This window comes from Rhea pennata, chromosome 2, assembly GCF_028389875.1.
Source record: "Rhea pennata isolate bPtePen1 chromosome 2, bPtePen1.pri, whole genome shotgun sequence".
In the NCBI taxonomy this organism is placed as follows: Eukaryota; Metazoa; Chordata; class Aves; order Rheiformes; family Rheidae; genus Rhea; species Rhea pennata.
Window position 1 is genome coordinate 24,081,725 of NC_084664.1, and position 72,089 is coordinate 24,153,813.

General features: G+C 36.1%; 2 protein-coding genes across 2 annotated transcripts in view; one reads left to right on the forward strand and one right to left on the reverse strand.

The window, feature by feature from the left end:
• The first annotated feature begins 2,674 nt into the window (after positions 1 to 2,674).
• RUNDC3B (RUN domain containing 3B) lies at positions 2,675 to 52,994 on the forward strand. Its single transcript, XM_062569079.1, has 11 exons — positions 2,675 to 2,974; positions 8,672 to 8,787; positions 17,035 to 17,168; positions 20,311 to 20,396; positions 25,261 to 25,350; positions 28,288 to 28,368; positions 30,119 to 30,287; positions 35,079 to 35,236; positions 49,744 to 49,890; positions 50,238 to 50,353; positions 52,659 to 52,994. Exons 1-11 carry the CDS (start codon positions 2,871 to 2,873, stop codon positions 52,802 to 52,804), a joined length of 1,347 nt encoding a protein of 448 aa, XP_062425063.1. The 5' UTR covers positions 2,675 to 2,870; the 3' UTR covers positions 52,805 to 52,994.
• Positions 52,995 to 57,761: 4,767 nt separating this feature from the next.
• Positions 57,762 to 72,089, reverse strand: part of SLC25A40 (solute carrier family 25 member 40) — a 20,952-nt gene continuing 6,624 nt past the window's right edge. The window contains exons 5-11 of the mRNA XM_062567731.1: positions 70,687 to 70,754; positions 68,829 to 68,953; positions 66,987 to 67,160; positions 62,727 to 62,836; positions 62,333 to 62,414; positions 59,927 to 60,007; positions 57,762 to 58,128 (exon numbers count right to left, since the gene is read on the reverse strand). Coding sequence (XP_062423715.1) covers positions 58,013 to 58,128; positions 59,927 to 60,007; positions 62,333 to 62,414; positions 62,727 to 62,836; positions 66,987 to 67,160; positions 68,829 to 68,953; positions 70,687 to 70,754 — 756 coding nt within the window. The 3' untranslated portion in view covers positions 57,762 to 58,012. The remainder of the gene's footprint in view (positions 58,129 to 59,926; positions 60,008 to 62,332; positions 62,415 to 62,726; positions 62,837 to 66,986; positions 67,161 to 68,828; positions 68,954 to 70,686; positions 70,755 to 72,089) is intronic.

The following is a 72,089-nucleotide window of genomic DNA, read 5'->3' on the forward strand; positions in this document are numbered from 1 at the left end:
AAAGCCTCCCCCCCCCCCCCACAAGTTGTCATCCATTTCATCTTTTTTGAAGGGTTCAAGTCTGATCACTTTGGCCTCAGCCACTACGACCTTCAAGAATCATAGACATCAACAACGCCTCCATGAATTTAGTTATGACATGGGATATACTGCTCCTGGATGGATAGCAAGACTATATATTGAGGTTTGAATTGGACACCTGTGAAGAAAAAGGAGTGTAATTTATATTTTTATTATTTACTACCTGCTCAGATGAGGCCACCATATGGCAATTTAAATACGTAAAGCCACAAATAAAAAGTGCATTACACTTTAATCAGATAGTTTCAGTTATGCAAGAAGAATAAGCAAAAGAATCAGTCAACTTTGTTTTATCCACTCTGAAGTAAATAAGTATCCCGCACAGCTTTTTGAGGGGACATGGGGTAGCCCTCTCCATCTGTCAGCTCCCACTGAGCTAACCAGGTTCTTTGTTAGAAATACTCTCACAACATAGTACATGGAAAAAAAAAACCACCTTATTTAACTATGCTTATAATTTGATTGATTATACTACTATACTAATTTAAGGTAACACTTAAGAATACTGTTTTATATGTTGCCAGTCTCTATATACTCACTATCACAATGTCAGGTGTCCCCAAATGCCAGGAAGAGCTATATGGATTAAGGGCAGCTCAGATTTGTCACGTTCTTCAAACTTTTGAAGTGTTTCTTTTTCCCCTCCACCCTCCCTTTTTATTTTTAATATCCCAATCTCGGGCTAAGACATGCATACATCTCCTGGTTCATTTGTTAACATCCATTCACTCACAAAAGTTTGTTACAATTAAAAGACAAGAGACAATAGGCCTCAGCAAAGATGCTGAGAAGCAAAAAAAAAATAAAAAAAAAAAAAAAAAAAGTTGAAAATGGCTTTTTCACAATGAAAAAGCAAAATAAACCAACAAGTAAAACATCCATCATTTTCCTTTTCCTTTAATTTTCTTAAAGTGGACGAGTGGAGAACAATAATTTGTTCCAAAGTTGTTCTAGCAGATTCTCAAAAAAACACACAAAACACCCAAACAAAACACCTCCCCCCCAAACACACACACACACCAAAAACCCTACTCCTACTTTTAAAGAAGGAAATATATCCTCCTCCAGGTTCTCCCTTGCTCCCCACTATTTTTATGCTGTTTCTCTGGAGGGGAGGGAAACAGGCAAGAAACAGAGTTATGAACTACCTGAGTGAATTTGAATTATGATGTGTTTGCAGCGAAAACCCACTCAGCAAACAGTATTACCTTGGAGAAGGAAGAATAGTTTACCTAGCATTTTAAATGCAGTTGAACAAAAATTAGTCAAAACTAATTTAAGTAGGTGTTGAATGGTCTGAGACTATAGGAAATCAAATGTCAACTTTAAAAAGATCCTTTGACAAACTGGAAATTTTAGATGAATGGTAACACTTTTTGAACAATTTCTGAAATATCTTTTGATGAAAGAGACAATTGTATGTTATTACACATGAAAACTGTCACCTATACTTGGCTCTACTTGAAGTTCCTACTGCACTCAATAGCTGGACACAGCTCTCAATTTGATAGCATTTCCAAGAAAACATTTCTTATCTGCACGTGATCTTCCCTGAAGAAAGCATAGTTCAAGAAGGATTTGCATCTCAGTGATTTGCATCTCATAGCTGCGCTATGGTTTATATATCACCCTTCATCCTTACTGTGCACAAATTAAGTTATCTTGCTAAGCAGAAAGGGAGTTAAACAGAAAAACTCCATACAGCTTTACATCTCTGCAAGCAACTATCCAACCTAGTCCTCTTCTTCTTGCCCCAGAAAGCATAATTTATTCTTAGACTTTCTTCAGACATGTTGAATCATCCAGACTTTAAGTGACCTGAGCTTCAACTCATTCTGTTTATCTTTTACAACTCAACATGCAAACAAAACTATCTCCCAGAGCTCTTCTGAGCATCCTCAGACTTTTTTGTTTCGAGTAGCAACAAATACCCGTGCTTTGGTCTCAAAGTCTATTATTATTTCATCTACGTATTCTTGCAAAGATAGATCCAACAGTTCAAAGAAGTTTTAAGTCAGAAGGCTGACACGACCACAGCAGACAACCGCAAAAGCTCTCACATCCTGGACAGGCAGCTCATTAAACAGTTAGAAGTTCACAGTTTCACAGAGCACAAGAACCTTAAGAGAGCCAGAGGACTCGCTTAGGGATCCGGCGCTTCACAAACAGGTACAGAGCGAGGAGATGCAAGAAGTGAACGGAGAAAAAGGAAAGAAGACGCTTAGCAAAACGGAAGCGTAGAAAGCCTGACGCAGACACCCTCCCCCCACTGCTCTCACCTCGCGAGGGCTCCCCCTTCCGCGGCCCACTGGGGTGGGGTCGCCGCCGCCCTCCGCCACAGGTGCCCGCGCCGCGCCGCGCCGCCCCGGCCCGCCTCGCCCCGCCCGTTGCACCCGGCTCCTGGCTCCCCCGTTAGCCGCGCGCGCCCCTTTGAAGCGCCGACCGTTAGCCGCGCCGCGCCGCGCCCCGCCCGCGCGCTGATTGGCTGGCGGCGCCGGCGCTCTGCGGCGCTGTGATTCCCAGGCGCCGTGGCTGCCGCCAGCGCGGGGGGCCGGGCCGGGCCGGGCCGCCCCCGCCGCGGGGACGCCGGCGCCTGCTCGCCCGGGCCGCTGCGCACCTCGGGGCTTCCCTCCTCCTGCGCGGAGCGGGCGGCGGGGGGGAGCACGGGGGCCGCCGCCGCCTCCTCCTCCTCCGCGTGCGGCGGCGGCGGGCGCAGCGTCCCTGAGACCGGGAGGCCGGGAACAAAGGCTCCGCGCCAGCCCCTGCGGCTCCCGCTGCGCCCCGCGGAGATGGCGTCCCTCGGCCTGGGGGGGCTCAGCGTGCCCGCCCGCAGGAAGAGCGTCCCGTCGCGCAACGCCGCGGTGGAAAGGCGGAACTTGATCACGGTCTGCAGGTGAACGCCGGGCCCTGCCCTCCGGCCGTGCCGTGTCCTCGCCTCCCGCCTGCGCGAGGCGCGGGGACCGTTACCTTCGGCCGCCGCTCTCCCCGCGCGTTGTTCTCCCCGCTCCGCGCGGGTGGTCGCGGCGGCCGCGGGCGGGAGGCGCCGCCGCCGCCAGGCCCGGTTGGCGCGCGGTGCCCTGGTGGTGCGCGCGGGTGTGCGTGCGTGCGTGCGTGCGTGTGTGTGTGAGCGCGGGTGCGTGTGTGTGTATATGAGCGTGTGTGTGTGCGAGCGTTACGGCGGAAGCAAGGCGAGGCAGGCATCACGCGCTCTGAAACGAGGAACTGAGATTTTTTTTTTTTATTATTCCTAATGCAACTAGTCTTCTTGTAGCATCGTTTTTTCTTAAATTAACATACGTCCGTTTTTAAATTTTATACTTAATCTGGTGTATATTGGACGCGGAGTGAAACCAAAAGCTGCTGGCGGGGTGGCTGACTCTATGGTCTTACCAAAGCACGGATGCTGCGGGAGCAGTCTGCAGGAGGCTGTTTTCAGGGGATATTTTTGTCTACAAAATCTAGATCAGGAGATCTGCAGTATAGACTAGACCTAGTGTATTAATTTTTTTTAGTGTCTTAATACCAAGCTTATATAAGCTTAATAATACTTCATGTGTTTTTTTATGTAAGCCTTTTTACTACTGTCAGTGTCAAATTTCATGCTGCGTTTCCATATATGCAGTACTGACCTATTACATCATAGCAAACTTTTAAGTACACACACATGCTGAAAACACTGATTGCATTACTGCATTTGTTTCAAATGCTAAATTGAAATGTTATCGAATAAACTAATTTGAATATTATCTAGAGAATCATCAACAGGCTCATATGATCTATGACATTAATTTGAACAAAGTTTTATAATGGACAAAGACAATTATTAGGATAGTTATGTATACATATATCCTAATATCCTATATATATATATATATATATATACGCACACTGTATCATCACCAATTGATGCTGCAGCAGTATTTTTTGAAAACAGTTTAGGATTCCAAATTCCTTCTTCTTTGCTTTTATTGAATGCTGTTTAATGGGTTTTACAAATGGAATATATTATCCGGTGCTGAAAGGAGTCTGTTTCAGTATTCATTTAAGCCCTAGTGTCTAGGTTTCAGAGTGGCATCTATACTGTTTTACCTTTCACAGGGTATTATACTTAGTCTACTACTACCTCTGAAAGGGAGATGTAACAACAACACAGAAAAAAAGAATCTTTCTTTTTTTCCCTCCAAACTTGCTAAAGCAGAATAAATAGAAGAAATAAGCGTTCATTTTTGCCAGTTCTACTTTGCTGTGGCCGCAGACATACTGATATTGCCAATCTGCAGTCTTGAGGAAACAGCAGTTTTATCAAGTAATACCACAATTGTACCAGACTATAAGCAGTTCTTTTCAAAGGATTATCCTGCATTCAGCAGAGCTTGCTGGTTCATCCTGCCTCATTTATGAGGAAATATCTTGTTCTCTATGCTGCTAAATTTTATTTTTTCAGTTTGTGCATTTCATGTACTTGTCCTAGCAGTTAAAATAGTAACAAAGGTAAAGTAGCTTAGGAATCTGAATGAATTCAGTCAAAAATATGTGGAAGGACTACTCCAGGAACCACTCAAAATGGCAAATTATAATTATTTTCAATAAAACAGTTAAATTTTACTATTTTCTTTCACAAATCCTGAAATTGCTAGTTTCTGAATACACCTTAAAATTTGGAAAGGGGGATGAGAAGAAAGAAGGATTTGTGTTACAATGGTTTGCATAAATTTTTTTATATTTTTATTCCTCATAAAAATGTTTAAAATATTTATGTGCCTTTCTGTAGTTATTAAACATTTTCTATTTTTGAAAAATGTTATCTGTTAGGAAATATCCAGGTAAGTATCAAAACTACTAAGGTACTGATCCGTTCCAATCAAAACTCTATGACAATAAGAAATAAATCTTTTTTGTTTGTTTCTGTTTTTTAAAAAAGCTCCCTTGAATTGACTTGATTAAATTTGGGTGATACTATTTGCTACCCAGTGAAGGTAAGAGATTACAAAGAAAACATTCTTCTGAATTACCATCTGTTAACAGTCTCTAATAATTTATTCCTTGTTCTACAGTACAAGGAATGTCAGTTTATCATCTTTGGGATTATTCTACATTTACCTACATTCGTAGATAATGATACATATCTACATTTACGTTATTCTGTATTTACCTTCTTTAAAATGACATGTTTTACATTGGTTATCAAATTGCAAATTAATCTTTTCAAATTTATTTGAAAAGATGCTCCCAGTCATTTGAAAACCGAGAGGAGCAGAATATAACATCAGAAAATAACAAGTACATATAGCAGTTGTATTTTCTGTCTATTTTCTGCTTGATTAGAGACTTGTTTCTGTTTAGTAAGTTTTAAATAGAGCACTTATGTGTTTAGAATTAAGACTCTAGCTTGTAGGTCAACAAAGGTTTGAGTTTGTCTTGGAGTTGAGAACTTCCCCAAAAAAGGCTTGCTATAAGTCTGTCTTGTTCAAGAATGTTTTCCTCTCACTTGAATAAGAGTTCAGAGACTCTTAAAATTGGAGAATTGCTGCTGCTTCTACAGCTATTTTTTGATGCAAACAAGACCATGTTCGTGACAGGGAAGAGTACGTAAGGAGCTGAAAACATCAAAGGTCACGGAGGTTGTTTAGAAAAACCCTTGTTTGGATCCCTTTTGCTCCAGCTGTAGTTACTGTATACAAAAATTGTTGCAGTGAGACATAGGAACTGGTTGGATAAAAGAAATGAAAATTATCTGAGCAATAGTTATTGGGGCTAAATTATTCTAATCCTACTACGATCCACTGAAAAGCTCACATTAGAAGATCGTAGGTTTATTTAAAGCCACTTTCATTTCTTAAGCCCTTTTGCTGTAGTTCCTGGGTTAACCTCTGCAATGTGTGTAGACTCTTGCTCAGAGCGCAGTGCTGCAGTGGTAGCCCTGTGGAGGGTATATGAAGTTGGAAACAACATGGAAAAAAGAAAGCAGTCTGTCGTGAGCCACTAATACTGTATCTTATCTACCTGAATATTGTTTCTTAATACTACTTGCATGGAGGTACTTTAGAGATGGCGTTTACCTTCTTGGCTTTCAGCCTGTAAGTATTTTTTTTAAAAAGCCTCTCAGAGAACATTTCCAATCAGTCAAATTTTGACTGCTAGGGTTGTTATCTTCCTGATGCATGGAAATAAAGTGTACATATTTGCACTGCTTGTCGCTTGTTCTCCTAAAAGCCAATTTTAGTCAAACTTGACATAAGTGAAATCTCATAACTGTAAAGGTTGTTTAGATTTTGTTGTTAGAAGTGTAAAGTAGAGAGCATGGTGGCAGTAGTATGAGTAATTAAAAAGAGCACCAATAAAGATGATGGGATGTTAGATTGTCCTTTCTAGACAGATCCCAAGTATTTAAAAGTTGTGGTAACTCATCTTTTTTAAAACTATATACAATATTTCTTTTCTTTCATTGAGTTGCTGAATGTTTTAAAATAACAAATGTTACTTACCTGTTATTTTAGAAAAGTATGTGAATTGCTCCAAAGTTCTCTCCCCTTCTGAATGTATCTCCGTTTCTGAATATGTATACCATCCAGTATTAACTAGTGAACTTTTAAATAGGACGCTTAACAAAGGAAAAATAGACATAGCTATATATCATGCAGTGTTTTGTTTTGTAGTTTATGGATTATGTGATGATCAGGTCTCTGAGTTTTATGATGATGTTACTGTATGTATTGTCCAGTTATACCACGTTGCCAGCTCACTGTGTTTCTTATATGTGTTCCCATAAAGGAATGGTGTGCTGCATCTCCTGTTTTTCATTTTTGCGTAGTGTGAGAGGAGCCTTCTTGTTGCTACTGATTTGGTCTAGGCATTGTTATGTGTGTTTGATTTCAAAAATTTAAGAGTTTTTTGTAGTTAGTCTCACAAGTGTGGTGTAGCTTGAAGAAAGAATTCGTTACTGCCTTTAGGACAGTCATTAGCAGTGCTAGCAAATAGGTATAGGTTTAATGGTGGGCATACTTGTCTCTCACTCAAAAACGATAAAAATTGCGGAGGAGTTAAAAACTGAGTCAGCTTGAGATTGTGGAAGCAGCTTTCCCCCCACCCCCAATGCCTGCCCTTCCAGAAACATTTCAAAAATAATAGCAGCTTACAGGAAAGGTAGAATGGAGAACCTTTATTCAGAAGTTTACTTGGTATAACATAATTGGAAAAATAAATAAATAATAGTTCAGTCTGAGCATAATTTAGGATGGTATCATTTAGTAAATAAGCATGAAGAGGCTGAGCTGACTCTATTAGAGATGCACTGAAGTTACCTTTACAGTACAGAGCAATAGTACTACTGGTTTGAAGAGTCTTATTCCTGCTTGTGTCTACATAGTGTGTTGCTGCTTTGGCTGTGCCAAGAACTGTTCGAGTTATCACGCTGTGAACGGTGTTTATTATGGATGTATAAGAGTCACTCCATGCCTCCTCCTCCTCCTCAAGTGCTATAAATTTGGACCAGTTCACAGTGGGCTTCATAAATAGTTGTACTGGCACAACTGAGGGAAGAGCGTGCCCTGGCATAGGGTCTGGGATGAGCAGGCAGAGTGGGAACTTCCAAAGTGGATATTGTTGAACCTCTGGTGTTGTGAAACCAAGGCCTCAGGCTCCGGTTGGACTCTGTTAATACAAATAAGGATTGTTGCACAAAGTCCAATAAAAACCTCAAAAAAATGTTACATTTGAAGTTGAAGGCATGTGAAACTTGCCTTCAGATGAAAACTGAAGAGCAAAGAGCAGAAAGAATAATTAAAATTGATTATGATGAAATGGAAAACAGAAGAAAAAATCTCTATTTATCATGTTTCTTGTGGTTTAGATTACATTCTCAGGATAAAGATGGATAAGTGCAGGTGTAACTAAACGCAGCTAAGATTGGGTAATTGACTGGTAACAGATTATCTGCTTTTGAGATAGTGGCTTGATTCAGCCTTTCCAATTTCAAAAGTTAAATCACTCAAATTAATAGTTTTTCTGGCTTAGCAGTGAAGTAATACGATGCTGAAAAGGGATTAAACTCATTTACAGGAAAATCAGCCTGTGTGAGTTAATGTGCAGAGTTAATAGTGGATAAAAATGTACAGTTTTATAATGTGTTTGAGTTATTCTTGCATGAGGATGAAATTACAGTGTTCCCCTGATAGGATAAAGTTTATGCTTCTGCTTCTTAGGCATGGATTTGGGAAATAAAAGGAATTTTGAAGGAAAAGTCGAGCAAAAATTTTGATATTTAGGATTATGAAGAAAAATTGCTATTGAATGCCTTTGAGTGGCTTTATTCTTCTCTCAACTATTCATAAAGTTGAAAAAGTTCGCTCGCTTTTACTTAGAAAGTAGAAGAACTTCTGTTTTTTGTTCTTAAAGCTTTATGCCAGAGACCAGTGGTATTGACTGTATTTCCAGACTTTTTCTTAACATGGTATGAGTTTACATTGTTCTGACTGTGAAATCCCCAAGGTAGTTTTATGGGGTTTTTTGTTTGTTTTGCCAAGTATTATCTTGATGTAGATGACCAATAGCTATCTATAAAGTTTATGAATGTGCTTTTCTTTTGTTCTAGGTTTTCAGTGAAGACTCTGATTGACCGTTCCTGCTTTGAGACTATAGATGATTCTTCCCCTGAATTTAATAATTTTGCAGCCATTCTGGAACAGATTCTGAGTCATCGACTGAAAGGTATATTAAAAAGCCTTTGTTATGGATAATGTTTCTGCCATGAGAATTTACTTTCATGAAATTAGCGTACGGCTGTGGAAACTTGTTGATGTGAAAGAAAGTGGTGGCTTTCTCTGTTCCATTTTGTTCCCTTGCTTTTGCATTTATGGTTGTTTGGGTTACTGTAGAAAAGAAGTCAAGGAAAGATTTTGTCAGGCACCTTTACAGTGTTCTTGTTGGAATTGTTCTAGGCGGGTAATTAAGTCAATAGATGTTGCTATGGTGCTGAGCTCCCTCTGCTTTTCTGCTTTATGGTAAGGCTATATTCTAAGAGTCTGGGTCTGTAAGACAGCCATAGTGGTTTTTAAATTAGCAGAAGATACAGATAGGTGTTGCTCTCATTTCTTCCCACCCTTCGCTGCTTTTGTTGCCTTCTTTTCCAAAGGCTTTGTGTTTAGATTCTTTCATTCCCCTGTTCCACATGGTGAAGCTGCTTTTTGCTGTTGGAATGTAATGGATCTAGATCAAATTGCTTTTAAGGAAGGTCAGTTGATTCTCTTCTTGTATTAGAGTCAGATGTTGTTCTAATTCAAGAAAATGTCTGTTTGATTTCCTGGTTCTTCTAGAGGAAGCTGCTTTGCTGAAAGAACAGTGAGTGCCTTTGCAGCAGCAGTCACTAGCAGAGACTTTGGAAGCTTCTCCTCATTCCTCTGTTCTGTATACAGCTTCTGAAATTATTTGGGGATAAGGAAGGACATCATACTCATGTAAATATGTAATATGACAATCCACTCCTTTTCATACTTTTGCTTTTCAATATTCGTAACTAAGCTTTGTGAAGAATATTGTGTGTAGGCTGACATTTGAGTAGCACAATTACTACCTGCTGTCATGCTGTCACAGAAAGAAAAAATTCACACAGTGGGGTAGGAACATAGTGTTTGTCACATTGTTACAGAGATTATTGGAGTGATTATGGGTACTTGGCAAATTGACACTGCTGGGAAGTTGCTCTGTTGCCCCCTCACTCCCCAGCTTTAGTGATTTTTGAGCAGAAATCATTATAAACTTTGTTTATTTTTTTGCTTAACATTCTTTTGTTTCACAGTGTATTACTCAGGACATGAGGTAGAGCGGATGTCAACTTTGACCTTCACCTTCCTTTTGGTTATGAAAGGATTTTGTACTGTATGGTTTCCATTTTATCTTCAGATATTCAAACAAACTGTACTATTTATCTTGGGCCAGGATTTTTATTTTTAGTACTTTTTTCATATAATCCAGGAAGTGAAGCTAATCATTCTAGGAAGCAAGTGCTCCTTAATTTTAGTGCAGGTACCACAGTGGTAGTCTAGCAAATGAGTTAGAGACAAATAGAATTTGCAAATAAAAGTTATTTCAAATAATAAATTGTTGTCTCAGTTTCCCCTTGTATGTATTACTAGTACATTTTTATAACTTTAGAGTTAAATAAAAATACTGAAAAAGGCATCAACGTGTGCATTTTATTGCAAATGGGGAATTTTTGGTAATGAGCTAGATTGCTACTACTGATTAGATTATTTTGTTCTTTAAAAACTTGAAAGAGAAATTGAGATAATAAATGTACGGTGACAATTCAAATCTTAAGAGGATATGTATTATGCAACACAGAGCTTGAAGGAAATCACATCTTATATGTGGAAATGACTAATACGTTTTGAATGCATAGTTTTTGTGTGGGTGGGAGTGTGCTAAAAGCGGACTAGTGATTGCAATGGGTGATGTAAAATGTTTTAATGCAGGGAGAACATACATGATATTTTGTCTGTGATAATAGCTTTGATACAGTGGGGCCATTTATGCTATCACAATCCTGTGGCAGTGAAGTGTTATACAGATTGTCTAGTTTTGAGAGTTTGAGTATATAGACTTTTACTTTCTCAAGGCCGTGGCAAATAATTCTTAAAATTTCTGACTTCCATCAGAAGTACAGGGAGAGACGAAGGAGGATTTAAAAATGTGATTGATTCAGTTTGTATTTTAAAGGATTAAGTTTACTTCTATTAGAAAACTTTTACAGGCAATTATCTTGTTTGATTTTGAAGATGGTTATTTTGAACAAGGAGCAAAACAGTCTTGATGTAATGTAGTGGCTCTGCTGCTTACTGGTTTTGTGCTCACTTAGGATCTAGACAAAATGCAAAATGGAAAGGATAGTCATTTTGTGAGGAAAAGGTTAGTTAACTGTGGGGATTAGAATTTTGTGCTTTTTCTAAAACACAATTAAGAATTCTGAAATAATAATGCCACAAGCCTCATCCTCTTAGCTGTTCTGTTAAATGCCAGCTTTAGCAACATGAATGCTGTATTCAAAAAAATTTTTTTTTTAAGTATACAGTAGCATAAGTGGCATGAAACAACATTCCTAGTGGTTTGATTTTTTTTTTTCTATTAAGAATCAATTAAGAATATAGGTTGGAAAGCACTTCTGACAATCACCTGGTCTAACTGCTTCTTCAAAAGAAGGCTATTTCAGATTGCTTAGGACCTTTTCCAGTTGTATATTGAAAATCTACATGATTTTTCGTGAACTTCAGTGTTGTTTGCTACAGAGTGGGTTTTTTTTTCTGTTCTCACTTTGTGTTCAGCTAAGTGTTTTGTATTTCAAGCAAGCTAGTCTTACTGTTCTTGACCCCTTTCACAGACTTCATGCTCCCATCCTTTCCTTGATACTGGCATTGGTTCTCACCTAATCCTGCAGGGATCCAGACAGGAGGTCAAGCAGGCAGAAAACTAATGGCTTTTCATGCAGACACACTCCTTCCTTAATCCAACTGCTCTTCTCTCAAGAACGTTTTAGATGTGGGTGTCTGTTTAGTAATAAAATAAGGTAGATGTAAATACGTCAGTTCACACAACAAGAAATATGTGTGTGCTACTTGGATGCAAGTATCTGTTTGTAGGATACAGAAGACTGCATATATGTAGCACCCAGATAGTTCTGTAAAAGACAGTGTGTTATGCTCTGGCTGAAAACTTGGCCTTGTCTCTACTACTCTACACTTAAGCATGTGCTCACGTCCGGAATAGGCCACAGTCTGGCTTACAGCCTGTTTTTAAAGAGAGTTTGGGTAAGCTCCATTGATTGTTCTTGCAGGGATCGCAAGCCTTAACTGCCGCTCTAGAAAGTGGAGAGATACTTATGCCTGTACTATGTAATGCATGTGCAGGAAAACATGGTACTGCCTGGAAGTGTTGGCTTTCTTTGTGAATACAGAACAGTTGAAATATCCTGAGGAAGATATAAGCATATGACCCTTCCTGTCCTTAGGATAAGCTAACAAGACTTAATAAGCTAACGTGCTGACAAGACTTGACACTACTGGGCTAGACAGTTGAGGATTTTGAAGAGATAGGAGGAAAGGAGCAACAGAAAGAAGAAAAGTGGCTCACTAATCATTTATTTCTGATCAGGACTGAAAGTTTGCATGACTTTGTAATGAAGGATGAAATAGTGTGTGTGTGTGTGTGTGTTGTTAGGAGGGATTGTCTGGATATAAAGAGAATTTATTTGAAGGTCTCTGGACCAAACAGGAGCTATCATCCTGAATGAGGATTTTACAAACTTCTGCAAAAGTCTACATGTTTAAGAATCTTTAAAGCAAGGTAATTTCAGGAGACTCATTTTTTTTTTTTCTCAGGTAGTTGTTTGGAATTTGTTTCTGTCTTAATATTTGTGTACTCTTGTGATTAAGCCATATCTTGTAGCTCTCTTGGCATCTTCTTGTATTGGCTGCTGGCCACAGATTTTCAGGTATGTTACCATAAGGGTGTGCAGGTTTATTTTTGTTTTAATCCAATCGACTGAGTAGATGTAGTTGGTGCAGATGTGATAGGGGCATCAAAATATTGTTCGGCAACAGTATTTGGGATTTGATCACAGACATATATCAGCTAATTCAAAATCTGAAGCCACTTCAGTGGTGCATATATTGTCTTTACTGCATCATAATTTTGTATGATTTTTTCCACCCAGAAATTTAATTCACATGCCTTGTCTATCACTTTAAGTTAGTTTTAATTAACAAGCAATGAATGACATTAATAGCTATTGTAGATTTTTATGGCCATCATCTCAAACGTATTTTTGAAAGCTGTTGTTGTGTATGTGTTTGACTTAATTGTAATATCTTTTACAGGAAAACATGTTTATATCCAAACTGATGAATAGTATGCATACTTAGGAATAGTTTTGGTATAGAGATTAATCTCTATGAACAGTAATATCATATAGTTAACCTTGCTTATGATTTTTGCATGTCATGCTTAGTGTGAGTGTACTTATCATTTGTACACTTAATTGCATTTACCACCATAATGACATAAGAATATACTGTACTGTGCTATTTTTATACTTAAATAACTTTGTGTGCCTTTTTTCCTGTAAGTACATTTAAGAGGTACTGTAAATATGTCAAAAGCTTTTGCTAGAGTTGTCTGTGTGAGCTGCTCATCTCTATCCATCTTTTATCTATGTTATTCCTAATTTGCTAGTGACTAAGATACTCTTTTTTTCTTTTTCTTTTCCTTTTCGAAAACCTACTGTGAGTAGTAAGTGGTCAGTGCTGTCTGAGTAAGAAGATAAATGTAATAATTCACCTCTTCTCCCCTTTCTCTAAAATGTTCTAATTTTATGGGTCATCAGTAATCTGATGGCAGGAATGGTAACCATGCTAGTGATGGTAAATAAAATTCTATTTTAAAAATTCTATAAAACACTATCATCTTCATAGTGAAATGGATTATTACATTTAATAATTTACTTTTGAAACAGTGTCTGCAGTGCACATCTTATCTATCCCTGGCTGGACATTTTCATATTTTATTTATTTAAGAAAAATGCATATTGTTGCCAACTATTTCATAGACCCTCTTTTTTTTCTTAAGAAAGAGTTGAGAGGATGGAGATGTAGTGAAGATGAAAAAGGGAAGGCAAAGAAGTAAGAGTTGAAGGCACTACTGTCATGAGAGAGGCCAAGTGTAAGCGTATACTTTCCATAAATATGAGTGCTATTCTAAGCAGAATAGCTTTTGTTACTGATTTTTATATTTCTAAATCTGTATTGTCACTGTTTTTTGGCTGAAAAGAAATAGTCAGGCTCTTGTGTAATTTGTGGTTAGGTTCATTCTCCTTTCTTCTGTATAGGGAAAAATCTTAAACCAAATAATAACTGTCTTGGAAGTCTGGATTTATGAGCCATTGTAATTTTTTTTCAATAACTCATTCTGCAGGCCCAAAATAAAGAGTAGGTACTATAGAAATTCCTCAAAGAAATATCATACTATTATATTTTTAACAAATTATATTAAAACTTATTTTTTTGTAGAATAGACTAAATTTGCTGTGCACAAAATTATGGTACTGGAAAATTTGGAAAAAACCTGCCTGTACCTTACAGCAGCCTAACAGTTACTGCTTTTCAGCTACAGAACTTTGTTTTCTAGATAGGAAATTGGCCTGTAAATGAGTAGGAATCAAAATGTTTTAATGTCTTATTCCAACAGAGCTTCTTGGGAGTGAAAAAAGATCTAAAAAATAGCATTACAGATGTCTATATCTAGTTGTCAGACAGGAACAGAAATAGGCTGATAAGAATAGGTGCATTACTGTGTTGAAAAATGTGGTGAAATACAAAATTTGGTCATGTTGTTTCTATTTACTTTTTGATTTTGTGCTACAAAGTTGCATTCATTTAAACAGTATTTAATGTTAAATTTATGGCTCCCATGTTTACCTAACAATTCTGATGGCTGACAAAAACAGTAATGCCATTTTTGTTGCTTTTGTAAGCTTCTGTATCTTCTGGTGATATATCAACTTGATTACAAAACCACATACTCTTTGTTGTTTGGATCTTCCAGGAAGCTCCCTCTTTCCTTCAGATCATTGACAGAGTACAAGTTGTATATTAGAAGTTAAGTTTCAAGTTAGCTGTGACCCATTAAAATCTAGCTCTAATTTTAGCTTTTTCATTCCTTGTGACATCCTATGGTGATGCACAATAAATTCATTAATTGAGGGCCAAGCAGATTTTCAAACACTGAGAGTGCTTCAAATTGTAGGAAATATACAGCTTAAAATCCTATTTAATAGTTTTTAAAGTACACTCTCCTCTATTGCCTAACAGTCTTTCCTGTGATCTTTATATAGGATAGTTAAGGAAGTTTTTCCTTCAGATAGTGTTAGCTACTAGAGCGTGGGCTTAATTTAGAGCTCTATGGAGAAAACAGTAAAATGCAGATGACCTTGATTCATGACAGGAGCCTGCTGTGAGTTTCAAGGCAATTCATGCTGCTGTTGGAAAGGCACTGTACCCTTGTAGAGAGCTGCTGCAAGATTAAAACCTAGTGTTATTTCACAGCATACTGTAATTATGGCCAGCTTGCTTCACTGACCAGTGTAAACCAAACAAGTTTGTGTAGCGGTATGCATTTCTGTTATAAAGGTACTTTAAAGTCACACGTGTATTTTTCAGACATTCGTTGGTCAAAGGAGTTGCTTTACCACATATTACTGGCTTCAGAAAACTGGAGTGAAGCTGCCTGTTAAGCTGTTTTTGCAGAAAATACTCTTTAAGATAGAATTTGATAAAGCCACAGAAGTTATTGTTTTGCCTTTATTAGTTTGAACTGGAGTTGGTGACACAAAATCATCTTCACGCTTGTGTTCCATTTAATTTTGCAGGTATAATCCAGGGTAGAAATGTTCCTGATACAATTAAGAATATGAAAAATATCAGTAAATTTTTAGTATCAATAAAATGCTGTTGAATTCTTGTTGATGTCCATGATACTTTATGTTTCAACAAAAGTAGTGATTTGTAAGAGCAGTTACTGTGTGGAAAAAGACTTGGGTCTTTTTGGTCGTCAAAGCTGAGAAAGTGTCTTCAGTAACTGGAGCTTTTGTTGTTTCTTTGGGATATTAAGTAGTATATATTAATTTCTTCATGGTTTTTGTGCAAGTCTTTCATCAAGCTTTGAATTTGCTGAATAGATTAATGTGGGAAGGTAAGCAGATGGACCAGAAAGTGAAGTAGCCAGTACCCTGGGGGAAGTGAGGAAGGGGTTACTTTGAGTTTCTTAGGTCCATAGAGGCAGATCTTCAGCTGGCTGAAGCACTGGCTGTGCTTGGAGCTAAGGCATGTCTTACTAAGTCAAGATATCCTTGATGTCATATTTTGGTATTTTATTTTCAATATATATGAATTTCAGTATCAGTCTAATATATTCTTCATAAAAATCTGAGCTTTCCAATGGCAAAAGAATAAAGTCTTTCTGCTACATTAATACAAGTTCAGAAGTAAAACTCAAGACTTCAAATAACTTAAAAATAAGATCTTGTTTTACAGGGAAAAGAGGTTTGGCGTGTACATTATAATGGCAATAACCAGAGGGCAGAGATGCTCTTTTTCAAGTTCTGGATTTTGCTGGTCAATCTGGAAAATGCTGCTGACATGCTGCCTCTGTGCCAAAACTGACTTTGTGGGAGCAGTTGCAAGCAGTAGGTACTTTTGTCTTTAGTAAGGCAAAATTGCAATACATTCCAAGCTGGAAAAAATCCAAGGTTTTTGGTTGAAACATCAGAAAAGGTGTGATTTACTCGATATAATTTGGTCATCTTCCCAAGGAGTAGTGCGTGTGTGTGTGTGTGTACTCAAAGTAAATTGTGGCTGCAACAGTTGTTAGCTCATGCATCAGTTTCTCCTTCAGTGAAAGACCATTTTGTAAAGCTCCAAATCTGCTCCTAAGATGACACTACTACAGCAAAGACCAACCTTTAAAGAAACTATAAAGGAATAAAATTATTTATATTTACCTGTATTGATGGGAAACGTGATATTACCTAAAGCAAATGATAGAAATGTTTCTTGCATCGTAGTTTTGAGTCACAACAGTGTCTACTGTATTGTGACTTAAAAGACCTGTGAAGAACTCTTGAGTATTTATAGCATATTAACAAGAAAAAAAATGAAATACACGTATTTGCACAAAATCCCCAAATTTCTGTCTTCATATTGGTAGCAAATCAAGGTAAGCTGCGCAAGGCAAGCCACCTTTCATACCTGCACAGCCAGTCTTTAGTAGGCATTCGTACGCCTGCTAATAAGAGCCCTGTCTGTGTAGACAACATAAAGGAAACATGGGGCAGCATTTTATTTGTTTGTATTTCTAAGAAGCAGGGAGGAGGTTTCATGAATCTTCACATATCTTGTATTTTGATTTAAGGTCAGATCACCTGGTTCGGCTATGAAAGTCCTCGTAGTTTCTGGGACTACATTCGAGTAGCTTGCCGAAAAGTCTCTCACAATTGCATCTGCAGTATTGAGAACATGGAGAATGTCAGTTCTTCTAGAGCTAAGGTAGGGAAGAAAAAGGTCAAATTGATTTTGCCATATTCTTTCTTCTGCATAAAATGTAGCTGACATTTCTGTTCCTGGAAGGAAAACATACTTCTAAGCTTATTCCACAAAATTTTTCAGAACTTTGAAATTATTTTCTGATCTATACCTTTTTAAAATAATAAGAGAAAACACATTCAAAGTTTTTTTTTTTTTAATTTATATTGTTCAGTGGAATAAACCTCAAATTCTCTATTCATTAGGTATACTATATTATAGAATGATTGCCTTCCCATTTTCTAACCCTTACTTTTTGGAAAATGCGAGGGAACTTAAGTTCATGTGGCAAGCCTGTGAAATATCAGTTTAAAATTGTAGAAGTGTTTATTTTTTTTTAACCTAAGGATCAATTTAGTCTCTAAATAATTTATTTACCAACAGAAGAGAAGAGATTAGTACTTGAAGTTTTTTTGCGTGTGATTGTGTAGGAAACCTTTGATGGATTTTAACATATTTGCTAATAAAGATCCAGCATTTTAAAGGACCTGTATATGAATAACATCATAATTTATGATTGCAGTTATCATGGAACCTTTAATGAAAGTAACAATTTAATACATTTATACACATACGAACTGAACAACCTAAGGATCAATTTTAAACTGACCTATCATTAAATTGTAATAGCATAAAACACTATAGTCTGTATCTTAAGTAGTGTTTGATGTTGGGCAGAGATTTTTTTTTTCCTGGATTGAAATGATCCGTTTAAATAGCTTGTATTTCCATCTCTCTGTGTAAAGCCGCCTTGCTTGACAGTTGAGAATCTTATGATTTGAAAGTGCAGGTAGAGGATGCCCAAATTAATGTTTTTAATTTTTATTTCTTAACGAACTGGAAAAAGTTATTTGAACAGCTGCCCAAACTCTGTTTCGTAGCTCTTTTAAAATCTGCTGGTTCCAGATTTTGATTATAGTTTTATTCACAGCTGATGTCATTGCTGAGGGGGAAATAGCTTGCTATATCCAAAAAGCTTGTAGCACCTTTTACTGGAAGCAGTATGTAAACTTTTTGATGGGCATGACTGTTATTAATCTGTATTAAATGAGCAATATGAGCATAATCACAATTTTCCTCAGTGAAAGATAGTGCTTAGATTAAGCAGGAACTCCATTCTACTAGTGCTTTTAAGTTGCCGTTCTGATGATCCATAGTATTGCAGAACTGCTAGTTTGCCACATCAGCTGTTGCTCCTTCCTTATTTTATATAGAAACACTTTTATATATAAATATATCTGTAGCCATAATGTGTGTGAAGACTTTTGCCATGGAACTCTCTACTGTCTCAAAAGCTATTGATTATTTTTTCCTATTCAGGATATTATGTGCTGTTCCTAGCTCTCTATTGACTGGAGTAATCATCACTGGACTGATGATTTAAGTCATACAGTTTTTCTTTTTGATTGTGTTGAGAGCTAGAAATTCAAATAATTTGGAGAACTTACTCTCCAAATATTCTCTGGAGAGATTCACATCTAAGAATGTAATAAATGTATTGCTTGCTTTTAAAATAAATGTCATAGATATCTGAGTTCTCAGATTTTCACAGTTATGAATATTTAAAGTTAGTAAATAATAAGATATAAAACTATTTTCTAAAGTATTCTTACAAATAAATTCAGTTTTCCTTTTCCTCTGTGGAAGTTTCCATATCAAATAATAAACAAATATGCTAATTTTTACAGTGAGTATAGAGTGTTGTTCAGATGTGGGGTGGAGTTCTTTTTATTGTTTTGTGGGTTTTTTTGTTGTTGTTTTTAAAGCATATGTGGGCATATTTAGGCTGTCCATATCTGAAAGGACTGAAGGCATATTTACATAAATACAAGTGTTATGCGTCAGTTCTACCTGTGGTCCTAATGTATGTCTGCTTCGGGTTGGAAACTGCTAGTACAGTTCTGCTGATACTCGTATTTCATGGGAATTTTGTAGGCTTTAGACTTCAGCTAAGCGGAAGCTTTAGGGCTTGACTGTTTCACTCATGCTCTAAACAACTTCAATGTAAAAGTAGATATCTACATAAACATGCTTTTAATTTCGGTACAGTTTATATAGAAGCTTTTGCTGTGTCATTGGTACTTGTCAAAGTGGGCAAATACAAGATTTTTTTGTTTTTAGCATATGCCTATCTTATAAATTTCATTTGATCTAGGTCTATATAAACTAGAAGTATGACTACAATATAATACAGGTGCTTTTGGTGGAATATTTATTTTGATATTCAGCTATATGTCAATAAGCATCAAAAATATTAAATAGAAAGATGACTTGTTGCTTATGTAACTATATTTAGGTTTATACAAGTTACAAGAGATATTACTGGCATTCTCAAACTAACAGTTATGCCTGTGACAGACATCTGAAATGTCTCATACTTTTAAATCATACTTCTGCGCACTAGACCTGTCAGGTATATGCATAGTGTAAGCCTACATTCTTAAAGGTTATTTTAAAAGTTGTTATTTTTAGGGCTTATTCGAATAACTTTTGGTTTTGGACTACAAGCTCTAAGCCTCTTGGATTTGATTCCATTTCTGTATATGATTTGTACCTTCTATCATGATATTTCTGCTGAGAAAAACTTAAGTGTTTTTTTTATGCAACTTAGTCAAAATGCATTGCTGAGTTGTAAATTTTGTTTTTTTTTTTTTTTTAATTGATTTCACAAATATTTGAATGGATGCAGTGAATTTATTTTTACTTAAATCACTTCTGAATGGATTATTGTTGCTTTTACAGTGGAAGTGATTTGACACTTTCAATACTATTGTCTTTGAAATGAAAATTTTTCTGCCTTGGTCTGCTAGCATTTGGATACTTGAGATTCATCATGGCTGGAGAGTAAAATTAAAACAGAAACCTTGTTTTGTGTTTCTCCAAATTTTGGAATGTAATTTAACAAAATGTATTTTTAAGAAAACCATATTCTATTTTTATTACTTCTATTATGAAGTACATCTTAGCAACAGTTTCTGCTTAGTGGTTATTTGAGAATTAGTTTGTCTCATCCATATAAGTCAGGTTTATTCATTGTTAGATGTAAAGTTAATAGTGTCACATTCTATAAGATTTTAAAATATTTGATATCTGTTTTTTCTTTCAGGGTCGAGCCTGGATCAGAGTAGCACTTATGGAAAAACATTTGTCTGAGTACATTTCCACAGCTCTGAGAGACTTCAAAACAACCAGGTCTCTAAGACTTGTACTTAGGCAAAATTTTAGCAAGTGTTGCTTGAGTGGAGGGCTTAGGTTTGGGAGTGAATGTTTCACTTGATTTGTGCAAAATTAGTATAACTAGTAGAACAGATGTAATCTAGTAAAAGATATCTGAAGTTAATATTAATTGATCAGATGTTAACACAGGTAAAATAGGAAATTGTGTATCCCTTTGTGATTTATAAAAGAAACAATATGGAAATTGTCTAGAATTTTTGAAAGGTCAAAAGAGAACATAATCTTTCTAAAAAAGGAACTAATTTTGAAGATATAGCCCCATAAGGATAGAAGTAAGTTGTTCCTTTCAAAAAATAAGTATGGTTGTTTTTAAAAAAAAAAAAAAAAACTTGGAGACTCAGTAAGATATAATTTTTAGAGTTCAAGAAACTTCCTGAAGGAGAAAGGAAGAGAATTCTGGGAAACCTGAGACATACAGAACAGAATTTGTGATCAGGCATGGCTAGGATTCTTGATATAATCTGTAAAATGTATAACCTACTTTTGTGGTATCCTCTGATGTTTGAAGCTGTTATGGATGTGAATATTCATTGTGATAGAAAATATCCTTGCAGTTTTGGACTGGCTCTAGAGAACGTATTTATTTATTATATGATGCTTTGTCATAGAACAAAGGCATCTTATAGATCTGTGATGACATCATCTAAATAAGAGAGTGAGACAACACCTGTAACATGTTGTGGTACCTTGTATTGAACTGTAAAAGATTTAGATGTCCTGAATGGAATATTTAAACAATAAGAATTTTCTCTGTAATGACTTCTGTTGATTTAGGCTATTATTTCTATTTGTAAAACTATTTGTCCACAGATTTCAATGTATTTTGCCAACATTAAGATGACTTTGAAACACAACTAGGTAAACTTCCCATTTTATTTAAGTTTCCAGGCTTGTCTTTTTTATTTTATCCAGATTTGCTTGCACTTAGAGTAAACAAGAAGCTCGTAAAGCAAAGAAGCTATTTCTGGTAAAGATTTATTCAAGTTGCTTCAAACTGAAGAGTTACTTGGGTTTTTGAGGGAGAGATAAGGAGGAAGAGGAGGCAATTTAGTTAAGTAGTGCATTCTTTGTCCCTGCTTGGTAGTTGAGTTTGTTTGCTAGTGGATAACAGTTTTATTAGCAGCTTCAATTTCACTTATTTGGGCATGCTAATATTTCAAATATTTGAATGTTCTTTCAGTGGTACAGCTTTAGAAAACAAAGTTTCTTGTATTCCAAACACAATAGGTATGATGTTTGCTTTGTTTTAAAGTAATGTCTAAAATACATCTAAGAAAATTAATAGTTACAGTTTCAGATCTTGGTAGGTTGGATTTCAAATTCACTAGCATCAATGGATACATGCTTTTTCCATGTGGGGTTTCAGATACCCAATAAATGAGCTGATTTTTCAGGATGCTTTGTTTTATCATTTTAAATTATATATTGTGCTATATGTATATTTAATAGTTTATATATATATATATATATAACTACACATATATATTACAAACATGTGTATGTGTATAACATATATGATTAAGTTATGCTGTTAGCATCTTTTAAACCTGACTTTTTTGCTTAAGTGCCTGATCTTACGCCCAGTCCTTTAATGAAGCAGTACAATTACTAATACTGGATCTGCATACTACCAGAACACTTAGTGGGAGTTGGATAGGCACATAATTATTTTTCTGTCAAATTGGTCAGCACAAACTTTAATGTGTTAATGCAGACTGGCCTTTACTTTGTGAGCTGCCAGCTGCACTGAGAGAAGATCTGTGAGTTTTCCAAGGGAGCTATTGTTTTATCTTCATTGCTTTAGGTCATTTAAGAAACTTGACCACTGTCAGAGCAGCACTTGCTTTTCAGCATTTTAAATATGCTGTAATGTGTATGCCCGTGAGACAGAGATCATTTACAACCGATAGTGAACATCAGTGCAGATTGATACCTGGCAGTGATTTTACACCTCTCAGTGAAAAGATGTATAATCTGCTTGCATTTGGAGCATTGCTTCCCATTCACAAATTAGACTGTAAAGTCCATCTGGCTTAGTGTGCTGTTTCTGATAGTGGCCAGTTTAGCCTCCTTGTACCATTTTTGAAGTCAAGGGGTATAAGCCTGAGTCAATACTTCATGGTTTCAGTGCCAGGGCTCTTTAATTTCTGTCTTCCTAGAGCAGACCCTGAGGATATCTCTTAGATCTCTTGTTTCTACAGAGGACGTCCAAGGGCTTGGACATCTTGTTTCTATGCAGCAAATGGATGTCTGTTATGAAACTGCAAAAGTAGGACTTCTGACTGTGTATTTTGGCAGAGTCCGAGCAGTCTTTGGAACTGTGCCCCGAAATATGTCTGTTCTGGATGTTTGCCCTGCAGCCAACTCAGCCTCTCACTAAGCCACCTCGGTGCTTTTCAGTAGTTTTATGTAGTTCTTCAAATGGATGGGGCTTTTGGTAGGACTGCCTTGCTGCCATTGTTCAGCTGAAAATCACCAGTAAGCTAACAGCTGCTTGAAATAATACATTGTTAGAATGTATAGGTCGACATTGCTTCTCAGTTTCTAGTAAGTGACCTCTTCTTGGCTTTGGTGCTGAACAATCCTCTATTTCCTTCTTTTCAGCTGTAATGCACAGGCCTGTTGTGATGGTTTTTCTGCTTCTACTGCTGCTGAGACTCCTTGAACAGGAAATTAAAGTTGTTTGCTGCTTTACTGAACAGACCAAATGCCTTTCTTACCCATGTTTACAAATTCTTATCACAACTCTCTGCATAGCAATGGTAGATCCTGTGTGCCTGTCTTGTGCATGGAACATTTCTACCTTGAAGTAACTTTTTTGATGGCTGACAGGAGAAAATTAGAATAAATAGGAAAGGATATGGAGGTGATGTGGGCAATGCAGACTGAAAAATAATTGCTTTATTGGTGGCCATTCTGAAGCAGTCTTCACATCAGATGCTTAAGCCAAAGGAACCCAAACAACTGTAGCATGAATCTGTTACTTCATACAGTGTTTGTACCTACAGATTTCTGAACATGTTTGTCTTCAAGTTTGTTGCCGGTACCAACTCTATAGAGAAATTTTCATGTATCAGGTTATGTGAAGCGTATGCTACCTTGATGACTTAAGGTAAATCTTAGCTTTGTAATTCTTCATACATTGACCATACCTCAAATCTCAGCTAATAACAGTTTGTATGCTAGCTGCTCAGCTTTAATATATAGTGTTTGATGCTAAACAAGTGTTTCTTTTCTTAGAACTGGTATCATGGTTTTGGCTCAACAAGTGTGACAAAGAAAGGAACTCTGAACGAAGACCATGCACCAAGCTTCCTTATGTGAGGTTTGGGGGACGTGTTCAGCCTCTAGATTTTCACTTCTTCTTGGAACACTTGTGATCCAAGAAAGTGCCAGCTTCTCTGCATCTGTTCAAGTTCATTTTCACTTTCTCTCGAAACAAGCAGATCGCACTCAGAAAAGGAGAGTTAGACCTCTCACAGATAGTCTTTCTTGCGTTATGTAAATGTCCTGACTTAAGCAGTGATCAAGCTCCTGTAGTAAGGAGAATACGCTCTTCAGACACATCAATCTTTTGTTGTTTTTTGATATCCTGTAGTTTTGTCTCAGAACAAAAATTTACTTTTGTTGAGGTCTGTTAATTGATGCATTTTAGTGGCAGTGGTGTGGTAGACTCTAAGTCATCTTGTTCTTATTTTATATGGACTCTGAGCTGATCCAATACGTCTGCATAGGTCTAGCAGCGATGTCTGAATCTAGTTAGTGTCCAAATGACACATTTAGAAAAAGCACTAAGACATCTACACCAATCATCTCTGAACAATAAGCACAGAAAAGGCACAAGAGGGGATTTAAGTAAAGGCCTGTAGACAGAGAAAATTCCAGTCTGCATGATGTATGTAATGCACAGACACACATATAAAGTTATTCCTCTTTCTTTCAGAGGTTATTCCTTTTGTTCTGAACAAGTTTGTTCTGTATAGTGAATTTGTATCAGTTCAGCACTTAGGTTATGATGTCCTAAACCTTGTTTTCATCTAACTCTGCTTATAGTTCCACTTAATGTTGTTCCTATTGATAGTTCCATTAGAGTGGAACTCTGTGTTCTGACTAAATGGAAAAAGAAAATGGAGGTATTGATCATTAAGTTCCTAGGTAAGTATTTTGAGATCAGCATGTTTAAGTTTTAAAACTTCGGCCAATGGGTGCTTTACAATAAAAATATGTGTTAAAAACACTCCTTTTAATTTAAATTGTTTTAAAATCTTGAAATAACTGGAGGCAAGGAAATGCTAGCATTCCAGACTTTTTTTTTCATTGTGACGTATTCTTAGAACAAGTATACTATCTGGGAAAGAGCTAATTTTTAAGAAGACTTGATTTGTGAAAAATCTTTGAAAAAAATAACCAGCTACTGAAAATCAGAAGCGAATGTTGAATTTTAAAAGAGCCTTAGAGTACAATTGAGAAATAACAAATTTTCATTATCACTATATAATTATTCTTTGAATCTACACAGTGCAAATTCTTCCTTTCAGCAGTAAATATAAGATATCTTCATTTTTTTTCTTTGCATTTTGTCCAACCTAGTTTACTATTTCGTAGGGTTAACATTATAAATTGTTTCTGATTTTTATCTGAATTTTTATTCTGTATTCTGTGGTGTGCAATTTGTTTTCTTTGAAATGAAATATGAATTCCCTCAGGGTTCACATAGGCTGTTTTTATTTGAATAGGATTTCTCAGTTTTCTGTTAACTATGAAAAACCTTATTCCTTAGGTCAAAATGATGGGTTTTTTTGTTTTGTTTTTTTTGAAGGAGATTTTACGAAGATGGAGCAATCGTTCTTGGTGAAGAAGCAAATATGCTTGCTGGTATGCTGTTGGGACTCAATGCAATTGATTTCAGGTATTGAATTTGTATTCTTCATAACAAAATGCTCAAGGGAAATACTTGTAAATGGATGCCTTATGGAAAACGTTACTAGCTTCCCTGGATACTTTGAGAGACAAAACTGATGCATCTTGGGAGGGACGACTGATCTTGAGCAGCTCTTGGGAGCTGCGCAGTAGTTTACATAGCTGAATGATTACTTTGTTTTCTGGACTTTGATACATGGGAGAAAGACTGTCAAAAGTTTTATCACAGAAGAAATATCAAACCTATTTAGTGATACTTAGACATTTGAATCTTTTAAAGTTTTAAGGAAAACAGTGCGATTAAGTACATGGTTGTGCACTGATACTCAACGAAAGCATTGTTATAAGTAGAGGATGTAGGCAACTTTAACTTCATCAATCTTAAATTTTTAAAAGCATAACCTACAAATGTGTTTAATGTGTATTTTAAGTAACTGCAATTGCAAAGTATTATCAGATTAAACTATTTTTCCTTTGAAATCTCTAGCCAGACTTCTGTATGTTTTGCTATATAATTAATGCTGTGTTATTTAGGGTAGTGAAGGTGCAGGCATATCCGAGATAATAATAATAAAAAAATCTGGGTTATGAGTCTGAAAAGCAAGCTCTAAACACTAGAGTGCAGATGAACAGATCTAACCTGTCTGGTGCACAGCCATATTAATAGGCTTGGTTGGGCTCACTTGGCCTCATACAGAGCCATTGTGGAAGTGACTTTATCATATAGCATGAGCCAAAGGAGAGTGATTGTGCTTTAACAGTGTACTGTCAGGAGAGAAAAGTAATGTGTACACTGCAGCAACAACAATGATCCTTGTGGCAAACCAGTTTAGGAGGAAAACTAGCAGAAAACAGGATATTCTCAACAGGTGCACTAGTGATTGACTATATTACCAAAAAGCCTACAGACATTTAGGCCAGCTTACGTACCTTTTTACCAGTTTTGGGACTTGTTGGACCCTTCTGTGAGCCAGCTTAACTTATTAAAGAGTAAAAAACATAGCCAGCAAGAAGACTGGATAGCTTTTTGTCATTTTCTGCTTTGGTTCATATAAGCATCCTATTAGTGGCAGGGATAAGGCTGAAAGTAGGAAAGGAAAAAGGGGTTGAATAATATCTTCCCTTTCTGGTGGCACTGAGGGTTTAGCTCAGCTGCCTGAGGAACTGCGGCTGGATACTAAAGGAAGAAAATAATTCAAGTCTAGCTGCTGAGGTACCTTTTTAAGTGCAAGTGCCACTGTAAGGAGTAGGAAAGGGAACATTTGGTTGTTGGAGAGGGAAGGAGATGAGGGAGGCAGAAAAGCAGGATAGCTTCTTTTGCCAGCATTTAGCCATTAGATTAGTTTAACTGCATCCTCAACATATGTCCTTGGGGAACAGAAGTGTGCTGCAGAGTGGTGAGCTAGCCTTGTATGCAGCAAATTCAAATCTTGCCCAATTTTACTAGTTGAAGCTTTATGCTGTATGAAATTAAACTGTTTCCATATTAGCACTATACCTGAAAGGAATACAACCATACATGAAGAAGAAACCTAGGTCTACAATGTGGAAATTTTGTATATACAGAGTGAGGTCTCCTCTGAGCCTCAGTGATGCATACTTTTTTGTATAAGGGCTTAGTTATGTGAGTGGTGCTAATCTTCCTGTTGTGCTTGTTCTTCCTTTGTCCTATGATTTCTATCATATTTGTGGGCATCTCTTAATGATGTTCAGAGTAATAACTGGTTCTTTTTGGAGACATTTAAGTTCTTAACAGTTCTACTGACAAAAGCCTAGACATCTCTTGGCAAAATAGGATCATAGTCCTACAGGAACATTTTAATTGTGCCACATATAATTTATTGTATTGGGATTTGAATGATGGAGAAGGTGTAGCCTTTCTTTGCATTCTGTATTTGAGATACTGTATTCAGTTCCAACAGTTTTCTCTAAATGTTGATTGACTTATCTATGTGGAGCTGTAAATATGACTTCTAAGAGAACTGCCTCCTGGCCCCCAGCCTGGGAATTGAATATAAATTGTTAATATTTTTCCCTCACAGTAATACTGAATATTTATCTACTTAAAATAATTGCATGTTTTTTTCTTGAAAAATACCCTTCAGTTGTTTTCTCAGATACCACTTAAGTGACTGCATTGTCAAAAACAGCACTTCTCAGTTAAGTTAGTAAAACTGTCTTATCAGAATCTGGTTTTTGATGATAGAGAAAGGAAGAGTGAACAATTTGAGCTATGTAGAAGCATAATTAACTTTGTCACCTCTGTGGTAATTAAATATGATTCATCTTTTATGTTCAATACAAAAGGAACACAATCTAGATGACTGCTGTAAAAAGCTACAGGCATTTGAGTGTTCTGTGGATGTTAGTTTCTAAAATGTTTATCATCTTCCTGCAGCCCAACTCCAGAAAGTATCTGAAAAGAGAAAGTCTGAAATGCCTTAGAGAACTGATTTTTGACTTAAAACTGAGAGGATGGTTACATAAGCACTCTGCAAATACTTCATTCTAAATGATCTTAGTATTCCCCAAGATTCCCAAATCATCCACAACTCTACTTTTTCCTTGTTTCTCTTGCTTGAGCTAACTTTTCTTTCTTCTGTTATTCTCTTGCAGTCCATCTGTCTTTTCAGAGTAAAAGCAAATATTTTAAAATCAAGGTTTATACCAATTACCCTGATATATTCCCTGATTATGTGAGATTTCTGTTGGTTGGTATTTTTTCATTATTCTATAATGTGAGCAGTGAGTTTCATTTAATATTTAACAATCTGGCTCAGCTGGGTAGGATTTCACTGTTAAATACTGAAATCCTTTCTTAATTTTTGTTAATAAGAAAAATCACGTTTCATATTGATAAGATTCAACTATCACTGTCTCTTCATTTTCTTGATATAATCTTACTATTGTTTATCTATTTTATCAGTTTTTGTCTGAAGGGTGAAGGACTGGATGGCAACTTCCCAGCTGTCATAGATTATACACCCTACCTAAAATTCACCCAAAGGTACTTTTAAACTGTTTTTTCTATTTAGTTGCAAAATTTTGCTTTATACTAAGCCTCTAACTGTTCATTTGACATGCAAAACAATATTATTCATTTCTAAATACAAACCAATATGCTTAGCTACCTTTTGCTGTTTCACACTAACAGAATTATTACATAACTCATCAAAGTGTAAAATTAGTGCTAACTTTGGTTAGAATCTGCAGTTTAGCTTCGAATAAATTCTTGGCTTCCTTTGAAGATCACTAGACCATGTTCTCTTTTCCCTTGGGCCTTTTCTTTATTAGCCATAGCCTTAAAGTTATTATGTGGATAAATAAGTAATTTTATGTCTGCCCTTGTACGTAGGTATGTACAAGGTATGACAGATGAGCAATTAGCACATAATACATAATCATGAGCAACTCTGTAATCTGACCTTCCAGCTGCACTTGACTTCTATGATTGGCTACATGATTAGTAATAATAAGGGTGATCACTGTCTGATCAGTTAGCAATTTAGTTTCTCTGAAAAACATGGAAGTGGAAGTTAATGGGGTGTGTTGTGGTGCTAGGCTTGCCAGGTTTGGGAAAGCATTTGGATGTTAAGAGTAGTCTTGAAGATGTACAGCTGAACATGAAACATCATAATTACTCTCTGGAGAGGCCAGTAGTTAGCTTACATGGTAATGACAAATTGCATGGTTCAGTAAAGTGGAACTGCATCACTTTAGAGCTTTTTATGTCATGTCAGTAATGGAATTTGCAGAAGAAGCAAGTGGAGCCCCAAATTGCAATGAAAATCTCTCTCTCCATCACACTGTGATACAGAACACAAACTTCAAGGACCATCAGCTTAGCCAGAAAAGAGCAGTCACTGGCTTGTTCTTTAAAACGAATTGGATTTCTTAGGCTTAACTTGCTGAGCTGCTATTTGACTAATGTGTCTATTCACATGCTTAGTGTATGGAAAAAATGCACTTCCAAAATATATGTCAGCAATGGAAAAATTCTGTCATTCCTTTATAATGAATTATTTGATAAAATCTTAACATTCTGCTATAAATACTTCTAGGAGAATTATGGGGTAGCAGGCATCTGACTACTTAAACTAGTGAATACTGTTAATGCAGTGGAAAGCATAGTTGTAAAGGAAGATTTCAAATGGGTCCTGGGATAAATTAAAACCCTTGTCTTTGACACAGGTGTCTGAACTCTGTGGCATTGATTCTGGAAGTTATGGAGATATTTTAATAGTGAATCTGCATGCTATCTAGGGACATACTTAAGTTCTATGAAATAGCAGGTACCTGATCTTCACTAGAACCATGCCATAAATTATCATTTAAATCGCATTGTGGTTTAATATAATATCCACTTTTTTATTGTTCTGCCTTTTAGAAACAAATACAATTTATTTTCAGACAGTAATGTTTGCTGTGAATTTGTGAAGGAAAGATTAAGTCACCGCTTCCTTAGATAGCTAACTGTAATGCACTGACCCTTTATAGCCGATGATGTTATCCCAGTGTAGGGTTGTCTATTCTGCGAGACCAAGAGCACAGATAAAAGCACATCTTCATCTGTTGTTTAGATGGCTATATGATTAAAAGCTTGAAGTATTTGGTGGTTTGTCCTAACCAACATTCCATTTCTTACTGTTTTACAGAGCTTTTGGTATCTTTAGGAATAGTAGTGTTTTAATTTCAGGGGGATATTGCATTTTTTAACAGTATAGTTTTTCATTTGGATTATAAACATGATCCTTCAGTTCTGACAGCATCAGCAGTGATGAAGAGGAGCTAAGAACACTGGGCAGTAGTGGCAGTGAAGGCAGTACACCAGAGAACATTGGTCCTCCTTTCATCATGGATGAAAACAGTTGGTACAACAAATGCAAAAGGGTAGAACAGAAGTATCAGCTTGCGTTGGAACAGAAGGTAAAAGATCTTTTTTTTGTGGCAGTGACAGAACTAACGTATACTTTTTGCTTCAGATACAACTGTGACTGACTGATGCTTTAGGATTTTATAGGTGAAATATAAAAAGTACAGTTATTTTTATGTTCTTTTTAATTTAGAGATGATGGAAAGATTTGCTAGACTCTTAACAAAATGGTGATGTATCCATTTAAGTAAAGGTTGAGAAATATATGTAATAATATTTGGCTTCATTTAAGTGTCTTAAATTTCTCAATCTTCAGTGTGTCTTGAGTAATAATTGCATTAAGTATCTCTGCTCACTGATTTAAAGGAAAAAAGATTTGGGGGAGGGAAGAGAGTAATAATAATGCAGATCTCAGATTTCATAGTCTCATGTAGAAGCTCTCAGTCCTCCCATCTCGAGGCTACAGGCAGTTTGTCTCTGAAGCTATTAGGTCGTTAGTATGAAGTGAACTTGGCTGTCCACAGGGATTTCTTCTTCCTTAGAGGCTCACTGTAGAAGTTCTTGATGTAGGTAACTCCTATTGGAAGACTTTTATGACAGTACTGTCAAAATTTAACATTTAGTCCTACAATAGACAAAAATGATCAGCAGAGAAATTTGCCTAGGAAACAAAAGCAAAACTATCTTCTTTGTTTAATACTGTTCTTTTTTTTGGGGGGGGGGGTTGTTCTTTTTGTGTTTTGGGGGGGTTTCTTGTTTTTTTGGGGGGGCTTTTTGCTTTTTTCTTTTTATTTGTTTTTTAAAGACCTATAGTTTAGGATTTCTACTTAAAGCTGGAATGCAAAAGAAAAGAAAGAGTATGTTTACATCTGATTTTAGTAGCTTAGTGACATATTGAATATTATCATGGAAACCAAAGGTAGTTTCTACCTCCCCCCAAAAAATGCAAGGTAAAGGTGAAGGGAATTTGTATGTCCAATATTTTTAATACTTAAGGAGTTTTAAATAAAAATAATGCTCTTTAATATTTTGTAATAGTGCTATATTACAACAATTTGATTTTGGTGAAACTTTCAACAATGTAAAGGCTGGAATTACATAAGGGGTGTTTAGAGATGTAATTGTTTCCTTTAGTTTAGGGAATCAGAATCATAGATTTATGTCTACCTTTCTAGCTCCTTCCCTAATAGGAAGGAAGGAGAGAGGGAAGAGGAGACGAAGAAGAAGGAAAAAAAAAAAAGGCAGATGGCGTAATCAGGAATGGGCCTTCTGATAGTCAGATCTCAGAATATTAGCTATGATAAACCATGATTAAAATCAGAAAATATTTATGGGTTACATGCATTCTAGTAAACTAATCAATGCTAGGGCCCAAGTCTGACCAACTCATTCACATATATGTTTAAATTGTAAGAACGATTCTTGGCACAGTTTTGGCCTGGGCCAACTAGCACTCACCCGCATAATATCAGGCCATAGTTTGTGAATGAGTGTTGGCCAGGGATCATTCTCAATAAGCAATTTGACTTCAGACATGCTCCTTTTGCACTTCAGTTTTAGTACAGATGTAGCTAAATATTACAGAGACTGGGCTCAGGCTACTTTCAGTTTACTAGGATGAATGTAGTTGTGGATTGCAAAAGGTCAGTGCTATTGCAGTATGGATAGAATTAAAGTTGATTTACTTTAACATATGTGAAAGAAGCTAGTTAAGGTTTTTCTAAGGAATAGACAAAAAAAGGCAGACTTAATGTGGGATGACAGATATTAGAGGTTCCTTTTAAATATATATATATATATATATATATATATATATATATATATATATATACACAGTTACTTATTTTTGTCCCTTATACTTCTTGTCACTGAAGTATGATATTATTAAATGTAGACATACAAGTTGCTGATATCGTCTGCTCAACCAGTACAGGAGTGGTAACAATTTCAATAGGGAGTGAACAGGGACATTTTCCCTGCTTTTTTGTAAACCAAAATGCGCTGTTCAAAACAAATCTCTTCAAATACATAAACAAAATAGAAAACCTTTCCCTCCCAACCCCAACAGTCCATGAGGCATGGTAACACATTTAAGACTGTATTTGATCCCTGTTTCTAGACAAAAATATAGGATCAATTTTAACTCCTTATTTTTTTTCCTGAGATTGTAAAATATTTTGAGGTTTAATGAGGAAAGTGTCAGAAGCTCTGGAGAAGCATTTAAGAGAATAAAGTAAGTTGATGTCTTATTTTCCTTGCTTCATCCAGATCGTTCCTTTTTAAGGAGTGAAGGATTTTAATACCTTATCAAAGCTGTGAGACAGATATCCGTAGAAACAATGTTGAAACGTGCTGTCCAAATCCGTTAGCCAAAATCACTGGCCAACTTTACTTCTACAAAAGCATGAAGATCTTCAGTGGCTATGCAGCAAAAGGAGGTTTCAGTTTATTCAAGGGTCTAAGAACAGGAAACATCTCTTGTTGGAGGCTATTTTCATCTCCTGATCTGATATTGAGTATTTTACTGTGATTTGCTTCTTTTAAATGTTCTAAAATTTATTCTTTGCATTCTCTTAATGAACTCTGACTTCTGTAGTCAGTCAATGTAGAGATGAATTCAAGTCAATTTTATCCTTAAACTCTTTGAAGACTTTGCAGTTAATGCAGCCTTCTGAATGGTAGCTACTCTGATAGAAGTTACTACCTTCTTAATTATCCTTCTTTAGAATTCCTACTCCAGAATTAACACAGCATAATGACTGTTTCTTCCATCAGACAGAAAATTTTCCATTGTCTGATTTTCATTTTGGACCTGACTGTCAAATATTTCTTTTAATTCACTTCAGCTATGTCTATTCTATCATAACTTGAACAAATGACTATTTGAGATTAAAGATGAACTATGACATAGACCTCCTTTCTTGATTCTCTCCTTTGCTTTTCAGGACCCTTTTAATGGCAATAAATTGCAATAACAATTGAATTACACTCAGTGCAGTAGGTACTAGTCCATCAGAAGTAGAACATTTTATTTCAAACGAGAGGCTTTCTGACATTGTGCACTGGAAAAGTGAATGTTTAGTGCCAAAAATACATATATATATTTAGTGAACAGTAATCTGATATATCCCTCTCTTGTTCTATTGTCATTCACTTTGCACACACTAACATAAATTCCTTTTATGCCTCCGAAGTAAGTATATCTACCACAGTCATTAATACTACAGGTGAATGATGTTTGCCAGGATGATGATATGACAAGTGACTGGATTTCAGTTGCGATCCAAGGTGTCTGTGTCTTCTGTGAGTTTGAATGGTGGGATAGAATCTATTGTTAACTGTAGTAAGATAAATTCTATCACTCTGCCTATTGGACCAACAGGGCTATACCCATTTAGACCAAGGATCCATCTATCTATCTATCCTATCCTATCCTATCTATCCATCTATCTATCCTATCCTGGATCCTTGCCAAAGCCAGATTTGTAGGGAAGAGTGAAAACAGAGCAAATGTTTATGTAGTATTTTTTTCCTCTAGTACTTTACTAGCCAACCCATATCAGCTCAAGGACTTCCTGAAGCTGATGGTTTTTCGGGTTAGTAACCTGTGATGAATCTCTCTTCCAAATACTTGTCAAGTATCCTCTTGAATCCATATAAGTTTTCAGCATTCAAATGATTTTTTTGGCAAAGCATTCTTCATGTCTACCATCTGTTGTGTGAAGAGCCATCTCCTTTTCTTTCTTCTGAATCTGGCTACTGTTAGCTTCATTTCATGGTATCTAGATTTTGTATTTTAAAAAATGATGAACAGTCAGTTCCTTCCTACTCTCTCCATGCCACCCAGGAAATACGAGGAGTTTGCTTTCCCAAGTTGCCTTTTCCAATTTGTGTCTTGGCCAGATTAATGAATCATAGTTTACTATTTGTTTTGTGGAAGTCATTCCTTCCTTACTTTGTGATGCTATAAGCTGCTCATTTTTGACAGGGTAAATGCCCAATTTATGTAATTCTGTGAAATTCTTTATGTAGTGTTTATAGTGGAATTTCATATGCTTTCACTACTGGGGTACATCTCCCATGTCTCTATAGATACAGTTGTTTACTGTTCATAATATTCTGTTACTGATATTGATATTACACATCTAATTTTTTTTTGTAAAATAACAAGTCAAAGCTTGGAATGTGATGAGGGCTGCCACATATCTTTTATAATATCACATGGAAAAAAGGTGGCATAAATGCACATGTACATTCCATTTGTACATGTCAAATATCATTAAAAGAAGTAACCTTCACCAACTTTTTTACCTTATGCTTCACTGTGCATGAATCTTCATTTCAATAAATAACTTCTTTGTCATTTTAATGTGTAATTTGGTACTGCAGCTTTCTTTTCAGAGAAGGAAGTTTCCAAGAAACCTTTTTTTGGTAATAATCCCTTTTATTAACAGTATAGATTAATTCCTCTCTTGTCCTTCTTAAGCAATATTAAATATCCAATATGTGCTACAAAAGTAGTAGAGTTCTGTTTTTTTCTTGTGCTAGTGACTGTTTTTTATTGTCTGTTTTTGAAGAGTGAGTTAGTGTTAGAAAGCCTGTATCAGTGGATTTGAGAGTTTCATGCTGGTACCACTCATATCTCACTGTTTCATTCACTATTCTATTCATTCATGTTAACTGTTCATCCATATCCTCTGGAATATGGATGACCAATAATAAGTATGTGATGTTCTCAGTGCCTATTAGAAAATACCATACTATTCTTAAGTCAATTTTATATGTAATGAAAACTTTTTTTTTGAGAGTGTTCTTTAAAGCTTTCTAACATTTTGTATTTCTAGGGTTACCTTGAGGAATTGGTACGACTTAGAGAAAATCAGCTATCTGAATCTGTCTCACAGAATAAACTGCTGTTACAAAGAATTGAAGATATGGATCTAGCCCATAAAATGGAGAAGGAACAGCTGGAATATATCATTGTGGAACTGCAGGACCAGTTGTAAGTTAGTGTAATGGAGAAACTTTGTTAGAACAGTATTGCTTAACTTACTTACCAATATAGTATGAAGAACTTCTAGTCCTGTGAATATGAGCCGAACATCATCTTAAACAAATTGAGTATTTCTGCCCCTCATATACTCAAACACAGCTATCCTAGAAGCTGCAGTGCTGTGTTTTGCAAATCTTAAGTAACTTACAGTAAACTTGCTTAATTTTTTAACACGTTTTTCTAAAATGTTCTTTAAATTTTATTACTTCCAGCTTTAAGGCTACTCTTTATTAAAAAAAAAACAAAAAAAAACAAAAAAAAAAAAAAAAAACATTACTGGAAGCAACTTGATTTTTGAACATTTTTCAAAATGTTAGGCAGATAACCAGGAGAGAACAAAGAAGTATTTATTTCCTTTGTTAAACTTCTATTTTATTTGTGTGAGGTTCAGACACAGTAGAAGTTCATCTGGTAGTCCTAAAAATACTGAAGCTGATGAAACAGTTTGCTGTTCACCCTGTCTTCAATGTAAGCTAAGAGGCTAAGCCACAGGAAGAGGTTTAAATCTTTTAATAGTGGATGTGGCTTCTAATATGATAAATATTTAAGTATTTTACGGTCTAGAAGTAGTTCATTCTCAACGACCTCCCTGGGGTATAGGGAGATACTGTTCTTTTGCAGATGGACTTCCTGGTATTGTTTAGAGACCCAGATACTGAACAGCTCCCTGTGAGGTGATAAATTGCCATGGGTCTGCTATAATATACATCTGCTGTAGTGGAATATTCCATTCAGTTCATGACAAATACAAGATAAGTTATTTTACCTTAGATCTAGAGTGATCTGTACGTGTCTGAGCCCTGAAGTAAAATGGAAGTCAGCTGTGGCCTTTGAAATAATCCAGAATGAGGAGAGTATAAGGGTAGCTTTAGGGTACTTAGGTTCCCCGTGCCTAATATTTCATAGAGACACCACCCAGAAGGGTCTTTTCTGTGCAGTAAAATTTAAATTCTGGCTAGTAACACCCCCCCACTCCAGTCTTCTGTTAGATCATTTTATTGCTAGTGCTTGAAATGTTCCAATATTTTATGAAAATCCCCAGGAATGCAGCATGTGAATTTTATTTATGCCAATTTCAGGCTCAAGGAAGAAAAAAAAAAAAGAAATATTTCTGAGTCTTAGTTGTTTTTTGGTTTTAGTAGGGGTGTTTTGGTTGCTTGTAAGCTTTTGAGAGGTACCTTTTCTGGAAGACTCTTCAGAACTTACTGATACAGCTAGTAACTCATGCTTCTTTGGCCAGGCTGATTTATTTTTGGGGGGTGGGGGTGACTTGGCTTATACACACTTTGGTGGTTGGAAAATTTGAACATTTGGACCCTCTATTAATTTTCAGCCAAACTACACATGATCAGACTGTTTTTAAGATCTCAGTCTTTGGCTTTTAGTTTTGTAAGCTGGCTTCTTTATGTAATGACTTAAATTCTGGAGCAATTTCTGTGGTATCTTGACAGTATATTTTTGTACAGCTTCTTGTGAGACACTGCAGTTGTCTATATAGGATTACACTATATATTTGGAGAGAGAAATACAATTTTGCCGTAGTCAGTTGAGCATAGCATGCGAGTCAGGTGAACTCTTCCTAAACCAAGTAGGAGCCCTTAATTTCTTATTTGGGAGAAAGATGGGAAAGAATATTCCTAGGTTTCCGATGGTGAACACCAGTCATAATTAACATCTTTTAATCATTCTTTCAGACTTGTTCTTTTTCTGTGTTTTTGTTCGTTTTGGGGGATTATTTCCCTGAGAAAGGGTGAAGTACTGATCTGGCAGTTGTATTACTAATGTGTCTGAAATGAGTCATGAGTTTTGGCCAATTGCTTTTTATGATCCAGCCGTTTTAGAACAGTGTTTATGGAATTCCGTATCTTAGTGTTATGCTCCGATACCATTAGTTGTATATTAAAGTCATGAATGTATGCTGTAATCTTTTTTGGATTTTTTACTAGCAGCTAAGAACAAGTTTGGGATTGTAATTCTGCATATGTTATATCAGTGTTGAGGCATTTTATATTGATGTTTGTAAAACATGCAGATCTGATTTGGGGTCATTTGCTGTGTAATGGAAACTGTTATAAATAAACATTCTATATTTTTCTTTTTAATGATGCTATTCTATTCCACTTGCTGTTGCTGCTAAGATAGCGAGTTCTATTGCTTCATATTTCTATTAATATGTACTTGTTGATGTTGATGTTTCCAAAGTCATCTTTCACATGCACCCCAGACAAAATGTTTTACGTATACTCACAGAGGATGTGGGCAGAATCTGAATCTATTTTTAGGTTGGCCTCCAAAAAAAAAAAAAACCCAGAGAAATACAGATCTGACTTTGGTGTTGGTGTAAGTTGTTACTGTTGCTGACTTGGAAATCAAGTAACATCTGTGGAGTCCAACAAGGCCTTCAGTTTATATATCAGATTACTAGCAGAGAAACTTTTCTGTATTTGCATTTAAAAAGGTGGTGTAATGTAAGACATGGAATAAATATGGAGATGGGAGACTGAAATAGCTTAGTTAAAAGTCATTTTTGTCTTACAGCTGCAATGAGAAGCTTTAATGCTTTACAATTCTTGATAATCTTAACTTTGTCTCACAAGCCTGAGTATCCAAACTACAATGAACACAGGTTTAAATGTAGTTGAAAGTCATATCATGGATCTCGTGAATTCCAATACCTGGAAAATAGTGAAGTTGAAAATTTGTCAAATTAGTTATTCACAAAAAAGTAAAATTTTTGTGTATCTTAACTGAATTGTATTTCTTAGTAATATGCCCAGCCCTCTGGGAACTGAATGTCTCACTGCTGGCAGATGTCTGATGGCAAATCAGGTTAGAAAAGCAGAACTGCACTAGACCAACTGATTATCAGCCAGATATGTCTAAGCAAATACACAGCTGATCAAGAACAGCTTGCTCTATTGCCACATTTGCAGCATCTGCAGATGAAGTGATTGCATGTTGATATGTGTCAATATGTCATGAGGGTGATAAGGCGTATTCTGGCCCTCGTCTGCTATTTCTTCAGAAACGTCTGCTGTCGCTGTGGCGGGGTTGAGGGGAGACAACACTTAATATTGTGGTTCTGTTACCTGCTAAAAGTTTTCAAAGCAAAGGACAAAAGTGGCTTTGAAGGTTTTTGCAGTGTCGTGTATAAACCGTAATGGGAGCATTTATAGATGTGGTTTGGGATTCAGTAGACCTTATAGAAGTTGTATCTATGACCCAATTTGCCTCTTAGTGGCTAAGTTAATCCTGAAGTCTATACTGCTACAGCATACTATTGGACCTAATCCTTCACTTAATGCCCAGCAAACAGTATGTTGTTTTCCTGAGGTGACTGATGATACTAATTTCCAAAAAAAAACCCAAGTCTGGTTATGTTTGAGACTTTTTGCAGTTGGACATTAGAGAGCAGTGCTTCTTTGAGGAGGAATTTCTTCCCTGTGAGAGTGATGGAGCACTGGCACAGGTTGCCCAGAGAGACTGTGGAGTCTCCTTCTCTGGAGATCTTCAAGGCCCGCCTGGATGCAACCCTGTCTAACATGCTCTAGGTGACCCTGCTGAGCGGGGAGGTTGGACTAGATGATCTCCAGAGGTCCCTTCCAACCTTACCAATTCTGTGGATCTGCTCCACTTTAAAACAAGCATATTTGAATAGTGGAGCGGTTCTTAAAGCCAGTGCTTAAAAGTGACGGCTCTCAGGACGACAGCCAAAAGAAGCCTGGGACCGGTGGAGTGTCTAACTGAAGAATACAGTTTAGATTTCATAAATTTCAAAATACAGTGGGAGGGAAGAAGAGAGGGAGAGAAAATTATCGGGGAACGTTTTGCTCACAGAGTATTCAAAATAACAGGGCAGCCATTTCTTCCTCCACTAAGATCCTGCGCAGGGAGGTTGGCTGTCTCTTGGAGACTAGTTAGCTCAGTTAAAGAAGGGACTAGGCAAAATCTCAAGCAGTTTGCCCACGGGAGCCTTACATTAAAAGTCTTTATTGTGGTTTAAACAGGCTTTTTTCTCCCATAGAATGATTCTTGATCTTTATTTTGGCTTACACCCTGTGACCTATGGCAAACTTTCTCTGCTGATCCATCCCCCGAAGTTTTGAGATTCTGTAGCTGAAATTGATATTAAAAATCGATGTATGATTACAAGAGAGATTCTGTCAGTCTCCTGGGTAATGACTCATCTTCTGGATAGTGACTCACTGAAGTTATAAAAGCATAATCTTTTAACAAATTTTTTTTTAATAAAGTGCTAATGAAAAGCAAAGCACTGTATGCACAGTAAAAACCTCAATGTAAAATACTTAAAATTTTTGTTTTCTTCTGCTTCTGTGATTTATCTTGAAATGATGAATGTTTTGCATAATGTTTGCCAGAGTGGATTTTCCTAAAGGTATTTTTCTAGCTGTCAGGATAGTGTGCCTGGTTTACGATGCTATGACCCTTTGTCCCAGCTGGCACAATCTGTTTGTTTGTTTGTTTTGTTTAGTTTAGCAAATTCATCGGGAATATATTTCTCAGTTTCTTCTTGTTATGCTATTTTTTTATGGCTCTGTTGTTTTTCTTCCTATGCCACTGGCTTGTTTTGGTGTTTTGTGGAGGGGCATGTGGAAGGAAGGAAACTTAAGAAAACTCTTCTGCATTTGGTATTCTGTCTTTGATTATGGCACAAATAAGGTTAAAATTAAACTGTAGGGGCACTCATATTTTATATTGTATTGAGCATGTTTGTATAATTAGGGATTTGTGGCATCTTTTAGCAAATCTTAAGGTTAGTTTTATTTAACTTGCCTGGTTGTTACTCCGGAAACGGTCAGTCCTTTCAAGGCCCCAATACTCTGTTCTTAATATTCTGATCTACCTAGCTCTTAGATCTGGCTCCATTGCAGCTCCTATCTGGGTAATACAAATGTCTTTGTAGGCGTGGTAAATGACAGCTTAGTCACAACCCTGAGAGGCAGTTTGCATCAGCAAGGCTCTTTATTACCGTGAATGTTGTGTGCCTTTCCACGCCCGAGCTGTGTGCAGCCTACCTACCACCTCTGCTTCACGGTTTTCTAGGTGTTGATTATTGGAGCAGCGTTCCTGTACTGATTGTTCTTTGTGTTAGCACTGCATCAAGCTCAAGCTAATGAATCCTGCCTTTTGGAAAAGTACATCAGCTCCCTTTCAGCAGCACCTTAACATAGGCATGCTAGTTCTGTCGGAGCAGCATGCCAGAGTATGTTTGTGCCTTAGCCTAGGCAAAATGAGCTCTTTTTTGGTAGAAATACACTGTATCCTATCAGATTTATTTTGGAGTACTTAAAGGAAGATTTGCTATATTGTTCACTGCAAAGATGATTCCTTTCCAAGGACTGATCATGCCCCATTTGGTTAAAAACTTGCTTATCCGAGACCTATGGGTGCACGTGCTAGAGCCTGCAGAGCACTGCCGCAAATGTTCCGCCTGAGGAGCAAGCGGGGAAGGCACGAGGCTGTAGAGGATACAGGCTGTAACTCTGCTGTCAGCAAAGCAGGGGAAGGCTTGTCCAAGAGATGGAAGCAGAAGGATCTGAGCACAGGCTTTGAAATTAAATCTCTTTCGTGTCCCCTTGTGAATAAAACTTGCTAAGCACAAGTTGCCTGGCTTTGTAATCCTCCCTGCAGAACTAAATCATCTGGTGAAATAAGGAAGTTGGATCACATCTTTAGCACTCTTACCTTCATTTTCAGAGAGTCCTCTTGCAAGACACTTCTAAGAAACCGAGTTCTTTAACTGCTTAAGTACAGTAAATCCAATTTGTCATAGCTACTTTATTTTTTCACTGAAAAGAACTGGGAGATTGGAATTTAATATTTGATCTTCTTGCTGAATTTCCTAGAATGTCAAAACTGAGAATGCTAATCCTTCTTTCCTTCTAGAGCTTTCATGGATCCTTGCTATCGAATCATAATTCACATTAGCCACACTTTCCTTTGTAATACTTTCCCTGTGCCCTCCACCTCTCCTGAGTTAGCAGCATCAGTTTTAAATCCATAGTATTGCCCTCTGATCTGTTTTCTTCTCTTCTTCTTCTCAACATGTCTGTACATTTTTAATATAGCTTAGAGAAAATATTGCATATTGTGGCAGATCGTATAACTATTTTTGTGCAGTGTGTTGGGGTTTATTTTTGTGGCATTTCTGTTTGCTTTTTAAGGTTGTTGCATTACTGTATGCCTGTCCTGTTTTACAAAGGTGTGGTCAGGCCGCAAGAGGGAAAGTTCTGTTTTTAGTTCAGTGGAAACCTGTGAAAACAGAAGTTTCATTTTCAAGTAAAAGTTCAGCTGGGCACATAGTATTTGGACAGATGGACTCATGGAGGTCAGAGTGGAGCATACAGAGCAAAGACACAGCAAAATAATGTGCAGAATAAAATCGTAGCATAGCCTCAGCCATTGCAGAGAGAAGATGATTTTTAGGACACATAGGGATCATGCGAAGTTACTACCATGTAGGACTCTAAAACTTTCTGGATTGACAGCAGCATGCCTGAAAAAGGGGACTTACTCTGCAAGATACTTCAGATCAGAAGGAATTTATTTTTAAACCCTCATATTTAATATCTCATTATGGACTTCTAAAAATTGCTTTAAGAAAGACTGTATAATATAATAAATCTTGAACTGTATAAAGTTAGATACTGGTATAGGCTTTTGATATTATTGCTTTCTCACTTCAAGGACAAGATATGTAGGTATATCTACATCAAAATGCTGGCTGACTCCAAAATGCTATCTAACAAATGCACCCTTTTGTAAGGAGTTATTTTTACAAAAAGATGGAAAAGATCTATCTTTTTCATCTGTGTAGTGAATTGGAGAATCACTCCTTTGATCACTTTTCATGTTTATTGCCATGGTAATGTCATTGTGCCCCCCTTTGAGTCTCTCGTGGAATACTAAAGCCTGCTTTTATAGTGGCATGCTTTCTCTTTTCTCCCATAGCTATACCTTTATGGATAAAGATACTGTGTTACAGTAGCACAGCAAGAAAGCTTTAAGTTACTTGGACATTAGCACTACATATGTTTCAAGTTCCAGAATTTTCATCCAGCATAGAATTACAAGTTTGGGAGCAGAACAGAAGTGTAAAAGCCTTTCAAAGTGATAGTGAAGAGGATCGAACCTTTGTAGGCCCCAAGGCAATTCATTTGGTAATGTTCCAGGCAATAGCGTGACACACAAATAAAGGTTTTCTTTTTCGTTTTTAATTATCATGGTGTTTTTAAATTTAGTATACAACATATTTTTCAATCTTTGAGATTCAATTCTAAGGCTAACTTTGTTTCTTGGGGTTTTTTCCTGTGTTTTGTTAAAATAAAGCATGATTTAAATTATTTCCCCAAAAGGCTTGAAAATGCACAAAAATGAAAAATTTAAAGTTATACTCAAGAAAATTGTGTAATTAATTTGGTGATTTCTTGAGTAAGAGGCTTTTTACTAGCTGCTTTCCTATTTGGCTAGCAAGAGGATGGCTGAGGTCTTGAATTTAGTGCCTTTTCTGTCGTTGAGATTTTATTATGCAACCACTTAATTAATTTTTGGTTATTTTATTATCCAAATGATAATCCAAATGGCACTCAGCACATCTCAAAAACTTTTATCTTTTAGCTTTTTTCCCTCTTCCCTTCCTTCCTCTCACCCCTCCTATTTTTTGACCAGTTCTAGGTAGGAGAGTGAGAAAAATGACACCAAAAGTCTGAATTTCCCATTTCTACTATTCTTTTCTCTCTCTTTCTTCTCCTTGCTCCTTCCTCTCATATCAGAGTCTCTTTTACCCAGTATTTCCCTTAGACTTTGAAACTCTGTCATACTGCTTCTGTAGTTCTCAGTATTCAACTGAATCCTTGTTTAGATACCAGCAAGAACTTGCATTACTCATGGGTTGCTAAGTAGTAACTGCCATTTTATTTTCTTTTTCTTTTCCCCATCTCCTCTCTTTTTCCTCTGTCCTGCTGCTTGTATGCTAGTGTTGACAATGCTCTATGTAGAAGATCTGTCTCTAGGTTTATAATGTTGGATATAACTGCTGAAAATCTTTGCTGTCTTAACATGTGAGTGCAAGTTGTTCTGTCAACTCAAAGTTTACCCAACTGTTTTACAGTTGATACTGCTGGTTTTGATGAATCCAAGGGAAGTATGTTTAAACAGCAAAGATTTATTGCCAAGACTACTATTTTTTTGTGAAGTTTTCCAGATCTGTTCTAATAGAAGATCTTAATTCTTTTTTTTTTTCTTTTTTTTTTTTTTCCTGTGTAAGTGTCCTTTTAAAAGGAATTCAACTTGGATAGAAAATTCTTGACATGAAGAAAAAATCTTTACTATTCACTGAATAACAAGCTTTGTTTAAGAGGATATTCATTAAAGACAAACTTGATAATCTGTCAAAAAAGCTGATAGAAGTCTTTTTCTATCAGAAAAGAACTACTAGTTGAAGAATAGAATTAAAAGCTCTCCTTTATTATTTTTAATAATTTGTGGTTGCTAGTCAAAGTTCAGTATTTTTCTTGTTTTCAGTGAAGACATAATATCTGGGAAAGTTGCTTGTGTTTACCTGTAATCTCCTTCAGAGGAATCTCACTTGGTTATTTGGTTGAAAACTTGAAGAGATATCCACCCCACACTGCACTAATATGTTAATGAACACATGCAAAGTTGATGTACTGTAGTGTGTTTTGATCTGTTCCGGATGTCTGTATTAAATAAAAACTTCCATCATAACTGGACTAGAAAAAGAGTCAAGCTGCAGGTGTCTCTGCCAAAATAAGGCCAACCAAGATACTCAAAAGGTCAAGGAGGTCCAAAGCTGTACAGAATTGACAATAGTAATTTTGTGACTGAAGGATTGTATTTTGAGATCTCTAGGAGATGAGAAAGGAGGACTAAAAAAATTGCTGAAGAGGCACAAAAGGGATCTGTTTTGTGGCCCAACTAGCATGGTTGCTGTTACACATGAAGATCTACTGGCCAGTCAGAAACAGTAAGAAAATGTGGTGCACTAGGACATGCCTACTTTTTCTCACTGCAGCAGCTGCCATTAGAAAGTCTGCTGGAAACTTAACCACTCTGGCATCAAATTTGGGGAATACAGTGTCTGTGCACAGGGCACACACCTGAGAGAGGTCATATTTTGCAACATCAAAATCTACTGGTAAGTAACTCATTTTCACACCTGCTGATCTAATTTCTCAAAGTCCATCAATATACCAGTCCAGATGTTTCACTGTCTCGCTACAATACCAACAGTTTGAGAGTTACCTTTTATTTTAGAGTTGCTCTTACAGATTTTAGTTATATTCATGTGTGCTATCAATTTGAGTTTGCATTCCATATTTCCTGTCTTAGATAAAGGTTTTAAAGCTTGTTCTTTCTTATTCAAATGTTTTTATTTTGTTAAGCTTTTATTTTTACTTTTACTTTTCACTACTCAGGTAGTTCTTGAACTGGAGCACTCATCTGATATAATTCCCTTTCTTAGGGAATTAATCTGTTTGGTTTATTTCCTGTCTTCATCTGCTGGTAGGAGGGCAAATTGCCAATTAGACTGGCATTTTCTGGATTTGGAGAAATTAAACTTGCAGGTAAGAAATTACTGGTTTTCCATAGGTATACTTGGACAGAATTTTTTGTTTATTAGACAAAAAAAAAATGGGTAAATGGGTCTTTCAGAACAGGCTTACAACACCATGAATCTGTATTTGATCTAGGGGAAATCAGAATTGTTATCTAGTTGAAAAAGGAACCAGAAGTTCTAGGTGGTTACTGAAATGAGGCTTTTCTGTATTAACTTGGTCCAAACTTGAGACAAGTAATTTTTTTTGACTCTCAGAGATGATAAAATCACAGTATATTAAGTGACCAAAGATTTTATATCGTTTCCATTCTGTAGGCAGGAACCCTATCTGGAGTTGTTTTTGTCCCTATTCACTACTATGAGTCAATCGAGTTGCATCAAAATTTTATGATTCACAGGTTTTAGAAGCAGTTAATTTGGAATTCCTTATCCTTTTGAAAGGGTGTTGAACTGCCAGTAGGGATGCTAACTGAAACAGAACTGTTTGTGGGGTTACATTATTAATTAAATAAAACGAAAAATAAATTTAAAAAATGTGAATTCATTTTTAAACTTTGACCATTTTGCTGATCCATTTTCAGAGTGACTCTCATGATTGTACCACAACAACTGAAAGGGCAATTTAACTGGAAGCAGGGTAGAAATGAGTAGTGATTTGTTGGTTGCATTTTTTTTGTTGTGTGTGTACCATACACAATGATATTCTGCTTGTTTTCATAAATAGTTGTAAAATCATAAAACAAAAATCTCCAATAAGAAAATCAGAGTTGAACAAGGTTAGTAAGACAGACAGTGAACACTAGTGGAGAATTATCAAAACATCTCACTCATCTCACTTTTCCCTACATAAGTACACAATTTAAAGACTGAAAGTCAGAAGTAAGCAGTGACATTTCTGTGAATAGCTGTGTAAAACTGATGTTAATACTGTGGCTGTTCCTGTGACTCCTTGGATAAAAGTAAGGGCATTTAACGACTTGCAGGGAGCATGTAAGTGCCTGCTTCGAGCAGAGATATATGAGTAAGTTGGTAGTATGTTACTGATTAGCTAATAAATCATTGGTGTTCTTTTTTTTTTTTTTTTTTTTTTATCAGGCAAGAACTTGTTAGCAATACTTTTTAAATGAATCCTTTCTTTGTTTTCTAAGAGGAGCTTGTTTGAAGAGCGGATCCTGATGTAGAGAACAAGAATATAGCTGTATAGTTATATAGGAGCCACATATTTATTTGTATTTAATGACATATTCTAGTATTTTGAATTTGTTCTCATCTTTTTTTTTTTTTTTCTCTCTAGTAAGCTAGTAGTTGCTTACTAGTTATTTTGAATTTGTGTGTAGGTGGTCTTTTAGGTTAGAGTTTTTTTTTGTTTGTTTTGGAAAAGGCTAAAATGAGATAAAATCTAAACATAGCTTAAAATTGGAAGCAAAAGCTTCTCACACTGTATGTTTCATACATTTAAAACACTGAAAATTTTGCAGTCTTAGTTTTTGTGTACATTATGCTCTTTTTCCAAATGTGCTTTATGGGAAGTCCATGTCATGGAGGTGAAAGGATATTTGATTACTTGAAAAATAATTTTTTTTAAAATAGATTCTGTCTCCAGTGTCATTGCTAACTCTCTTCTTTAGAAAGCCCCAACAAGCATTTTGCTAAGTTTCCCACACTAACCCTTTTTCAGAATGTAAGTAGTTCATAAGTTATTTCCATAGGAATTAAAAAATGTCTTCCTCTCTGCCATCTTTTTAGTATTTATTGATTTTTTTTTCTTAATAATGTTTTTCAGAACTTTAAACAGGTTGTGAAGTTACCTTAGAAAAATATTTATTGGAATGAAGACTGCTCAGGGCAAAAATGTTGACAGCAGGAGAAATGTAATTATTTTCTTCCTGTAGGTCAAAATTAAACTTCTAGAGCATTTTAAAGCAATGATTAGGCAAAGGTTGACAGCAGGAGAAATGTAATTATTTTCTTCCTGTAGGTCAAAATTAAACTTCTAGAGCATTTTAAAGCAATGATTAGGCAAAGATTTAAGCAATCTGCAATATAAGAGGTGGATACAATCTACAGAAGTCTTATTCAAGTATGATTTTGTGGGGAGAAGAACATTCTCCACTTAAATGACTTGAAATCATTCTGTCTTTTCATAAAAATGCTTTTTGTCTCCAGAATCACTTCTTTTGGGGATGACATGTTTGCTCTGTTTCCTAAGTGGAAATAGTTAAATAAGTGCTACTTCTGTTGGTAGATTAATGGCTGGGAGTTGATAGTATTTTGATCCATATTAAGGCATAGGGAAAATCAGATACCTGTGGGCTTTTGTCTTTAAATCTGTGAATCTTTAAAACTTCCAGAGGAGGTGACAGTTTTACATAGCAAGTTCATGACTTCTTTATTGGCTTGTTTTTGTGGTTACATTTAACAGCTCTTCTGCAAGTGGTCCCTAGAGTCCAGGGGCCTTCAGACCACAGGTTGATGTGATTAGTCTTGACTCTCTAGATACTCTATCTCTAGAACTACTAGATAGTCTTCTAGGCAATTGATATCACTTGTGAATTTATTTTCTATTCTATGAATAGTTTTTCTCTATATAGGATACTGAACATATCCACTGTCATGAGTTGTAAGTAAACAAAAACTTTGTTTGTTACAAAACAGAGCTTTTTTTGCTTTTTGCCAATGTGACTGTAAAGGCATAGAAAGGATTATAAGTAGAAGCGATACCAGTTAGCGTAGATGGGGAAGAAAGTACACAGCTTTCAGACAGCCAAGAATCTCTTCAAGCTTAGAATAAGTGAGTATAATGTCCCATACATCAGTTTAATCCTTCTGCTCTCTTAATAAGTTGCTATGTATTTATATATATTCTCCCTACTCTCTGTAAACCTGACTGCACTCCTCAGTCTCATTGAGTTAGCACACGGTAGCCTGCTCAGTCATACCATACATGATGCCTTTCATTTATTCAAAAAAAAAATAAAATAAAAAAAAGGACGGAAAAAAAACACACTACCCTCTTGTGACCCCTCATTAACATTCACTGTATTCTCAATGTACCAGCTACCTTTCTCTGATAATTATATACTAAAGTTAATGTTCTCATCTTTTATTTTGCTTTCAAGTTTTCTATTTCCAGTCTGAAGTAAAGGGGTTAAAAGCTGGTTTCTGCTTTTACTCTAATATTGTATGATTTAATATATAACTGTCTACAAAACTTACCTTGCATCTTCACTTAAATCATCACTGCTACAAAACCACTATCAGTAGAAAACTATTTTATTGAATTTTATTTAAAAATTGAGCTGCCTACTTGTGATCTTAAGTATTAGTCATGTGATAACTGTTTCAGTTTCCTCACATCAATAAGCCTTTAACAGACCTGATTAATGCTTCAGGTACCCCACTGAAAGGAATACCATGTAAGATATTTGAAATTTCTAGCAGCTTTGGATAATCAAAGCACTGCTTCCTACAGACTCTGTAGAGAAGAGGAGGTGTGAGGGAGATACCATGGTAGAAAAGTTGATTGTTTACCTGCATAAAAGTTGGGAAAATTTATCATTTTAAGGCAAGTTTTTGAAAATAGTTTTGTTCACTGTGGTGCTTCACCATCTTTTCTTGCAAAATTGCTGTGCATCTGTCTTTCTTCTCTTCCTTCTCACCTGCTAAAAATTATTTGCTGGACTTGCTATTGTCTTACCTTGTTTTGTGGGAGATTTTGATTCTTTGGGCAGTATTGTGTGCCCTTACTGGAGGCTCTTGTCTAGACTATTTGAATGTCACCAGAATCAAAATTACATTGTAAAAATAGATCTGCTGACAGTATTATTCATTAATTAATATGTGTACCATCAGTAGTTATTTAATTTTCTGTACAATTTGTCATGTCAGATAACAATGTTGCATTTGGCTTTGAACTCCTGAATACATTCAGTATAGAAATGCAGTAACATTAGTTACTTGTTTCAGGCCGCATGTATTCTAATGTGGTATAAAGCAGCACTTTACCATTGCTTAAGATGTCTTGGCATTGAAGATTTATAGATTTTTTTTAAAAAAGCAGTATTTTGTTGTTTCTAAAGATATGCTGTAGCAGTGTATGTTGCAGGTTGTTTTGCACGATTGGAAAAAGTTGTCTTTGTGACAAGAAAAAAGTCTTGTCTTGAAACCTGAAGACCCAGGAACCTTCCTTAATTCTGCATGACTTTTGATAATTTCCAATGTTGGTAGCTTCCTCATTTCCAGAACTTTAGAAAACTGATCTGCTTTATGGGAATGATGAGAGGCAAAACTTACTTAAGCATGTAAGTTACTCAGTGAAATGTGTTTCACATTTCAGAAGAAATGTGTTAACATTTTCAGTAATTTAGAGGAGTGAATTTCTAGAAACTGTAAAGCAGTAGAAAACAGAATAGCTACATGTCATATTTTACCTGGAAGCATATCATGAAGTTAACACATCTGTGGGGTGTGTTTTTTTTGTTTTGTTTTTTGTTTTGTTTTGTTTTACTTTTTTCCCAATTTTTTACAGTTTTAAAGAACATCGTGTTTCCATGCAAAATAGTTGGCTTGTTAATAACTATCATGCAGGTAGAAAGCATTTTTAAAATGCAGGTTTATAGCTTCTGCAGAAAGAGTGTTATTTCAACTCTTTATATTCCTAAATACTTTTTTGTTTGAGTTGCTTCCCACAGGAAAAGTTGAACAGTTTTATGGAACTGTTTATGAACTGCTTTATGAAAATTGCAATCTGTCAGTCACTTGAAGTAGAACATGAACTTGGACAGAACTATTTGTTCTGTTTTTCTTACTGTAACTTAAGGAATTGCATTTAATGGAGTTCTTTTCATATTCATAGGACTGTGCTAAAGAATAATGATTTGAGATCAAGACAAGAACTGACTACTCACCTCACCAATCAGTGGCCTTCCCCAGGAGCTCTGGATGTCAATGCTGTTGCCTTGGACACTCTACTCTATAGAAAGCACAATCAACAATGGGATGAGTAAGTTGAATTTTTATTGTTTCACCTTTAAAGGAGCACAAACACTCAAAATTATACGTTCCCCTTAGCATATTCTTAAATGTATCCTGTCAGAATTACCCTTTAGCATGTACAAGTTAGCAGAAGAGTTCAGTTTTTCTTACTTGCCATAAGATTTTCCTTTTCTGGAATTAATCAAAATTTTTGTTCACTGTTTTGGGAAAAAACAGTGTTTTAGGAAACAGAAGAAATAGAGAAAGTATTTAAGAGAGGAAAATTAACTATTTATTAAAAAAAATCTTGTAAAGGAAAACTAGAGTTTTCTAATGAAATCTTTAAATGCATTACTCTTATTACTTGTTTTACAGAAAAAGTTTTCAAAGCTTGGACCAACTTTCAGCAGAAGTTAGTCTTTCTCAAACCTCTCTGGATCCAGGTCACTCACAAGATGGGAAGCAGGATGGAATAAACTTGTTAAATGAAGGTATAGTACCTGTCTGGTGGCTTCATTTTATTTCATTCTTCATAGCTCTGGTGTCCAATCCCTGTATGATGAATCTTCAGCATGGACAAGGAACTGAACTGCATACTTTTCCTATTGTTATGCAAATGATTTCCCCAAGGACTTAATGTAAAAGCGATTTGCATTTGTCAAGAGTCCCAAAAAGGAAAATAATTGCAGGACATTGCACTGCTTTAAGGCTACTCTTCAAATATGTTCCGTATCTTCTTTCTGCATCGCAGAACCAGAGACAGTTGGATGCAAGATGTACGAATGAGAGTAGTAGTTGCAAATCCATGCCTTTAAGCTTTCTTTTAAGAAACAGAACTAGGATCACCTCTGGAATAATCCAAACAAGTAGGAAATTAAAGGGCTTGAATATTCAAGTTAGTTATAGTAGAAGGAGGACAGAGGATCCTACTTGAAACTATCTATGGAGATTCAGGCTGATAATGCTTCCATTAAAACAGAGAGGAAGATGATACAGACCATGCCAGTATGAGATACCATTATACAATATACCATACCAGTATAATAGCTCCATCTTGTGGACAATTGTGAAAAGCAGAAAAATGCTGGAAGACTTGAAATAGTACTATTTTGGGTAAGGAACGGAAATTATTATAATTAACTTTTTATATCTCATCAAATGTTAACTTTGAATATTCTCTACAGTATGGAGCCTTACTAGTTCATAATTCTAAAATTTCTTATTTTAAAAATACAAAGGATGTGAAAGCAGATCTGCTTTCAACTGGTTTTTGCAATACTAGTCCTTTTAAGTTTATGTTCTCCTCTGTGAATTAAGGTGTGACAAAAACACTGATAATATTTTAGGTTTATCTTTAAAAATAGCATGATGTCTCACATCTAAATTAGTGAGGTCCATCACCTAAGCATAAGACACAGTATTGTAACAGCAAGATCATATTCCTATCGTCTACTTCTCCGTATGGCAGCTTTAATTAAAAGATTAAAAATAGTAAACTTTCACTGTACTACTGAGGGAGGCACATGAGCTAATTCATGAGGTAGATTTTAGTTTTCCGGTTGTTGAATTTAGAGGCTATGCCTAAAGTGTGTTATACCACTCTTAGTGTAATTTATGTCCTCCATAGTTTCTAAAACATCTTTTTTTTTTTCTGTGAATGAAAGATTTTTCTACTAGTGAAGATTTTAAAAGGGCTAATCTTTTTAAGGAAGCCTATTCAGTCATTCAGGCAAATCTTGGTAGAGGTGAGACCCAAAATGTACTGTTAAACGTACTGTAAATGATGCAAGAGAAATGCATGTCACTTACATTTCCATAATGAATTGTTTGGGTTGTTTTTTGTTTTCCTTACATCCTTCTTGAAGAGTAAAACTTTTCTGTCAGGAACGTGAGACACAGTTTTAAGAAACACCAGTTTATAGATGCGGGGTTTTGTTTTGTTTTGTTTTTTAATTCCAGCAGATGTGCTTCTCAGTAAAATCTTGTGCCTATGGTCTTTAAGTCACTTTTAAAATCTAGTTCTAGTTGACTATGAGTGGTTACCTAATCATTTCTATACTGCAGGTTAGCCAGGAGGATGAAATAGAGAGATTTTTTTGTAGGACAGCTTTTGTATCATGTAGTATAGTAGCTGGCTTGACACCAAAATAAGTTCATCAGGTAGTCTGAGAAAGGAGGGTCACTAACTGGAGAAATTGTCCGATGTAGCTTTATACTTAGAAATTTATCTCGTGTTGAATTTCAGGTGCATTTGAAGGATAGGGTAGACACTTGCACTGCCACTCTTGCACGGTGGGACCTTTTCCGTAGTGGGAGTCTGGCACACTTCAAATTAATCAAGAAGGATAGAAAAAAAAATGAAACAGGTTCATTGTCAAGGAAATACATCTGCATTCCAGTTAATTCTACTTCTTTCTTAGAGATTGAAAATGAGATGTCTGGTTGTGAGGTTGCATTAGTAATGTCACTTCCATTTACAGTGTGTTTAATTAAAAGAATTGCTTGACTTGGTAACTTCTGTTCACTGTGTAGTCAGTGGAGCCTCTGCCTCTTCCTCTGCAGGAGACTGACCAAGCCCAGCCTGGTATGCAAGGTTCACAGTCTCTGTCCCAGGTGGGCAGTAAAGGTGCCGAATGATGTTTTCTTGACTGTGTTTGTGAAGTATGTGTGCTAAAGTGATAACATGTAATTGATAGTAGGGTTCATGAACCAGTATTCTCTCTTGCTTCAGTTTTCTGCAGCCAGGTAATCTTGTGTTGTAGTAATGATTAGCTTAATCCTTGTTTTCCTTAACAGGGAAGGAAGACACTCCATCACTGCTTGGTCTCTGTGGTTCTCTTACTTCAGTAGCAAGCTACAAATCTCTCACGAGTCTGAAATCAAGTGAATATCTTGCAAGTCCCACAACAGAGATGACAAGTCCAGGCTTAACACCATCTTGAGTAGATATACACAATACGGAAGAGCTTTTGTGTTGTATGCGTTTGGTTTACATTCTGTAATATGACCCGCAATGAAGACTGCTAAATCTAAGTCAAAAAATATGCTGCTTTATTTTTTTTCTTTTTTTTTCACTGACTTGTTTAATTCACAAATTCTTTCAGTTTTCATTCAAACTTTCTTTTGCAGAGGACTTTTGCAGAGGAACTTTTCAGAATTTCTATTTAAATTATTTAAAATTCAGTCAGGTGCAGGACATACATACTTACAATTTGATGCCACAACTGATTTTTAAAATGAAACAGTTGGAAATCAGTCCCTACTTAACTGCCATGACCTTTCTTCTTCCTTGTAACAGCTAACAGGCTGGCCGTACTCTAATCATGGTGCTTGTTTGCAGTGCTTTAAATATCTGTCAACTCTTGCAGAAGAGACAGGGAATCATTAACTTCAGTCTTTGTAAGCAAATAAATATTTTACTTAGAAATACAGCATTTCATCTGTGTATGTTGCATAGGACCTCAAATTGCGTATTTAACCTATCGATAGATCTTCTCAATTTGACTGAATGTTAAATTTGCGTTCCAGTTAGCATCGTGGCACTTACAAGCTGTATGAATCACGCTGAAAAATCACACTGAAACATCTTTTCTTGAAGTTGCATGAGAACAAATGTAAATCAGTCATCTCAGTCGGACATACCTAGTGATTTATAAATGTTGAAGCAGCTCACTAAATGCTTTTGAGGGACCTGAGTTAGGGATAGTATAAGATCATGTAAGAAACATCTGGTTTTTGGCACTGTATTGCCATGTTGAAAAGATGGGGACTAAGGATGGTGGGCTTAGCACTTTGAGAAGTTTCAATTATGAGTTTATGGGAACATCCTAAGGAGAGTGAAAAAGGGGAAGCAATGAAAATGTAAGGACAGTATTCTCATGTTAGAGTTTTCTCATTCCTGTAGTAGTGCAATAGGTATTCTTCTTGATTAGGTAATATGCTAGAACTTATTTAAATCAATTTTCTCAAAAGATTTGCCATTGATTTAAATTACTGATATAAATTATCTGAGACATTTTTTTAAACAAGATAAACTTTACAGATTACCCTACAGTTTCAGAGTTTGCAAACTAATTTTTGGATTGCAAACTATATTCTTAATTCTTTGTAAGATATAATGAATTCTTTATCTATGAATTTTGCTAATCAAGGTAATGTATATCAGTACGATTGGTAACTTTTTAAACAAAACTTAAGTGCATGTATGTTGTATTTATAAGTGCTAGGGAAAATGCTTTTTTGTGCCAAAGAAGTTTCTTAAATTGTTTACATGAGTAAACAATTGCTTACTTTTAGATGTTTACAATATGTCACTACGCTCTGTACTGTTTTAGCTGATTTGCCTCTTGTAATGGTACCCTTAGCACTACTACTATAGTCTGGTCATTCGAGAGCGAGGGGTTCAAAAGGAGAATCTATTTTCACCTTTACTACAAACTATAGGAATGTTTAGCCTTTTTAAGTATGAGGCTACGCATCTCTTGAAAGCAAGGTACTGATGGATTTAGCTGCAGGAAGTTCAAGATGCTTCTCCTCAACTCTCTAGTCCAGAGTGCTAAGAGTTACTGCAGCCATGGCAGAGTTAAGAACTATTGATGCCATTTTAATGCAGTATTTTAAAGCAGCCCAGCAAAATCCACCTGACCTTGTCTTTCAAGCCTCATGTACCCACCCAAATGAATTAATTTTTGTGTAATAAATTCTGAACATTAAATCCTTTAATACATTGTCAGAATGCCTACTACTTCATGTAACAGCTTTTCTCAGGTTATTGCATCAGTACCTGCTCTCTCATGGCAGTTCAGTAGCATTATTAAATACTAATTTGTAAATTAGAGATGTGTTTTTACTACAAATACAATGAAGGAATCAGGATTCCAGAAGTTAACATTCCACATCAAGGTACAGTAATTTAATCACTTGTTTGCTGTTAAACCCTTCTCCCACTACATCAATATTTTGGAGTGGGGTATAATCATGATTTTCAGTCATGGTAGCTGATGGCTCTTTTCTTGGAGCTACTGATGTGAAATTCATGTGTCATTTAACTTGTCTAACATAGTCTGACAGCACAATGAGTTTGAAAGTGTCACTCATGCATGAGAAATGGGTTGTATGTCTTTCTCAGTTCTCAACATTATTCATTTTTCAAAAAAAATTTGAAAAAAATGCCAAAATTGTATGTTTTGCTGCCTTGATGTCCCATAAATGTTGCATGTAAATTAAACATTTTGTATCATCACTATTTATTAGTTTTTGTGTCTGTTTTAGTCAGGCAGTATAAAGTAAGACCACTTGTAAAATTATAGTGTTGGTGAGTTGACAGCAGATTATTTTCTTGCAAAACAAGACTTCTTTTAATTGCTGTATTTCATTCAGCATGGTCCAAGATTTGCTGTATTACTGTTTTCTTTCTCTAGGGGCTCAAAATAAGACAAAAATACTCTGAAAATCACAATTTTAAACATTTCCAATAGCAGTACCTCTCTTGCCTGTAACACACACTATGAACATCATACTTCCTCTCTTCACAACTACAGTGTTTTTTAGCCCGCACTTAATTTTCAGGGAGGCAAACACACTAGGATATCCTGTTCATAGCAGAACAGGATGGAGTCCATTTCTTGGGTCCAACACAGTTAAAAACCGGTGTCTTGATGACCTGAATATTGAGCTGCTATGTGAGACTTTTGGTGGACTCCCTCATTAAAACAAGCAAAAAACAAACAAAAAAAAAACTTCATTGAAAATGCATGAAGAAAGGATGACGTGATGGTGGTTAAACATAGTTTGAGGCTTCATTAAGAGGAAGCTCTGATTCACTCCAATACCAAAGGGCAAGAGAGAGGCTGCAACAGTTTGTACCACGTACGTGCAATGCTCAGGAGCAGTAGCCAGTGGCCGGGTCGATAGCAGTAAGTTAAAGGTGCCTTTGCCTTCTGAAGGGGCTGAACCAAGCTGGCATGGAACCACCTGTGTTTGTGCCAGTAAACTTGGCCTTCAAAACCGGGTGACTTCATCCATACTGCAGATGAGGAACACTCCCAGGCAGGCTCCGAAGCCTGCTCCTGCCATGGGGATGTGAGGTCCATGTGGGAACACAAGTGTCTTCAACGCTTGTGAATGTTTCCAGGTGAGCTTGCATTTCTTAGTACATGCACAGCCTAAGGATACTACCTTAAGTTACAAAGCCATTGCAGTGACTGTCAGCACAGCCCCCGTGCTCTCTGGGTCTCTCAGGAGCACTTAGTATTTTTTCCAGTTTCAGCTAAAACATTTTTCTTCCTCTAACAAATTTAAATAAACCTAAGAAGAATCTAGTTTATAATATGCATTTACACAAAATAGAGTTGCAAATAATAAACATACAGAGAATCAAACACTTATTAAGCAGTAATAAGTAAGAATTTATTGAATTCATTTTGTATCATCCTCCTTGTAAAGAAGGGTAATTAATTTGTACAGTGGAAGCTTAAAATATTTTACAAGCATTGTTTTAAATATCCAACAAAAAAATCCTCAAACTGAAAATTAACACATTATTTCCATTTTTAAAAGTTCTGCATATAGCTGTTAGAGGGGGAAAGAAAAACACTCTCCTTTTCATAAGTTGGAAAGAACATTCTTTATGGATCTCCAATTGAAATCTCAGATTACTCCCATTCATGTATACTTTTTAACTTCTGAAATGTTAGTAATTCTTCAATACTGCAGAATTAATCCTGACTTTGACAGAAAGCAACTTAAGCATACAAAATTGTTTTCCCTAAAAGACCCCAAACTTCTGCAGGTTTTTTAGGCCATATGCATGAGAAGTCTCAGTTTAGTGGAGTCTGGAAGGAAGACAGATAAAATAGAGTTTACATGAATGCATGCAAAAGCAACAACTATGAGCTTTCAGTGCAACTGTGAGAATAGATAGTATTCTCATGGAGAGAAAAATCTGGAGACACCTAAACTTAGAATTACTATTCTACTTCCAGCTATGTGACAGTTCCTCTAGCATTTCATCCATTCTGAATTGACAGCCTCATTTGTGAGGTGCTACAAAAGGGGTCTGTGAAAGCTTTTTATGTGCCTCTTAGTGTTTTGGCTTTAACATGTGTATATAAATTTTAAAATCAGTTATAAATGTAACCACAACACTTGAAAAACTGGACTGCATGCAATTGTACATGTAGCAGATGCATTTCTAAAGCTTTCTCTTTTAAGTCTTCTGGAAATACCAAGGATCACGCTCTTTCTTGGAAAGTTAATCTCTATTCCAAGTGATAAAACTAGAAATTGCAAGTTTCTTGTTAAATGTGACCTTCCTTTTAAACTTCTGCTGATGTTCCAGCTCAAACTGGATTAGCATTACCTGACACACAAACCGATATACTGAAGTAAGTTAACTCAAGTTTATTCCAAGTTAATTCAATATTACTGTACTGTGAGCTACAGTGTATTTCTATTTAAAATCATGAAAATGTAAGAAGTCAGTCATTTTTAGGGTACTTGATGGCTATTAGTAGTATGCTATTTCTTTCTACCCTCAATGTCTGTGGATACATTATAATTTTTAAGAATAGCACAGCTGCAAGGACAAACATTGTTTGACAGGACAGATGTCTTAGGTGCATGATTAAGCATTCATGAACATCTTGTCCTTATCTATGCTTACATTTTTTTGAACAAAAGTTCAAAAAAAAAAAATCTTATTTACCTATATCTGAAATAAGTTCCTCAGTACAGGACTGAATTACAACACAGGAATATTCTTACTCTGTGCCAGTCTCACTTTCAATTAATGGATGCACATCCTCTCCCAGGAACAGTGGCAGTGGTTACTCTTCATTGCTCTATCCAGTCTCAATTTTTTTTTCCTTCTAACCATCACTGAAGAACGATCAGAGCATTTTTTTTTTCTCTAGCCACAGAAGAAGTCACAAAATTTTGAACAATGCTTTCAGGGCTAGCACATTTTCTTAGTCTTAACCAAAAAGCCTTGAATTTATACTTTGTGAAATAATTAAGAAAATGAAGTTGTATTTAGTTACCAAATGCAATGGCTGCAATTCACTTGGAATTTTAGTATTCACTTAGATAGAGTCAAATTTGGCACAACTTGCATCATATATTTTGACTGCACATAACCAAGTGAAGGAGAATTAAGGACGCTGGTTCTTTTTTTCATTTAAATGACGAAAGAAAGACTTTCCATATTCATACGTGCTGATCATTATGGCACAAGCAGGAGCAACCTTAACCAACCGTGGAATGATACCTGCCCCAAAAGAGAAAGGGAAAATATTCACCATCACCGTAGCACCATTTAGCGACCATACACTGATACCACAGTATGTCATTATAGATCTAGGAGTCTAGAGGTCCACGTTCCTGAAAACAACAGCATTACTGCCTACAGCTGCTACCAATCTAATAACCTTGTACCTTCCCCCTGTCTCTTGCCTATGCCGTTCTGTGTGCCCTGCCTACCTCAAGCCCTCGGTGTCTCTCCCTTTTCTCTCTCTGTCCATGGAGCTGGAGAGTGGAACCTGCGTGGCTGGTCAGAGGCAGGGCTGGGGGCAGCCTGCATGCCCTCTTCAAAGTGGCAATTCAAACCTGCTGCCCCAGTTGGACAAGCTGAGCCTCGTCACCTCTTAGTCAGGAGGGCCAGAGGTGCAAGAAACCCTGGACCCTGACATGGGAAAAGGCAGGGACAAAAGGGCCCAAGTACCATGTTGGGCTGCTAACGTGGGCACATAATTGCAGCCCTTCAAGCTAAGTGTTAATAAATTAAAGACTGATTTTCCTGCTGTTGTCTCCCAGGATCTACTGCTGCTTTATTAAAATGGAAGGCTACTGATTACAACTGAATGCAGGTGTTTGTTAAGGGTCTCCCATCACTATCAACAGTGATCTTGTGAACTGAGTTTAGAAAATGATTCACCTTACTGCAGCCCCATGTACAGCTTAGGCAAATGGAGGGCAATCCACTCGTGTAGCCACAGCCATCTAGTCCCATATGAAATACAGAGACATCTCCATGGAACTAGCACAGATGACACATGACCGATGGAAAACTTGTGTCCTTTTGGAACAGTAGCAGGAGGCCAGTCAGAAGCCCCTGGTCATCTCAAATGGCACCACATACCTACCTATGGGCAACTAAGCTGAGCTAGTGGCTGATCAAGAGAATGTCTCTACACTTCATGAGTCACATGTCAAGACCTAAAGATAGGTACCCTAATCTCTGAACTACATTCCACCCAATAAGACTGTAATACTTCATGCAGTCTTGTATTTTTGACGTCAACATTCCGAAACATTCATTATTCCTCTGTAATATCACTGTGCAGCAAGTAAAGCAATTTAATCTCTTCCTTCAGAGAATATAAACAAAAATCTTGCAAATCTTTGGCCACTTGTGTATCATTCACAGGAGATGGTCCAATAAACCTATGCAGTGTTGCCCATGCTTGTAGGTATCCTAGTTTTGGAATGACTCTTGCAGTTGTTTATAACTTTGTCCCAAAGGCTTATTTTTATATGAACATCTTGTAACTTCCTCTTTAGGCTGCTAGAGCCACACATGGCAAGACACATGCATTAGTAAGGGCTCCTGCATATGACAGCAACACAGTACTGCCCAAGCCATTCAACAGAACAGGAAAATAGCAGCCTCAGCCATCAGGGAGAATTACTCAAGACAGAATGACAGAGGGATCTCTTCTGCAGCAGGCTGGGAGAAGGGCACTGAGGCCTTTGAATAGTATGAAGTACAAGTACTACGGGGTGCAAGAAAGCTTAGGGCAGCTGAGATGAGTATCCTGACACAGAGGAAATAAGGAGCTTTGTGTTCATCTTAGATAGCTGTAACCTAGTAACTTTTAAGAGATTACAAAAATTGTCTCCATACATATACATGTCTGTTGCTGTATATATATATACACCGACTATTCTGAGTGTTTGTGTGTGGAAATACAATTTAATTTATGCATATTAGTATCTACAATTACTTGATGATGATTAAGTAGCTCTCCTCTATTCTGAGTTTTTAAAAAAGATATTAAAAGATTTACCAGCAAACAATCCAGTAATTCCATTTTTAGCAACAATTTTCTTCATAACTGCCCATGTAGATGTACCATTCCTCTGTGGAACTCAACATAGTACAACAAAACAGTGAATAAAGCAATACACAGAATGTTACAGAAAAATATGTAATGATCAAATTTAATTCATCATATTTTACTTTTATCCTTACTATTTATACAAGATGTTAAATTCATACAGTATAACAAATCACAATCTTCAATTTAAAACAGCATGACATGGAAAAAAAACTAGTAATACTTGGACTAAGATATATGGAGAGAGATAATATTCCTTTCTAGTCGTAGCTGATATAGTTGGAAAAAAACATATTAGTAGAACAGTAGAGCAAGTACCTCTCCATTTCACATTATACTAGCAGCTAAAAGAGCATCGTGTATCAGTTTTTCAACTGAGAACTTGCCTTTTATGGAAAACCGAATCTAAATATAAATTTTGAGAAGGTACATAGTAAGAATGAATATAATAATTAAGCTAGAACACTACATTTTATGTCTAAGTTTACAAAATTAAATCACCAAAAACGTAATGAATTTAAGAAAATGTGTACAATGCAAACTGCAGCCCCATGTAGAGCTAATTCATATACCACAAGCAACCTAACTGCAGCAGCATCAAGAAGCAGTCTGCATTGCAGACATAAACAACCATTTTAAACAGAGCAACTTTTTTGTGCTATCTCACTCCATACATGCACTGATATGTATTACAGAAGTAATTCAGAATGTTTTTCCTAGAATATAGTCAGCTGAAACATCCTACACCATCTGGAGGCTGCTAAAGATATTCTGCAGCCAAAAAAGACAATATGTAGATGAAGTCATAGCCAGTGTCCAATTGTAACAGCAATCAAATTAGTAAAGGATTAAACTAATACAAATTGTAGATAATCACACTGAAATTTTAAATAAATATTAACCTAATTAGTATCACCCTAGTAAATACATGAGAGCTACTTGTGACTCAAGGTGGTATGCAACGAAATTCTTAAAATCATTAGCAAAAGGAACAAATTAAAACATACTAATAATTAAAATCAAATGCTTTTTTGACTTTTGACAATTCTGCAAAAGCAACATAACAAATTTGCATTTTAATGAATACACCAGAAAAAAATAGTTTCAGCAAATGAAACCTCACGTCAAAATATGAGCTGTATGTTTTCAAAAAAATCTTTCTGAACTAGATCTTGAAAATAGTTTCTAGGCAGACTGACTTCTGTTTGGATATTTAATCTTTTTACTGTTCTATAATCTTAAAGCCATGATATAACATTTACTGAAGTTAACAGAAGTCTCTTACTGATCCAGGTCCCAAGTAACGTAAAAAGTTTTTATATGCAACTTACATTGCTATAAAATGCAGTGGTGCTTTACTAAACACAGAACAAAGAAGAAATTTCTTTCTTCTTTCATCCTTCTAAGCTGCTCGGGTAGTCACTACTTTATAATATAGAATCATAGAATGGTAAGGTTTGAAGAGACCTCTGGAGATCATCTAAGTCCAGCCCTCAGCGTAGCCCATACAGGGATTGAACCTGCAACCTTGGCATTAGCAGCACCACACTCCAACCAACTGAGCTAATATATCTCATTAATATGCTCTTGAAAGTCATATATTTGAAATCACACAAAAAAGGTAAAAAATACACAATCTGAGTACAATGTTTACCCTTTCTAGTCAAAATTTTAGCAAAAGAAAAATACTGTTACAAAATAAAATGCTTGTAAGAGTTGAACTGCTGGCATTTTTGTTTTCTAGTAGTATGTGAAACTGGATGCGCAAGTATTTTATCATGTTATTTTCATCAAATCAAATCTTTTTCAGTAAAACACCGTTCATATGAATGTTTTATAAGAAACGAATATTGCTTATTATTTAAATATGATTTTCTTAAATGCAGAAAAATATGCCATTGGTCTGCCTAACTCTAACAGCCCTGAATTTCTGCATGTAATTTATACCATCTTATTAACCTAAGTAGTATTGTATACAGAGCTTCTCTTTCCTTTATGTCATTGATGGATATATTACACTCATCCTAAAACATCCTATAAGATGTTACAATTTGGAAAGGAGAAAAGGCCTAGTGTTCAAATCCTAATATGAACTTTGAAGAAGACTTAAAGATGGAGACTTAAAACTCCAACCAAAATTCCATATAACCGCACGTTTTATTTTTTCCTTCTTCAGTGTTGATGCAGAGGTAAGCCTATCTTTACTACATATAGCAATTGTCAAGATTATCATTAAATAGCTCTGCAAATTTTACCAAGAACTATGATCTGAAGAGAATTATATTTTTTGAACAAAAATATGGTTGGAAGAGAGCTTAAGACAGCTGTATACCAATCTAATTCACAGCAACTTACTTTTTAAGGTCTCACTCTCCCACAGTTCAGTCTGCCTACGTGTTTTCACTACATCAAATGGCAGAGTTATAACAGCTGCAATCTATTAGGAAAAAAATACGAATTTAACGTTAGAGCAACTAAATTTTAATTTAAATTTTTAAAGTGCATGCAAGTTAAAACTAGATTTGCTATTTCAAGCACCTGATATTATTAAAATCTTGTGTTTCAGAGCAGTGTAGATTATTCAGGCACATCTAGTTGGCTTGAACATCAGGCCATGTGTGTTTATAAAATAGACACATCCAAAAGCATACACCATTTGTGAGAGAATCACATAAAGCCATACTAGTTTCAAATAGATTAGTAGTGATATTTTTAAAGAGTAGTATTAGAAACAAAAATATATACTTACAGAGCCAGATGCTGCTCCTGAAGTAAAAGCAATAAAAAATGTTGATTCATGCGTACCAACTTTCTTGCACATCATCTTCTTGAAATGTTCATAATTATACCAATATATTGCTATGATAATTAAAAAAAAAAAACTCCTTGCATCAAGCAACACATTTTTTGTCAATATAGAAATTTATCTAATCTCTTCTATCACATACAGATATAAGACCTATACTGTGGCAACAGGAGCAGACAAACAAGATCTGAAAGTAGAAATAAGAGTGTTCTCTGTGACCCTCCTTGGACTGCTCTGGTCTGTTCTCCTTCCCTCCATGCACTTACTGCAAATTTCTACATATGATATAAATAATCATCAATCATTTCTCCTTCCTGTAAGGTAACTTCTACCTTAATACAACCTAATCCCAGAACTACCAAATTCATTAACATTTTTTAAAACACAATTTAACTTTAATCAAAATGTTAGTTTCTAAATATTAGCTGTGGTTTCAGCATTATTTCACACATTTCATAAATCTTATTAATTCTACAAAAAATATCTTGCACTCTTTTGGGACACTGAGTGTAAAATTCTTAGAGAATCAAGAAATATTATTTTGCCCTCTGGGAATTACTGAGGTGGGAATGTTTCTGTGAGAACTGTCAAAGTCTGAATAACTACTTTCAGAAATAACGTTTCTTTCTGTTTTGCTCCACTAAACTAACCAGCACTCTTTCTGCATTCCAACTGAAACTTTTAAAGTAGATATAACTGTGCTGAATTTTGGAGCTATTCCTTGTAGAAACTGGTCAAAATAAATACTGCTAATGACAGCTGCATACTTTGAAAGATAACTGTGTCTTATTTTAGCACTGAGATCTGTAGGTTGTGGCAGCAGAGCAATAGTAAAGCATCTTGTCATGGAGACAGTCAGCTCTTACGCCTGGCCTCCAGCATCTTGCAAAATTAAATGAAAGCAGTATCTCAGAAGGTATTCTCAGAGTTTGGTGCAAACCTACTATTGGAGTATAGATAACTCTTATTTAATATAAATTATTCAAATCCAAAATTTTGCTTGAGCACCTGCATGGCTCCTGCAACACTGCTTAAATAATGACTCAAGTATTACTGGTAACCTCATTCTTCCGCTTATAAATATTCACAGCTTAAGTTTTATTCAGTCTAGCTAGCCTTCCAAGGAACATGTTTGAGGCATGCTATTCACACTTGGGTAGTAGCACAGTGAGATCCTAAAGTACTCTGCGCTGCTAACACAGACTTCCTGCTTCTTCACAGAGCAGCTGCTCTCTCAACACAAATTGTTACACTAATTTTAATCCTTCTTGAAAGAACGAACTTGAGCTAACTGCAGCAATGGCACAGACCATGCTGTAAGAATACCGGAAACCATGATGTTGTCAGGTGATGACTCAAAGAGCAGAAGCCAAGAGCACATATCTTAACTGCATAGAGAGTATTTCTAAGGAGAAAAAACAAAATAAACAAACAAACCCTAGAAAATACATTTTGAAATGGTGTTAAGCAGCTTTAAACAACCTTAGGTTTACAGCATGTTGTGGCATTTCATTTCATTGTTTAAAAATGAATACATTCTCCTTCTCTCATGCATAGAATTCCCTCTCTACTTTTGGCTCAACAATATTTCTTAACCTAAAAGACAGCAAGTGCAAGTTAATCTCTACCTCGTCTCCTCACCTCTCTACCTATCCATCACCCGCCTATCTCTATGAAAAACAGGGCACAGACAAGTGCCTGCCAGCTGTAGAGCAAATGCCAGAGGAGTCTGGAGAATGACTTAAAGTCAGTGGGGAGGCTGTGGGCTGAGGCACGGATGCAAGAATCTGAAAAGTGCAGAGAAAAAAACCACACATATATCACCTTAGTGCCCTCCTCTTTGTGCACTCCCTTACAGCACTCTGATCTTCCTACACTGTTAGAGCAGCACAGGGAAGAAAGATCACAAGCTCCTGCGATATTGCCACAGACAAAAAAAATCAGTAAGAAAACAATTGTTTCTTCGTGAAATCAGACAACAGAGATTAGAAAGAGAATTTTAGCATTCTCTTCCCAAGGGAAGAAAGGGAACACTAAAATTCTCTTTCTGATCTCTGTCGCTTCCAAGGGAGGCAGAAGAGCCAAAGAAAAACTTTGAGACAACACAAATTTGTGGGATAGGCAGGAGAGCACAAGTGTCGTCTCTTGCTTCAAGGAACTTCAAGCATTGTTTATCAATATAAAAAAGATAAAGCATGACTTGTATCCGCAGCATGGAAGGTGATCTTAGCAGATACTTACCTTCTTGTCTTGAATCACTCCCGAAAGGCTTTGTTGTACATTATGCATTGAGTAGAGTAGCCGCTTTTCAGTATGCAGGTAGAATACACTCCTAACTTCAAAACAGAGACACTCAACCAGGTCTTTTCTGGGCCTCTTTGGGAGGTCTAAGATACTCTTAAAAAGATGCTTCTGAGTATCTTAATGGTTAGTGATCAGGGTGTGATGCCAAAGCCACAGCTGGTAGCTGTCTGGAGCATGGGTCCAAAGAGTTTTTGCTCTAATCTTTGCAGAGGGCATTTCTGAAGCCTGGAATCACAACTTGCGAAAGTAGTGAATTGTGAGAGCCTTCTGTGGATGCATCTGGTCAAGTAGATCAGAGAGTAAATTCAGATTTGGAGAACATGTTTTTTTTTTTTTTTTTTATCTGATAAATGAACCAATTTGCTTACAGTCCTTTGTGAATATTAAGACTTCACCATATAGGTTAGGTAAAAGGAGAAAAGATCCTCCTCCTTGATAAGTTATTGATCTATTCTTTTGGACACAATTCTTTCTGTTTATAGTTCTAGTTCTGCCAGATCAAACTAACTGGGTAGAGAACAGCAGGATTCACAAGCAAAGATGGTCTGGAGGTAGAAGACTGTGGTAATAGAACAGATAAGTGAAAAGGTCCTGTGCCTAGACATCATGGGAACCAGATTTCATTGCCGTTAGTGAAAGGCTCTTTGGAGAGAAATCAGGGTGAACGGAAGGGAAGAGGCAGCTACTCTAATTCCACATGTGATGGTAATAAGAATGATGGTGAGCAGTCAGCTACATTAAAGAGAGAAAGGAACTCTCCTGAGTTTAACAGCAACACAGGAATCTAAATTTGACCATGCAAGCCAGTAAGTCATAACTGTAGGCACAGTGCATGCCCTGCTGATGATAAAAAGGCAGCAAAGCTCTGGCAACTCATCCGACCTTTCTTTTTTGTGGGAACTCTTTCATGACACCCAGCATGATCTGGGATACAAGATTCTGTAAATAAATCAGGAAAGAACAAGTTTTAGAAGAATTCAAGTGTTTCATTTTAGCCTTTTGTCTTCTGGATGAGAACAGATCCTTCCCTTGACTGATGCTGAAATAGTACAAATTAAATTAGATGTCAGATTCTCTGAAGAATGAGGTAGAATGATAAGGAGGATAGTGGGTCAAATATTTCATTATCTGTCTCCAAAACAGTGTGACACACTATGTCTCATATACCTGTCCTGTCCATTAAAAAGGCTTGCAGAGACAGTAGCTCCCACCACTGGCAGCAAGTGGGAACACTGTCCTTGACCAATATCTTCTCGTTACCTCTGCAGATCAGGAGACAGCAGAGCTTGGATAAAAGGGCACAGAATGTGATCTCTTCTGTTCGGTGTCATCTCCTCTGTCCTTGGGCTGCTCTGGAAGAGATTTTTTTCTTTTTCTGGACTTCCAGCTTTAGAGCTGCTGTAGCAAGTGGGCTCTAGCTTTTTGGTTTTTGGGCTACTTACATGAACTGATTGATCTTGCTAACAAAAATTCCTGTAGACACTACTGTGTTACTCTTTGCATACATTTCGAAGATTAAGCATTAAAACACTTTGATATACTTAGTTCCTCTGTAAGGAAACAGCTGCTATGCCTCTTAGAAAATTTCCTACTGAAAAGGAGTAGTCTGTGAAAACAGTCATTGCATAAGCTAAGGATCAGAAGCAGCAGTGTAAACGGAAGAAGCAGAGAATGGGAATGTAACATTTAACCTCAGCTGGTGTCCACAAAAAAAAACCTAAAAAATCTCAGGTCCTTAAAAACTTACAGATAAACACTCAAAGGAGAACAAAGGGTAAACCTCAAACTTTCCTAAAGTTAACCATTAAAGTTACATAAAAATAAGGTAAAAGTCTAGAAGAGTTTATGAATAAACAAATTTCACACCTAACAGAAGCCTGCATGTGAAATAAACCCTACCTGAGAAAGGTACATCTCTAAGGACAGTAGAACTCCAGCCTCTCCACAGTGAAAGCCACCCATCTCTAGCTACTTCATTGCTGATGCACATGTACAGTTGCTTGTAGGACAACTGGCGAGACTGCATTCTCGTTCTGATCAGCTCCAGGGGACTCACTACAGTAACTGAACCAACTGAAAATGAGAAAAATGTTTGCTTCTTGGTTTGTCTTTTTTAAAAAAATCAGTATTTACTAGTAACATTTCCTGAACATTTAAATAGGAGTTATGTCTCATCTTGCTTTATGTACTTGGTTCCTTTCAACTCTCCCACAATTTTTCCTTAAAAGAATTACCAATATAAGCTTCACTTCCAGATAAAAATATCATATGTATCCACAGTACCTAAACTTTCTGGGCACACAGGGCATTTACCTTTTTTCAATATTAGCATTATATACCCCAAGTACCTGTTAATAATCCTCATTTTTCAGATGTGTTATATAAAAAAGGCTGAATATTTCAAATCCTCCTTTAAGATTAACTTTCAATAATCATTATTTTTAAGTGCAGGTTGAAGAAAGTGTGCTAGGTTGTTTTGTTGTAGATGAAATGATAGAGATTAAGCTTGTATTGCTTTCTAAGCATCTTGGCCAATTCTTATTTTAATATACCAGGAATATCCAGCAGGGATTCGACTTCTAATAAATGAATTCTCTTGCATCTTGGTGGTAAGATTAATGAGTCATCACTCACTAACAAGCTCCCATTACATAATATTTAATAGACTTTAATGACATTACTAGATCTAAGAAGTTTTCTCTTGTTGCTGGTATAAGGTTTCTTCTAAATGTAAACTGAAGATCTAGAACAGGCTAATATGATTAATTTGCTTCATGACCATAGAGTAACAGTTCTTCTTCTATTAGTTTTCCAGAACCTCTCATAGCAGTCGCAAGCAGAATCCAGAACTAAATCCCCACAGTCTTCTAAGAAAGCACAAAAGGATATAACCTGAACTAGTTTTACAAAAATATATGGAGAAAGGACAAACAAAATTAAGAAAACTGAAAAACAGATTCAGTCTCCTTGATATCGTAGAGGAGCAAAACAAGTCCAATTTTCATTTTCCTTATAAATACCTGTGCAGCTTCCATAATAGAAAATTATGTTTATAATTTAGGTTCAGAACAGACCTTACTAGAATTCTGTCCTTAGCAGAATTTCTAGAACTATAAAGTTTTGAACAGACTGCAAACACCTAGAAATGTGCATTGACTATGCTCTCCATTTCTACTTAAAAATGTGCACCCTTATACTCTCATATGTATGCACAGTACCTGAAGAGAAAGTCAAAACACTTAAAAAAAAAAAAAAAATAAAAAAAGAGAGAGAGAGAGAGAGAGAGAGAGAGAAGGAACACAACAAGAAAAAAGGTCTTAAGCACTGCAGAAGAAACATATATACATATTCAGATGGATGTTTGGTATTGCATCATATTGCACTAGAGGTCATATATTTACCATGTAGCAAAGAGGGATTTAAGCAGATAACTGGAATCAATACTGGAGAAACATAAATTGTTGGATTTCCTAGAATGTCTCCTGAAATTTTGGACCAAATTCTATCAAGTGTTATCTCAAACTTATCTGTAATGAAAGTGCAACAGTAAAAAATGCATCATGTCATTCCAGGTTAGAGGGTTACACTACCCAAGAAATGCTGGGTAATTTCAACATTGCTCCCAGCTCCACATAGCACTATCACACACTTAAAGTCATAGCAAATTTAATTTAAAAAGGCAATAAAAGAGAATATAAATACTTTACTTAGTTTTTCCTCTTTAAAGAGATGACAACTTACATCTACTTAATGAGCCTGCAAGAACTGGAATGTGGTCATTATCTTTTCCTAGTCTAGATTTCAGAGCTTCACTCAGTTGGTCATAACATGTGAAATAAATTACTGTGGTAGGAAGTGCCATTATTCTAAAATACAAGAGAGAGAATCTTAATATAAGGAAATCAGGATCATAATCTAAATAAAGCATCTTGTATGGATATTTTGCTTAAATGAGAAAAAGTTAAACCTTCAGCTGTGTTTTGTTAAGGATAAAGAAAAAGCATTAACCTAGTGGTTTTGATCCATTGACTCTAGGTCACAGTTTCAAATTCACAAAGCTCACATTTTTTTTTCTTTTCATTATGAGAAAACTTAAATAAAATGATGGTGGACTGATCTAAGCCAAAATATATTTTATGTTAGCTTCAGAATTTTTAATAAAGCAACGGAACTGAAAGATCTGAATATGAAGCAGGCAAACAGAAAACTTTATGGAAATACCTACTAAACTTAAACTTTTATCCATTTAAAAATTGAAGAATGTTACTTCTTTCTTATGTTATGTCATTCTTTTTCAACACGATTTGCTCTACTTGAAACACTGTGGAGAGAGTGAATATAAGCTTTTTCCATTCTACAGAATACTGTGGGCCAAATATCAATAGCTAGATCTTGTAATCATTCAATGTTGGGTTAATGCAGCATATCTCAGTATAAAATGGCAATTATATTTTATATAGGTAGTCTGTGCCAGTATAACATGCAATATCATTACCAAACAACAATAAAAACACTAATGCATGGAAAATCAACAAGCCATAGTTAAGATCTTTCAAAAACTCTATCTCCAGTCAAGAAGCTGCTTCTTTTCTGAAGGAGTACAGAACATGTGTTGAACAAAAAAACACCTCTTTGTCTTGGCTAAAATACAGACCTCTTACTTCATCTAGATCCTAAAACTTTATTTTTTGAAATAGCCACATGCTGCAGGATAGCAAGCTTGAGCTTCACCCTGCCTTGCTTTCCTGTGTCTATACACTGAGCACTGTGTCAAAATCAAGTGTACCAGTGCCTGTCCACCAGACACTGTAACTTGGAATAGAACTGTAACGCAAGACTTAGTGACCTACGAGATCCGGATGTTGCTTTAACAATCTACATGTTAGATCTGATCACTTTCTTGGATTGTTCCACAGAGGAAAATTTAATTAGAGAGGTTTTAATTACTATCCTTACTAGGTTGTTATGAATATCAAGATAAAAACAGATGGGGTTAGCCTGAAGAAGAGACACTGAGAACACATATGGTAACAGTATTTATTATGTAAAAGGTTTTTGTAAAGACAAAAGGAATGATCAATTTTCCATGAGCAAATTGGATAGGATAAGAACAGTAAGATCCCTTGGAATAAATAAGATTCCAGTGAGCTATTATTATTTTTTTAAGTAAGGATAATGAGGTTCAAGACAGGAGTGTCTTTTGACACTCCTATGTTGCTCACTGGAGATAAATTAAGAACAAGTTGGGACAGCAAGTGTCTATCAACAGATGTCTAACAATCACGTCAGACTTTATGATTCAATGATACTATCTAGGGGATTCTACCTTTGAAGGGTAGAATGAAAAGTCTGATGTCACAGCCGAGAATGTATCAAAGAGGTTATACGGAAAAATCTGAAGATCTAGCTGAAATTATACTGTCTTTAGAGGTTTCTAATCAAACCAAGAATACTATTTGTAACTTGAGAATTTATCAGTTTTTAAAATCACTTCAAAATAAGCATGCTTATCTGTCTAAGTAATGAAGTATCCTTCATAACCATAATCTGTAAGTTGTTAAAACACAAGCAAACAAACAAAAAAAAACATTCAACTTACAGTGTCGGGGCAAGTCCACTCCACAGTGATTTAATTCCTTCTATTTGAATGATTTTCACAAATGCATCCTAAAATTATAACCACAGAAACAGCAATAATTAGCTACAAAACTTTTCTAGCCAGTAATAATACTTTAACACACAGAACACAAAATTCATATATTAAAAAGTATGTTTTAAAAATCACTCTGAGATTTCAATGCTGTAATTGCTTATGCTAGCATAAGCAATTTAATCATACAAATAATTCCACTGAGCTGAACAGATATATTAGTATGTTTGAAATCAAGAATTTCCTTCCATCTTTAAAGGACCAAGACATTAAGTTTTTATTAGCAACTGACAGCACTGTGAATAAGCTATTTTCAGAACTAATAAAGCAGAGTAGCAACTTCTGGAAGCTTCCCCAAACCAATCCACTAAAATATATTTTAATAAATACTAAAAGCTCTAGGTATAAAATAGCAATTCATTCTCCATCATTCTTCAAAACTTGCTTTCTTTGACAACTTGAGGACAACGTAGCAACATACGTGCAATGTATGTCGTTTGGCTGGGTTTATTTTGTAAATCTATATATTTGGTGTCTTACAACTATTAACATAGCTGTCCCATATATTTCCCAGAGCACTATCAGCAGAGAAGTACTGAACCATGAAGGTCATTCAGCTAGCATCTTTAAAAGGACAAACCAGCTAATAATAGAATACCTAACTTTCCTAAACTTGTTGGTGGGAAGAAGTAGAGATTTGATGGACTGGAATATGCTTAAGATCAGATACTATCACAGATCCCCATAAAACACAAAACCATGACAGACCACAGAAAGGACTATGAATTGCACTCACAGGGAGAACAAAGGCAAAGAACTTTAGAGGAGACACCTCTGATGGACAAATCAGCTGAGGTCAAAGAAAGTTGGATAGGGAAAAAGAAAACAATTTATTAAAGACAAGGCTGACTTTAAAAAATAGAGATTTGAGAGGGAGTCAAACCCCAGAAAGTCCTAACACAATTTCAGAAAAAGGACACACAAAAGTGGCATACTAATATTTTATGTTTTCTCTATACATTATTTTTGTATACTATTTATATGATAAAATGATAAATTTTAGTACAATTTGTAATACCTGCATCTGTTTGTTTCCATTACCGTATGTGCTTGGACAAGTAATTCAGGCTGTCCATGAAGACTGCAACTAAGAATGAATTTGAACAACTGCAGTATCTGAGGCTGGGCAGCATCCAGAAAAAATACCATGCATACAGCAGCCTCTCACAGCAAAAGTGTCTATTAAATACGGATTTATTACGCTTTGTTTTGGTGATATGGAGTATTATTGTCAAAAATCATGTTAATTAGGATCTATTTACATTAGTAGTTAAATAGGTGGAGAATTCTGT

Excerpts from the sequence above, each read along its gene's own strand:
- RUNDC3B (XM_062569079.1), top strand. The coding sequence starts at position 2,871 with ATGGCGTCCCTCGGCCTGGGGGGGCTCAGCGTGCCCGCCCGCAGGAAG. Across the intron at positions 17,169-20,310 it reads TCAGTTCTTCTAGAGCTAAG|GGTCGAGCCTGGATCAGAGT; the intron begins GTAGGGAAGAAA and ends TTTTTCTTTCAG. Across the intron at positions 25,351-28,287 it reads CTCAATGCAATTGATTTCAG|TTTTTGTCTGAAGGGTGAAG; the intron begins GTATTGAATTTG and ends CTATTTTATCAG.